Source organism: Zophobas morio, unplaced genomic scaffold (assembly GCF_036711695.1).
Source record: "Zophobas morio isolate AGI-343-1 ecotype UQ-CSIRO unplaced genomic scaffold, CSIRO_AGI_Zmor_V1 ptg000008l, whole genome shotgun sequence".
NCBI lineage: Eukaryota > Metazoa > Arthropoda > Insecta > Coleoptera > Tenebrionidae > Zophobas > Zophobas morio.
In genome coordinates this window covers 14,779,782-14,851,870 of record NW_026972113.1, presented here as the reverse complement: position 1 = coordinate 14,851,870, position 72,089 = coordinate 14,779,782, and the positions used below count along the sequence as shown (strand labels likewise).

General features: G+C 29.9%; 1 protein-coding gene across 2 annotated transcripts; it reads right to left on the bottom strand.

Annotated features, from left to right (window-relative positions):
• Positions 1 to 13,524: 13,524 nt before the first annotated feature.
• On the bottom strand, positions 13,525 to 62,048 carry LOC135125448 (phosphatidylinositol 4-kinase beta-like). 2 transcript variants are annotated; one of them, XM_064051084.1, is made up of 8 exons: positions 61,886 to 62,048; positions 50,826 to 51,044; positions 45,791 to 46,438; positions 26,691 to 27,084; positions 26,068 to 26,511; positions 14,338 to 14,709; positions 13,793 to 14,279; positions 13,525 to 13,744 (listed from the first exon to the last, which is right to left on the bottom strand). In XM_064051084.1, the coding sequence occupies exons 2-8, from the start codon at positions 50,978 to 50,980 to the stop codon at positions 13,560 to 13,562; spliced, it is 2,685 nt and encodes an 894-aa protein (XP_063907154.1). In that variant the 5' UTR covers positions 50,981 to 51,044; positions 61,886 to 62,048; the 3' UTR covers positions 13,525 to 13,559. The 2 variants fall into 2 exon arrangements, with proteins under 2 accessions (XP_063907154.1, XP_063907153.1); XM_064051083.1 differs by lacking the exon at positions 61,886 to 62,048 and adding an exon at positions 61,192 to 61,434.
• Positions 62,049 to 72,089: the final 10,041 nt, after the last annotated feature.

The following is a 72,089-nucleotide window of genomic DNA, read 5'->3' as shown; positions in this document are numbered from 1 at the left end:
TTAGCTAAGTAACGCGGGAAATTAAGAGGGCTTCTTTCAGAGAAACCGGAAACAATACATATACGCATTCATCTTCCGGGAGCGGCGGGCCGCCGCCCACCCTCTCTCCGTCTTTCTTTCATTGCTGCGAGTTTTTGCCGCCATATATCACCACATGACTATTTTTCTTCTCGAAAATTTAATTCGATTGGAGTGGGTTTCGCTCCGAGAAAATGGGCTTTTTGCTAAACGGGATTAAGAACGGTTAAACAATGTTTGCGAAGAAAAATTATTCCCCCTCCTGGGTTGACCGATCCCGCACTCCTCTTCGGGGATGCGGAACCAGTGGACCGGAAGTGTTAACTCTGCGTTATTAGCTCTGTATTAGCACACCCCACGAGACGACAAACAGCGTTATGGGGGCGAAATAATGTCCGACTCGATATCGTGTTGCGAGTGTTGACTCAGTGCGAGCCGGATTATGCCGAGGACTCTTTTAAATGTCTTTGATGAAAAGTTTGCGGAGAGGAAGAACAATCGCCAATAAAAAAGTTCATTCGGGATGCCTTCGGGAGTTGCTAACATCATTTTCTGTTTCACGCCGCTTGTATGAACGTGGTAAATTGGCTTCACTAATACAGAGGCCGGCGGACACTGGGGAGAGACATTTTTATTGGCAATTTGTCTGCTTTTATTATTATGGTGCTCGCTGACGATAACGCGGAAGACTTTACGTTACATTTAACTCAGATGTGAAGGATTCATTAAAGCGGGTTTGTGTTTTAAGAACACTAGATAGTGTCACTTACTAGTGTTACACTGTACCAAAGTGCTGTTTTTACCCCCACTTAAAATATATATTACAATAGTTTATTTGTGCTGATCTGCTGATACAACATACATACATAAAATATTACGTAAAACTTACATAATGTTGATGCATTAAGAATGTCAAAAATTAAGATGATTTCGAGTGAGTGTCTTTTTTTAAAGAAATCTACTTTTCTGTTTTCTTGACGTTTCATGGCCCCTAGAATACTAAAAATAGATCTCCCGTTTCCGTTTGTTGTCTGTCTGCCGTCTGTCCAGCGTCTATATAGATTTTTAGTAGACAATGATTTCAAGAAAACAAGCTACAAGTTCTTTCCTCACAATTTTGACATTTCCGATATTTTCACCCATTTTTGAATCCGAATTTTCGCGAAATTTCTAATCCACGAAAGTATAACAAAAAAATTACGATTAGCGTTTATTTTTTACTTTTTTCACACGCTGGAATCTATTATTTTCCACACCCGCTCGACAGAAGAACATAATTAGCCCCGCCCACCCACCCTTTCTCCATTTCAGTGATTGATTTTATCTGATCTTAATCAAATGAGTGATCTTTTACTGAACAGAAATAGAATTAGTCGTTAAATTGAGAAGAGCGGGGGTGGGCGGGGCTAGTTTCTGCTAAGACAAGGCTGATCTTGGCAAATGGCATATCTTCCAAAAAAATAATGGGCGGGTGGGCAGGGCTAGTATTTGATAAGATAAAACTGATTTTAGCAAATAACGCCCTCTAAGAAAAGAAAGGGTGGGTGGGCGGGGCTAGTCTTTGCTAAGAAAAGTCTGAATTTAGAAAATGACACATTCTCCAACAAAATATAATGCTGAGAAAAAACTGCTTTTGGCAAATAATATACCCTGTAAGAGAAAGAAGGTGGGTGGGCGGGGCTAGCATTTTATAAGGTATGACTGATTTTGACACTTGAAATTTTCAACTATTTTTCAACAATTTTCAAAAATTAGCTAAAGATATTTGCTAAGATAGTAAGTATAACAAAAAAATTACGATTAGCGCTTATTTTTTACTTTTTTCACATTCAAGAATCCCCACCCACTCGACAGAACAACATGATTAGCCCCACCCACCCACCCTGTCTCCATTTCAGTGATTCATTTTATCTGATCTTAATGAACTGAATGAACTTTTACTGAACAGAAATAAAATTAGTCGTTAAATTGAGAAGAGTGGGTGTGGGCGGGGCTAGTTTCTGCTAAGACAAGGCTGATCTTGGCAAATGGCATACCTTCCAAAAAAATAGAGGGCGGGTGGGCGGGGCTATTATTTGACAAGATAAAACTGATTTTAGCAAATAACGCCCTCTAAGAAAAGAAAGGGTGGGTGGGCGGGGCTAGTCTTTGCTAAGAAAAGTCTGAATTTAGAAAATGACACATTCTCCAACAAAATATAATGCTGAGAAAAAACTGCTTTTGGCAAATAATATACCCTGTAAGAGAAAGAAGGTGGGTGGGCGGGGCTAGAATTTTATAAGATATGACTGATTTTGACACTTGAAATTTTCAACCATGTTTCAACAATTTTCAAAAATTAGCTAAAGACATTTGCTAAGATAGTAAGTATAACAAAAAAGTTACGATTAGCGCTTATTTTTTACTTTTTTCACATTCGAGAATCCACACCCACTCGACAGAAGAACATAATTAGCCCCCCCCACCCACCCTGTCTCCAAATCAGTGATTGATTTTATCTGATCTTAATGAACTGAATGAACTTTTACTGAACAGAAATAAAATTAGTCGTTAAATTGAGAAGAGTGGGAGTGGGCGGGGTTAGTTTCTGCTAAGACAAGGCTGATCTTGGCAAATGGCATACCTTCCAAAAAAATAGAGGGCGGGTGGGCGGGGCTAGTATTTGATAAGATAAAACTGATTTTAGCAAATAACGCCCTCTAAGAAAAGAAAGGGTGAGTGAGCGGGGCTAGTACTTCCTAAGACAAGACTTATTTCGGCAAATGACATATATCCTATGAGATAAATAGGGGTGAGTGGGCGGGGCTAGTCTTTGCTAAGAAAAGTCTGAATTTAGAAAATGACATATTCTCCAACAAAATATAATGCTGAGAAAAAACTGCTTTTGGCAAATAATATACCCTGCAAAAGAAAGAAGGTGGGTGGGCGGGGCTAGCATTTTATAAGATATGACTGATTTTGACACTTGAAATTTTCAACAATTTTCAAAAATTAGCTAAAGACATTTGTAAGATAGTAAGTATAACAAAAAAGGTACGATTAGCGCTTATTTTTTACTTTTTTCACATTCAAGAATCCACACCCACTCGACAGAAGAACATAATTAGCCCCGCCCACCCACCCTGTCTCCATTTAAGTGATTGATTTTATCTGTTCTTAATGAAATGAGTGATCGATCTTTTACTGAACAGAAATAAAATTAGTCGTTAAATTGAGAAGAGCAGGGGTGGGCGGGGCTAGTTTCTGCTAAGACAAGGCTGATCTTGGCAAATGGCATACCTTCCAAAAAAATAGAGGGCGGGTGGGTGGGGCTAGTCTTTGCTAAGATAAGACTAAATTTAGAAAATGAAATATTCTCCAACAAAATATAATGCAGGTGGGCGGGGCTAGTACTTGCTGAGAAAAATCTGCTTTTGGCAAATAATATACCCTGTCAGAGAACGGGGGAGGGTGGGCGGAGCTAGCATTTTATAAGAAATGACTGATTTTGACACTTTTGAAATTTTCAACCATTTTCGAAATTTAGCTAAAGACATTTGAAATTCATTTTCAATCCGAATTTTCGCGAGATTTCTAATCCGCAATAGTATAACAAAAAAGTTACGATTAGCGCTTATTTTTTACTTTTTTCACATTCGAGAATCCACACCCACTCGACAGAAGCACATAATTAGCCCCGCCCACCCACCCTGTGTCCATTTCAGTGATTGATTTCATCAGTTCTTAATGAAATAAGTGATCTTTTACTGAACAAAAGTAAAATTAGTCGTTAAACTAAGAAGAGCGAGGGTGGGCTGGGCTAGTACTTGCTAAGATAAGACTGATTTTGGCAAATGGCATACCTTCCAAAACAATAGAGGGCGGGTGGGCGGGGCTAGTACTTACCAAGATAAAACTGATTTTAGCAAATAACATACTCTCTAAGAAAAAGAGGGTGGGTGGGAAGGGCTAGCATTTTAATGACTGATTGTGACCATTTTTAAACCATTTTCGAAAATTAGCTAAATCTTTTCTTGTAGATTTCGACATCCAGAAATTATTTTCCGCTTCGTTTCTTTGAAAATTTCAATGGTTTTTTCAGGAACGCCAATTGAAATATAGCAATTTTTACATTTCCGTAGCAAACAGTATAAAAAAAATTACAATTACTGCTTTTTTTACTTTTTTCGCATTCTAGATTGTATTAGTTTTCACTCCCATTCCATAGAACAATATAATTAGCAAAAACAATAGTTTTTTCTAACCAACGGAATTTATTTAACTGTACTTCAGAGACGAGGGAAGTTCTGATAATTGCTAAGTCACATTTTTTATACACACCATACCATATATATGGTATGGTGTGTATATACCGGGTGTCGGGAAAATGGCGGATTAACTCTCCGCTACACTGTTAACAATCAACTGGTAAGTTTGGTAAAAGTAGTAAAAAAATTCCTTCTCACATTTTGCTGGAGTTCTAATGATTTTATTTATTACGAATTTGAAAAAGTCTTGAGTGCCGCAGTGTTTGGGTACGTACCCATGGTGTATTATTTTAGGAGCCCATGAAGATTTTTTTATTAATTATTCAAAAGAATTTTCGGGGACTTTGGAGTTCTATTTTTGGAAAATTCTGACCTGACCTACCTGTTTTTGAGTTAATTTTGGGACCACGTTTTTTTAAAAAATCTTGAGGTTCTAGGCATTCCTGTTTGGAAAGAATCTGAGTGCTTTGGAACCTCTAGTGTATTTTCTTGTAACAATTTAATTAAATTTCTTAGAGGATACGTCATTTGCTAAAATCAGTCTTATCTTAGCAGGTACTAGCCCCACCCACCCACCCTCTTTTTTCTTGAAGGATATATCATTAGCCAAAATCAATCTTATCTTAGCAGCCACTAAAAAAAAAGCATTGGCCCCACCCGCCCACTCTATCTCAATTGTGATGATTTTTTATTCGTCGTGAGCCAAGAGGGCGGAGCTTAATTGCAAAATCCTTGTTTTTCTACAAAAAATTACCAAATGAAACATCTTTTGTTCTTGTTGACATAGTAGGGGAGAGAGGGTTACACAGTCTCCTTTTTCTCAAAATTCTATTTCTCTATTTTTAACAATATGATAATACTGAAAACATGTTTTGCTAAAAAATTTATCACAATTAAAATAAGGGCGGGTAGGCGGGGTTTTCTATTTGCTTTTTTTCTAAATAAATGTAATGATGTTTTAATGATTTAAAACACTACCATGTGAAACATCGGTTTTTCAATTAAGCTCCGCCCCTTGGTCTAACAACCAAAGAAAAATTGAGGACATTTGAGACTGGGGTGGGTGGGCGGGGCTTCATTTTTGACTTCTTTTTCCTTGACATATATAGTTTTCTTTTAACAACACGATACTTTAAAACATGTTTCACGTGGTAGTTTCTTGTAGAGAAATAAGGATTTTGAAATTAAGCTCCGCCTCTCGGCTCACGACGAATAAAAACAGTTATCACAATTGAGAATGCTTTCTTTGTTTATTAAAACAAAAACATATTAATGTATACATAGTTTTCTTTTCACGACAATAAATTAAAAATATATTTAAAAGGGTAAATTAGTAAACACGTTTGCAGATTTTTTTGTGAAGAGAAGACTATATATTACGAAAAAAAATGTGGTTAGTTTTGATTTTGTTTATAGTTTATGATTGTCTGATTAAATGTCTTTTTTTTGGTTTATTTAATAACAGCTTGTTTTATTAATAATAATGCACAACGCTTAATGACTACTGGTTATTATGATTATTGTCCTAAAAAAATAAAAGAAATCAGAAAGTATTCACGCATTTTACTTTTATAAAATTTACGTTTTTTTCGTAATCTACATCATACAGAATACCAGGAGACTATTTATGATTAAAGCAAATTTTTGTGTTGGCAATTCTGAATTATTGGTATGTCAGTTCACGGTTGGTCATTCTGAGATGAGTGCGTCTAGAACAAACGTGTTGAGAAGATGGCACCCACTGACTTGGTATTATAAATGTCAAACTGAAAATCAGGTATGCCATCATAAAATTTTAAATATGTTGCCAACCTAGCAAAAAAACACACAAAAATGGTGACACCAATAGATACAACTCAATCAGAGATTCTTAAGTTGACATTTAATCCAGATACATCCAAAAAAATGCCAGTTTTTATGTCATTGGTCACATCCCTGACTACATTGACAGATACCTCGATAAAATTAAAACAAATGATTTTATCTACAGATTCTAGATGTTTATTTTTCTAAATTAAAGGCAGCTGTAATAACATAGCTGCTAAAATTATCATTAATAATATTACACAGGTTTTTACGAGACACACATATTTTTTCATATATAATTATTTTTTCTTAATAGACAAATTTTCGATAAATCAGAATTATAATTATGTAAGATCTGACCTTAGGTAAAACTCCAACTAAATTATAGAAATGAAATTTGCATATATTTGTTCCGACCTTATCTTTTCTCTAAATCGATGATAAATCGACGGTGATAAGAAAATCTTGTCATTCACAGCTAGAAAACATTTTAACATACTTTAGGTTTTTCTTGTTTTCAATTTTAATAAACAAACACTCTCTCTCCTCGTCTCTCAACTACGTCGTCGACTGCGATGCGATAGCAACACTTTTCGAAAATACCAACCTGACGAGCCTGATTCTGCGAGCTGTCAACAGGATTACAGATAGTCGAAGAGGTCTCAAAACCAACTAAGTCTCCTAATGAATGTTTCGCACTAGCGCCACCTGATAATCAATAGGCCAACTAATTTCAGAGACCTGCGGCAAAGCATTTTCCCGCATCATTCAAATTGACAGTTCAATATTTATCCAGGAGGCTGTGCAAGTCGCTTAATAAATGCTTTATGGTGTTATAGATAGCGCCACAGCTGTGAATGGTTTTCATACCTCTTGGCTCTTCTGCGATCCTGGTCCTCGTCGACCGTAGAAATTGAAATTTTCAGTTATTTTATGAGCGTGGTGGAAGAAATAAATTTCACATTACGAATTTCAACTAAATTATAAGCAACCAACGCAACTAGTTTAAAGCGAAAATTGGACAATAAATACCGGATTTTTTACTACACAGTGCGTTTTTAATTTTTAATAAAACCACAAATGTGGAAAAATCGTCCGTTATTAGAAAATTATTGTTTTTTAGTGGAGAATGGACACGTGGTAACGCATTTTGTCAAATGTTAACTTTGTTATTTGCGTTGTGTTTTATGGCATTTTGAGCGAAAACATAATTTTTTTAACTTATTACTACTAACTATAAACTTTCCTATAAAACTACTACTTCTAAATTATGATCGAGGTCGGTTATATTTTCCTCAGAGTTCTAACAGTTCCAGTAATTAATAATTATTAATAAATAGCAGATCTGTTTTGTTTTAAAAAAGTCTTTAAATCTTCAAAATAGTTATGATGTATGTTGGGTCATCTAGCCTGCAGGATTAAGCACAGTATAGACTGTGGTATAGATATCTATACTGTGGATTAAGTCAGTGAGATCTACATGTCTGCAAAATTTCAAAGGATTTGGTTTTCAGTTCTAATACTCCCGCAGAAGGCGCAAATTGAAATATGAAATATACTTAAAATAGACAACAAATCGGAAAAATCGAAAAATCAAAAACTTTAAAAATCGAAAAATCAAAACACCCAAAAATCGAAACATTAAAAAATCAAAAAATTAAAATATCTGAAAATTGAAAATCCAGAAATTGAAAAGTTTTCAGTATTCAAATCCTGAAAAATTGAATATTGAAAACTTGAAAAATTGAGAAATCCAAGCATCAAAAAATAGTAAAATCGAAAAATGTAAAATTTAAAAAATCCAAAAATTGAGAAATAAAAGAAAAGAAAAATCAAAAATTTAAAAATTAGAAAAATTGAAAAATTAAAATATCGAAAAATTGAAGAATTGGGAAATCGAAACACCAAAAAAATCAAAAAAACAAAAATCTAAAATTCAAAAGTCAAAAAATTGAACACTCGAAAAGCTAAAAAGTCGAAAAATCGAAACATCAGAATGTTCAAAAACTGAAACATCGAGAAATCAAAAAATCAAAACATCAACAGTAGAGGAGTCAAAGAATCAAAAAATTAAGAAATCAAATTAGACGAAAATTGAAAAATCGAAAAGTTAATAATTGAAAAATTGAAACATTTTAAATGAAAAAAATCGGTAAACCGAAAAATTGAAAAATCTAAAAATCGAAAAATTGAACAATCTAAAAATTAAACAATTTAAAAATCGAAGAATTGTGTTAGAATAAGTATTTGTATTTGTGAATTTTATGTTTGCTTGTTTTTGTCGGGAGACGAATGACGTCAGACGCAGCAAAGCGGATGCAGGTGTCTTGCTCCCTACTCTTTTGATTTATGTTGCGTTGGAATGTAGTCGATGTAAGTCTCTGGTTGTCGTTGCAAGAACACGTCAAAATAAAGCTAGACAAGTTTTATTCTGCTCTTATTTTAGCCAAATTCCACAGTATTCACAGTAGAATTCACAAATTGGAAAACCAAAAAATCTAAACCGAGAACTTGAAAAATCGAATAATCGAGAAATCAAAACATCAAAGAAAACAAAAAAATCAACGGAAAATCTAGAACTTAAAAATTGAAAAATTAAAATACCTATCGAAAAATTGAAAAACCGAGAAATCGAAACATCAAAAAGTGGAAAAATTGAAGAACCGAAACATTGCCAAATTCCAGAACTGAAATAAATACTGAAAAACTGAAAAATGGAAGGAAAATTGAAAAATCGAAAAAGTGAAAAAATTCAAAACTGGAATCTTGAAAAACTGAAAAATGGAAAGAAAATTAAAGAATCGGAAAAGTGAAAAAATCCAAAACTGAAACATTGAAAAATTCAGAAATCGAAAAATTGAAAAATCACAATTGAAGAAAGAATTGAAAAATCGAGAAATAGAGAAATGGGAAAATCAAAAAATCAGTTAATCGAAAAATTGAGAAATCGAAGAATTTAGAAACGTCAAAAATTGAAAACTGAAAAATAAAAAAATTTAAAAATCGTAAAACTGAAACATCGGAAAATTGAGAAATCGAAAAATGTATAAATTCGAGAAACCGAAAATATGAAGAATCGAGAAATCGAAGAATCGATAAATTGAAAAATCCCAACAGTAATATGTCGAAAAATTGAGAAATCGAAATCGAGCAAAACTGAAGTATCATAAAGTTAATAAATTGAAAAGCTGAAAATTTTTGAAAAAAAAATCGTATCAAAAACTAAACATTAAAAAAATCGAGAAATTGAACAATCAAAAAATCAAAACATTGAAATCCCAGTAAGTTGATAAATAGGAAAGTTTAAAAAACAAAAATTTTAAAAATCCAAGAATTGAACAACAAAAAAAATCTAAGCCTGAAACTCAGAAAATCGAATGATCGAGAACTCAAAATATCAAAGAAAACAAAAATCTAAAATTTAAAAATTCGACAAATTGAAAAATCATGGAACTGAAAAATCGAAAACTCGAGATAGTGAGAAATCTAAAAACCTAAAACTTTAAAAAGTGAAAAATTAAAATATCGAAAAATTTAAAAACCGGAAAAACACAATATCAAAAATTTGAAAAATTGAAGAAACGAAATATTGCAAAATTCCAAAGCTGAAATATTAAAAAACCTAAAAATGGAAGGAAAATTAAAGAATCGAAACAGTGAAAAAATCCCAAACTGAAACATTGAAAAATTGAGAAATGGGAAAATAAAAAGAATTGGTCTAAAGAGTTTAGACAGTACTTCCCTCGCTATCGGAAACGTGACGACTGCATGCCTATTATGTTTTTTTTTCACATTAGATTTCAAAGCATTCGGTTTTGTAGTTCCTGATTAAATCAATAAAATAAATTTGCGCATTCATTAAATTTTTTGAGTCACCCTGTATATCCGAATCCAAAAAATATGAATGGGATGATAAATTACAAGAAGAGACTCATTATATTTTGTACATTTTAAATAGGATTTATTCAGCAAAATTTTGAGGTAACGTCATTAATTTTTTAGAGGGGATAAGTAAATATATTGTGATTAAAACGGTCCTGGTTTAATAACAAAAAAATATTGTTCGTCTATGAAGCAAGCTCGTCTTAGACAAAGTATTCGTAAAAAAATATGTCGTAAAAAAATGTAGGTATGCTGGTCCCGACTGCGATTATGGTTTAAATATTTTTTAGATAGTCCTGACATGGATGTAGAAACATTTGTGACAGCCAAAGAGGTTTTTTTGAGAAAATTATCTTTGAATTTAGACCATATTGAAGTGGACACTAGGTAACAGGCACATTTGGGCAAAAGGAAGAGAAATTAGGGTTACGGCTTCAAATTTTGGACGTAGTTACAAACTTAGATCAACTACAGCAACAGCTAACACTGTGGAGTCTCTGTTGTACAGTACATTTAGAGGTAATAATCATACATACATACTATGGACAACAAAGTGAGGTAAAAGCTGTCAAGTGTTTTGAAATAAATAAAAATATAAAAACTGAACGGTGAGGCTTCTTTATTTCAAAACAATTTCCTTACTTGGCTGGTAGTCCAGACAGGGTTCTAGAGGATAGGAGTGCATTAGTCGAAATTAAATGCCCTTCAAAATCGCAAGATTTGTCTCCCGAAGAAGCGGTTAGAAAAAAAATAATCAAATTTTGTACATTGACAGACAGAGAATTGAAACTAAAAAAAATCATGAGTACTACTTTCAAGTCCAGGGACAAATGCTTGTTACGGGTATTTCACAAGTTTATTTTGTTGTGTGGACACCCAAAGGAATTAATATAGAAAAAAAACAAGAAATATGTAAAAAGATGGCAGATAAACTTGGCAGATTTTACTTTGGCGCATTATTGCCCGAAATAATTGATTTAAGAAGAAAGAGGAACCTGCCTTTGCGAGAGATTTTTTTAAAATAAATAAAATTTGTTTCTATTTTTTATGTACTTTAATAATAATTTATTAGGAGTACATTTTTCATCACCAAGACTTGCATATTTTTATTATAAATAGATTTTTAAATGATCTCTCGGCAAATGAAAACATATACGAGCACTTTTTTCGAGTAAACAACGAAGGGAAAAGTTACTGGGCGGAGGGCTTTTTTAAAACACCTCCTTTCTGGGATCAGTAGTAGATACACTTAGCTACTTATACGTGTTAAACAAAAGCTGTATTTTATATATTTTTTATTATTATTATAAATATGTTTATTAGTTTTATTAATTAACAAAGCAAAATATATATTAACAATAATATTACAATGAATTTTTAATAATTATGTGTATTGAATTCAGGATCCTGAGTGGAGTAAAAATATTATAGTTCCCCAGTTTTAATTCGGTTTTAGGATAGTACCTCATTGCGTAAAAAGTTAATCTCCTTAACAATAGATTACTACGGCCGGTCCTGACGGCTCGTTATAAAACTGAGTTCCTTGCCATAAATTAGAAAAATCAGCCGAGAACTATAACAATCAGCTTATAGTAGAAAAGGCGACAAGGGTTTTACCTGGAAAGGCACTTCCGTAAATTTTAGTGGCGCTCCTATCGGCAAAATACTGAACTAACGGCTCAAATTCTGTCGAATTGATACCCAATTTTTTCAATAATTGTTAATTTTTGTTAAAAACTCTGCTAAGCAATAGATCATTAATATTTCTCTGATATTCCTGTTAAAATTATTCGACGTATTTTGCATTAATTTGTGGTATATTTTGATTTTAATAAACACATTATTATTTAAACAAATTGTACCACTAACAAACATTTAATGACTCTGCGGCCTGTAAAAAGTGATGTTTTATCCATGTGCGAATTTTCAAGCGATTCTATGATGGTTATGACTCAAAAAACTTGAAAAGAAAACATACAATGGTGCTTTTTTTACGATATTTCTCAGCCATATTTTTTTAATTGATTGAACTGGTCTCTGCGCTCTAGAATATGAAAAAAGCTGCAGTTTGATGTATGATACATCTCTATTAATATCTTTTTTTCATACAAAAAACCAAAAAAATATTATACCTCGTCTAACGAGTCCCCTTAAACTTGTTAAATTTAAAAGGTGTTAAATTGCAAATTCCGAAAACGAGTTACATTCCTAAATCAGATTGGATGTTTGTTTTTTAATAAGTCAGTCGTTAATTATTCTGAGTCACCCTGTTTAAGCAAATCTAAAAAATATGAACGCAGTGATAAATCACAAGTATAGACTCATCATATTTTGCATATTTTAGATAGTATTTATCCGGTAAAATTTTGAGCCGACGTCATCAATTTTTTGGAGGGAATTAACAAATATATTTTAATTAAAAATTTATTATGCTTATCATATCTTTAAAATATCTGCAAGATTTCAAAGCCTTCGGTTTTGCAGATTCAAAATTAAATTGCAAAATGTTTTTATAATTTTGATTTTTTCCAAAAAAATCTGCACGTTTTGGTGTAAAAAAACTCAACAAGGCATTATAAACTGCATGTGTAGGACTATGTTATTTTATACAATTTAAAGTCCATTTACTATGTACAAGTCAAAGTAAATATGCATAAAATAATAATAAAAATTTTGAAGTGACGTCACTGGTGGGGTTTACACAAATTTTGCTCAGTGTTTTACCATCTACATGTTATTTCTAATATAAGTACAAAATTTCAGAACAATCGGCCCAGTACTTTCGGAAATTATCTGTCCGGCAGACAGACGGACGGAAACGGGAGATCCAGTCGTTCGCTGGGGGTCCCACGGGGGTAAATTGAAGAGCGCTTTTAATTATATTGTTTATTTTAAATACAATTTATAGATAATATAATAAAATACAATATTCAAAAATTTCATAATAAAACATGCACAGGTTCCATAAATTCAGCCTATTTATAAATCTGGTACTCTTGAAGAAATTTTGATTAAAACAGTTGACGTAACGAAAGCAAGAGAACCGAAAAATCTAACATTGCAAAAAGCCTACTGCCGACATCAGTCTTTTTGCATTTTTATAATTTCAGTCATGTATTTTTACAATATATAGTTTTAAAAATGGATGGATAACGTGAATTATCTAGACTCCAACACTAAAATTTGTTACGTACATGAATATTTACAAACACTAGATTTATTTATTTAAAAAATTATCGTTAACAACTGTACAGATCATATGCATTAGAAGTACTTGGAATGTATGTACAACGTACTTTAATTCTTGGATAACTGCGCCACATACACAAATAAATATTTTTAATTCGTTATTTTTGGCCTCGATTGAGTATTCACACCCCCGACTTACACTAAAACACTTCAAGTATACGAGCAGTCACGACATGGCAACAATCGTTTCAGATCACTTAGTACTAATTTTCCACTAATTACACTAGCGTTTAAACTGGTGTTGTTTGTATTAACATTTGAGCATTTAGTATCGACAACTCCCCAACTAAAGTACTTCCGCGAGTATAAAAAGTCAACAAGCTTGATTCTAGTTCAGTCTATTTATAAATAAAGTGGTTAAAGTATACCATTTGTAAAATACTGAAAACCGTCGTAAAGTTTCGTCGACAACGAATGAATGCTGACTTCCACCATCCGGTTAACCTCCAGCTGCAGCTGCTCCTCGGTCATGCTCATGTGAAAGCGGTTCTTCAAGTTCTGCACCGTCGCCGCCCCCGACTTGAAGCACGGCAGCTGCGAACCTACACAAAACGGTCACTCCGTCATCCAACACACCTACAACAACCCACCTGATCGCATAATCTCCACCAACGGAATAATCATATCCATGTGCTTCCGCGCCGCCACCAGCCCCTGCAGGATCAAGATCTTGAAGTACTCGAACATGTCGGACTGGTCGCCGCCCATCACCTCCACGAACTCCGCCGTCAGCTTGAACGGCGACGTTTCAAAGCCCAGGTTTTTCGGCGACATCGACAGAATGAACCCGAAGTCGATGTGGATGAGGTGACCGTCACTCTTTAGTAAAATATTCCCGTTATGCCTGTCCTTGACCTGGATCAGGTAACAGAACAGGCAGTAGGCGGCGCAGCTCTGGACGAAGTTCTTCTGCGCCGTGAGGAAGGCCTCCGACGTCGGCGGGCCGTGCTCTTGGATGAAGTACTGCAAGAGCGACAGCTGGCGGTGCTTCTTCACCTGGTGCAGCGACACGGTGTTGAGGATGGGCTCGATGAGGCCGCTGTCGTTAGAGAGACACAGGATGCGATATGGGTGCACCTGGAAGTCACGATCGTTAACAATCATATAACGATACATAATAATAGACATTACTCACCCATAAGGGCACGTGCTCCTTCTCCCAGATTTTCTGGAACATCTGGAGGAGTTGCGAAGCCATGAGTTCCTGGCGGAGGTCATCGCCACACTTGACTATGACACTGAGCAGGTTCCACGTGGACAGGTGCCCGTAAGGGGAGCTTTCCCGTATCCGTCGCTCCTTGTCGTGCCACGGTTCCTTCAGGACCGCCGCCGACGGGTCCTGGGGGTCGTGCGTGAACTGCTTGTTCTTCTCCTCGTGGATGGAGTCGCTCAAACGGCGGCGAATCTCGCCGGCGGCTATCCACATCGGGGGCTCTCGGGAGTCGCTCGATTCTTGGCTCATTTGTGAGAGAGTATCGCGGTCAACGTGCTTCTTCAACTGAGTGTACTACGGGAAAAATGGTCAATGGTTATTTCTTTCTTCTTTCAATGTTTCGATTTTATAATGTTTTGTTTTTTCAATTTTTTGTTTCTTCAATTTTTCAATTTACGAATTTTCAAGTTTTCTTTTTTTTTTGTTTCGTCAAATTTTAAATTTATCGTTTCGGTTTTTGTATTTTCTTTATTTTTACAATTTTTCGATTTTTTTCAATGTTCTAATTTTAGAATTTTTTTATTTTTCAATTTTTGGATCTTTCAGTGTGCCAGTTTTACGACTTTACAATTTTGACAATGAAAAATTGAAAAATCCAAAAATCTATAATTAAAAAACTTAAATCGAATCGATACTTAAAAATGAAAAAACTGAAAAATTGAAAAATCTTAAAAATAAGAAAACGAAAAATGGGAAAATTGAAAAATCGAGATATAGAAAAATTCCAAAACTGAAATGAAAAATTTTAAAATCGATACATCATAAAATGGAAAATCGAAAAATAGTTTAAAACTGAAAAATCAAAAAACGAAGAAATTGAACAAGCAAAAAATCGAAACATCAAAATCTCGATAAATCGAGAAATATAATTTTTTATGACTTTTGGATGTTTCTTTTTTTTTAGTTTTTCAACTATTTGATTTTTGAATTTTTCATCTGAATTTTTCGGTTTTCCTACGTTACAATTTCATATTTTTTCTTTTTTTCAATATTTCTTCAGTTTTTCGATTTTTCAATTTTTTCACATGTAAGTTTTTGGGTTTTCAATTTTTCAATTTTTTAATTTTTCGTTTTTTCAATTTTTAATTTGTAATTTTTCTAGTTTTCATTTTAAATATGTAATAATAATTTTCACTTTTTCATATTTACAGTTTTAGAATTTTTCAATTTTTCAACTATTGGATTTTTAAACTGTTTCAATTATTCGATTTTTAATTCTTCGACTTTTAATTTTTCAATTTTTCGATCTTTCCCTTGCAGTGTTCCAGTTTCTCGACTTTTGAATTTTGACAAATTCGTAATTTTTCGATTTTACAATTTCTCGATTCGATCCGTCATTTCTTCTTTCCAATTTTTCGATTAATTATTTTTTCCGATTTTTACGTTTGTTGATTTTTAGTTTTTCAAAGTTACAGTTTTTCGTTTCTTCAGTGCTTCGATTTGCAATTTTTCGATTTTCCTTTTTTTCGTTTTTTCAGTTCTTCGATACATATTTCAATTTTTCCAATTTTTCAGGTTTTCGATTTTTCAACTTTTAGAATAAAAAAATAAAAAAATTGCAGAATTGTAAAATTGAAAGAAAAAAAAAGAAAAAGTATAAAATCAAAAACTGATAAATTTCAAAAACCGAAAAAGTCCAAAAACGAATATTGTAAAATCGAAATACTGAAAATGAAAGAAATATTTTTTCTTCAAACTTAATTTTTTCAATTTTTCATTTCTTCAAATTTTCGATTTAAAATTTTTCGCGTTTTCATTTTTAACTCTTTACATTTTTCGATTCTTTAATATTTGAATTTTTCGATTTTTCAATATTCAGATTTTATAATTTTTTGTTTTTTCGATTTCAATTTTTCCGATTTTTCGTTTTGTTTGTTCCAACAATTTTGCGGTCATTCTTCGAATTTTCATATTTTCGATTTTCCAACTTTGGGAAGTTTCAATTTTCGATTTTTCAATTTTTCAATCTGCAATTTTTCGTTTCAGTTTTTTATTTTATTTTTTCAAATTTTCGGCTTTTCAGTGTTCTGATTTAATAATCTATAATTTTTCTTTTTTTCAATGTGAAATTTTTCAATTTTTGGATTTTTCATTTTCACGATTTTTCAATTTTTCGTTTCTTCAATTTTTGATTCGCAATTTTTCCAGTTTTCATTTTAAATAATGTAATTAATTATATAACTAATTTTTAAAATTTTTCACTTTTTCAATTTTATGGCTGTAGATTTACCCATTTTTCAATTATTCGACTTTCATTCTTTGGACTGTTAATTTTTGGATTTTTCATTTTTTAATTTCTCGATATTTAATTTTAAAATGTTTCAATCTTCCAATGTTAAAATTTTTTGGACTTTTCAATTTTGACGATTCCATAATTTTTCAATTTTAAAATTTTGGGATTTTCCAATTTTTTGTTTCTTCAGTGAGATTTGCAAATTTTCCATCTTCCACTTTTTCGAATTTGGCATTTTTCGTTTTTTCCGTTTTTGTTTTTTCAATTTTTTCCGATTCTTTAGTTTTTCCTTTTTTCAACTTTTCGAACCAAAAATGAAAAAATTGCATAACTCTAAAATTGAAAGATAAAAATAAAGGAATAGTACAAAATCAAGATCGAAAAATCAAAACTCGAGAAACTTCAAATTTTTGATTTGCAATTCTCATTTTATATTTTCTTTATTTTAGCAATTTTTTGTTTCTTCAATTTTTCATTTAGTTTGTTCCTTCAATGTTACAACTCTACTTTTAGGGTCATTCTTCTAGATTTTGCAATTTCACTAATTTTCAAACCTAAATTTTTCAGTTTTTCGATTTTTCATTTTTCGTTTCGGTTTTTATTTTCTTTACTTTTTCAAATTTTCGGTTTTGCAGTGTTGGTTTTATAATTTTTCTTTTTTCAATTTTTGATTTGCAATTTTTCCAGTTTTCATTCTAAATATGTAATTAATAATAATTAATTGTTAAAATTGTTCACTTTTGCAATTTTGCAGCTGTAGAATTTTCCCATTTTTCAATTATTCCATTTTGCATTTTTTGGACTGTTAATTTTTGGATTTTTCATTTTTTAACTTCTTGATATTTAATTTAAAAATTTTTCAATCTTCCAATGTTAAATTTTTGGACTTTTCAATTTTGACGATTCCATAATTTTTCAATTTTAAAATTTTGGGATTTTCCAATTTTTCGATCGATTTTCAAGTTTCTAGATTTTTATTCTTCCTATGTTTCAATTTTTCGTTTCATCGGTGCTTCGATTTGCAAATTTTCTATCTTTCACTTTTTTGAATTTGGCATTCTTCGTTTTTTTCGTTTTTGATTTTTCAATTTTTTCCGATTTTTTAACTTTTCGAATCAAAAATGAAAAAATTGCTAACTGTAAAATTGAAAGATAAAAAAAAAGAAACAGTATAAAATCAAGATCAAAATCAAAACTCGAGAAACTTAAAAATCGAAATACTGAATAATTTTGTAAAATCGAAATACTGAAAATTAAAAAAATTAAACTGATTTTTAATCTAAATTTTTCCAGTTTTTCGATTCTTCAAATTTTTGGATTTTTTTCAACTTTTTCATTTATTTTCTTTCTTCAATTTTTCTATTTAATTTTTGATTTCTTCAAATTTATGATTTGCAATTCTCATTTTTTATTTTCTTTATTTTTACAATTTTTTGTTTCTCCAATTTTTCATTTAGTTTGTTCCTTCAATTTTACAACTCTACTTTTAGGGTCATTCTTCCAGATTTTGCAATTTCACTAATTTCCAAACTTAAATTTTTCAGTTTTTCGATTTTTCATTTTTCGTTTCGGTTTTTATTTTCTTTAATTTTTCAAATTTTCGGTTTTGCAGTGTTGATTTTATAATTTTTCATTTTTCAATTTTTGATTTGCAATTTTTCCAGTTTTCATTTTAAATTTGTAATTAATAATAATTAATTTTTAAAATTGTTCACTTTTTCAATTTTACAGCTGTAGAATTTATTCGATTTTGCATTTTTTGGACTGTTAACTTTTGGATTTTTCATTTTTTAATTTCTCGCTATTTAATTTTAAAATTTTTCAATCTTCCAATGTCAAAATTTTTGGACTTTTCAATTTTGACGATTCCATAATTTTTCAATTTTAAAATTTTGGGATTTTCCAATTTTTCGATCGATTTTCAAGTTTCTAGATTTTTATTCTGTTTCAATTTTTCGTTTCATCAGTGCTTCGATTTGCGAATTTTCTATCTTCCACATTTTGGTGTTTTCCGTTTTTGATTTTTCAATTTTTTCCCTTTTCGAATCAAAAATGAATTTTGTAAAATCGAAATACTGAAATTTAAAAAAATTAAAATAATTTTTAATCTACATTTTTTCAGATTTTCGTTTCTTCAAATTTTTTTCAATTTTACAACTCTACTTTTAGGGTCATTCTTCTAGATTTTGCAATTTCACTAATTTTCAAACCTAAATTTTTCAGTTTTTCGATTTTTCATTTTTCGTTTCGGTTTTTATTTTCTTTACTTTTTCAAATTTTCGGTTTTGCAGTGTTGATTTTATAATTTTTCTTTTTTCAATTTTTGATTTGCAATTTTTCCAGTTTTCATTTTAAATTTGTAATTAATAATTAATTTTTAAAATTGTTCACTTTTGCAATTTTGCAGCTGTAGAATTTTCCCATTTTTCAATTATTCGATTTTGCATTTTTTGGACTGTTAATTTTTGGATTTTTCATTTTTTAATTTCTCGATATTTAATTTAAAAATTTTTCAATCTTCCAATGTTAAACTTTTTGGACTTTCCAATTTTGACGATTCCATAATTTTTCAATTTTAAAATTTTGGGATTTTCCAATTTTTCGATCCATTTTCAAGTTTCTAGATTTTTATTCTTTCTATGTTTCAATTTTTCGTTTAATCGGTGCTTCGATTTGCAAATCTTCCACTTTTTTGAATTTGGCATTTTTCGTTTTTTCAAGTTTTTCCGATTTTGTAACTTTTCGAATAAAAAATGAAAAAAATTGCATAACTAAACATAAAAAAAAGAAAAAGTATAAAATCAAGATCGAAAAATCAAAACTCGAGAAACCTAAAAATCGAAAAAGAGCAAAAACGAATTTTGTAAAATCGAAATACTGAAAATTCAAAAAATTAAAATAATTTTTAATCTAAATTTTTCCAGTTTTTCGTTTCTTCAAATTTTTGGATTTGCGATTTCTCAACTTTTTCATTTATTTTCTTTCTTCAATTTTTCTATTTAATTTTTCATTTCTTCAAATTTTTGATTTGCAATTCTCATTTTTTATTTTCTTTATTTTTATAATTTTTTGTTTCTCCAATTTTTCATTTAGTTTGTTCCTTCAATTTTACAACTCTACTTTTAGGGTCATTCTTCTAGATTTTGCAATTTCACTAATTTCCAAACTTAAATATTTCAGTTTTTCGATTTTTCATTTTTCGTTTCGGTTTTTATTTTCTTTACTTTTTCAAATTTTCGGTTTTGCAGTGTTGATTTTATAATTTTTCTTTTTTCAATTTTTGATTTGCAATTTTTCCAGTTTTCATTTTAAATTTGTAATTAATAGTAATTAATTTTTAAAATTGTTCACTTTTGCAATTTTGCAGCTGTAGAATTTTCCCATTTTTCAATTATTCGATTTTGCACTTTTTGGACTGTTAATTTTTGGATTTTTCATTTTTTAATTTCTCGATATTTAATTTAAAAATTTTTCAATCTTCCAATGTTAAAATTTTTGGACTTTTCAATTTTGACGATTCCATAATTTTTCAATTTTAAAATTTTGGGATTTTCCAATTTTTCGATCGATTTTCAAGTTTCTAGATTTTTATTCTGTTTCAATTTTTCGTTTCATCAGTGCTTCGATTTGCGAATTTTCTATCTTCCACATTTTGGTGTTTTCCGTTTTTGATTTTTCAATTTTTTCCCTTTTCGAATCAAAAATGAATTTTGTAAAATCGAAATACTGAAATTTAAAAAAATTAAAATAATTTTTAATCTACATTTTTTCAGATTTTCGTTTCTTCAAATTTTTTTCAATTTTACAACTCTACTTTTAGGGTCATTCTTCTAGATTTTGCAATTTCACTAATTTTCAAACCTAAATTTTTCAGTTTTTCGATTTTTCATTTTTCGTTTCGGTTTTTATTTTCTTTACTTTTTCAAATTTTCGGTTTTGCAGTGTTGATTTTATAATTTTTCTTTTTTCAATTTTTGATTTGCAATTTTTCCAGTTTTCATTTTAAATTTGTAATTAATAATTAATTTTTAAAATTGTTCACTTTTGCAATTTTGCAGCTGTAGAATTTTCCCATTTTTCAATTATTCGATTTTGCATTTTTTGGACTGTTAATTTTTGGATTTTTCATTTTTTAATTTCTCGATATTTAATTTAAAAATTTTTCAATCTTCCAATGTTAAACTTTTTGGACTTTCCAATTTTGACGATTCCATAATTTTTCAATTTTAAAATTTTGGGATTTTCCAATTTTTCGATCCATTTTCAAGTTTCTAGATTTTTATTCTTTCTATGTTTCAATTTTTCGTTTAATCGGTGCTTCGATTTGCAAATCTTCCACTTTTTTGAATTTGGCATTTTTCGTTTTTTCAAGTTTTTCCGATTTTGTAACTTTTCGAATAAAAAATGAAAAAAATTGCATAACTAAACATAAAAAAAAGAAAAAGTATAAAATCAAGATCGAAAAATCAAAACTCGAGAAACCTAAAAATCGAAAAAGAGCAAAAACGAATTTTGTAAAATCGAAATACTGAAAATTCAAAAAATTAAAATAATTTTTAATCTAAATTTTTCCAGTTTTTCGTTTCTTCAAATTTTTGGATTTGCGATTTCTCAACTTTTTCATTTATTTTCTTTCTTCAATTTTTCTATTTAATTTTTCATTTCTTCAAATTTTTGATTTGCAATTCTCATTTTTTATTTTCTTTATTTTTATAATTTTTTGTTTCTCCAATTTTTCATTTAGTTTGTTCCTTCAATTTTACAACTCTACTTTTAGGGTCATTCTTCTAGATTTTGCAATTTCACTAATTTCCAAACTTAAATATTTCAGTTTTTCGATTTTTCATTTTTCGTTTCGGTTTTTATTTTCTTTACTTTTTCAAATTTTCGGTTTTGCAGTGTTGATTTTATAATTTTTCTTTTTTCAATTTTTGATTTGCAATTTTTCCAGTTTTCATTTTAAATTTGTAATTAATAGTAATTAATTTTTAAAATTGTTCACTTTTGCAATTTTGCAGCTGTAGAATTTTCCCATTTTTCAATTATTCGATTTTGCACTTTTTGGACTGTTAATTTTTGGATTTTTCATTTTTTAATTTCTCGATATTTAATTTAAAAATTTTTCAATCTTCCAATGTTAAAATTTTTGGACTTTTCAATTTTGACGATTCCATAATTTTTCAGTTTTAAAATTTTGGGATTTTCCAATTTTTCGATCGATTTTCAAGTTTCTAGATAATTTATTCTTTCTATGTTTCAATTTTTCGTTTAATCGGTGCTTCGATTTGCAAACTTTCTATCTTCCACTTTTTTGAATTTGGCATTTTTCGTTTTTTCCGTTTTTGATTTTTCAATTTTTTCCGATTTTTTAACTTTTCGAATCAAAAATGAAAAAATTGCATAACTGTAAACATAAAAAAAAAGAAAAAGTATAAAATCAAGATCGAAAAATCAAAACTCGAGAAACTTAAAAATCGAAAAAGTGCAAAAACGAATTTTGTAAAATCGAAATACTAAAAATTAAAAAAATTAAACTGATTTTTAATCTAAATTTTTCCAGTTTTTCGTTTCTTCAAATTTTTGGATTTTCGATTTCTCAACTTTTTCATTTATTTTCTTTCTTCAATTTTTCTATTTAATTTTTCATTTCTTCAAATTTTTGATTTGCAATTATCATTTTTTATTTTCTTTATTTTTACAATTTTTTGTTTCTTCAATTTTACAACTCTACTTTTAGGGTCATTCTTCTAGATTTTGCAATTTCACTAATTTTCAAACCTAAATTTTTCAGTTTTTCGATTTTTCATTTTTCGTTTCGGTTTTTATTTTCTTTACTTTTTCAAATTTTCGGTTTTGCAGTGTTGGTTTTATAATTTTTCTTTTTTCAATTTTTGATTTGCAATTTTTCCAGTTTTCATTCTAAATATGCAATTAATAATAATTAATTGTTAAAATTGTTCACTTTTGCAATTTTGCAGCTGTAGAATTTTCCCATTTTTCAATTATTCCATTTTGCATTTTTTGGACTGTTAATTTTTGGATTTTTCATTTTTTAACTTCTTGATATTTAATTTAAAAATTTTTCAATCTTCCAATGTTAAATTTTTGGACTTTTCAATTTTGACGATTCCATAATTTTTCAATTTTAAAATTTTGGGATTTCCCAATTTTTCGATCGATTTTCAAGTTTCTAGATTTTTATTCTTCCTATGTTTCAATTTTTCGTTTCATCGGTGCTTCGATTTGCAAATTTTCTATCTTTCACTTTTTTGAATTTGGCATTCTTCGTTTTTTTCGTTTTTGATTTTTCAATTTTTTCCGATTTTTTAACTTTTCGAATCAAAAATGAAAAAATTGCTAACTGTAAAATTGAAAGATAAAAAAAAAGAAACAGTATAAAATCAAGATCAAAATCAAAACTCGAGAAACTTAAAAATCGAAATACTGAATAATTTTGTAAAATCGAAATACTGAAAATTAAAAAAATTAAACTGATTTTTAATCTAAATTTTTCCAGTTTTTCGATTCTTCAAATTTTTGGATTTTTTTCAACTTTTTCATTTATTTTCTTTCTTCAATTTTTCTATTTAATTTTTGATTTCTTCAAATTTATGATTTGCAATTCTCATTTTTTATTTTCTTTATTTTTACAATTTTTTGTTTCTCCAATTTTTCATTTAGTTTGTTCCTTCAATTTTACAACTCTACTTTTAGGGTCATTCTTCCAGATTTTGCAATTTCACTAATTTCCAAACTTAAATTTTTCAGTTTTTCGATTTTTCATTTTTCGTTTCGGTTTTTATTTTCTTTAATTTTTCAAATTTTCGGTTTTGCAGTGTTGATTTTATAATTTTTCATTTTTCAATTTTTGATTTGCAATTTTTCCAGTTTTCATTTTAAATTTGTAATTAATAATAATTAATTTTTAAAATTGTTCACTTTTTCAATTTTACAGCTGTAGAATTTATTCGATTTTGCATTTTTTGGACTGTTAACTTTTGGATTTTTCATTTTTTAATTTCTCGCTATTTAATTTTAAAATTTTTCAATCTTCCAATGTCAAAATTTTTGGACTTTTCAATTTTGACGATTCCATAATTTTTCAATTTTAAAATTTTGGGATTTTCCAATTTTTCGATCGATTTTCAAGTTTCTAGATTTTTATTCTGTTTCAATTTTTCGTTTCATCAGTGCTTCGATTTGCGAATTTTCTATCTTCCACATTTTGGTGTTTTCCGTTTTTGATTTTTCAATTTTTTCCCTTTTCGAATCAAAAATGAATTTTGTAAAATCGAAATACTGAAATTTAAAAAAATTAAAATAATTTTTAATCTACATTTTTTCAGATTTTCGTTTCTTCAAATTTTTTTCAATTTTACAACTCTACTTTTAGGGTCATTCTTCTAGATTTTGCAATTTCACTAATTTTCAAACCTAAATTTTTCAGTTTTTCGATTTTTCATTTTTCGTTTCGGTTTTTATTTTCTTTACTTTTTCAAATTTTCGGTTTTGCAGTGTTGATTTTATAATTTTTCTTTTTTCAATTTTTGATTTGCAATTTTTCCAGTTTTCATTTTAAATTTGTAATTAATAATTAATTTTTAAAATTGTTCACTTTTGCAATTTTGCAGCTGTAGAATTTTCCCATTTTTCAATTATTCGATTTTGCATTTTTTGGACTGTTAATTTTTGGATTTTTCATTTTTTAATTTCTCGATATTTAATTTAAAAATTTTTCAATCTTCCAATGTTAAACTTTTTGGACTTTCCAATTTTGACGATTCCATAATTTTTCAATTTTAAAATTTTGGGATTTTCCAATTTTTCGATCGATTTTCAAGTTTCTAGATTTTTATTCCTTCTATGTTTCAATTTTTCGTTTCATCGGTGCTTCGATTTGCAAATTTTCTATCTCCAATTTTTTTTAATTTGGCATTTTTCGTTTTTTCCGTTTTGATTTTTCAATTTTTTCCGATTTTTTAACTTTTAGAATCAAAAATGAAAAAATTGCATAACTGTAAACATAAAAAAAAGAAAAAGTATAAAATCAAGATGGAAAAATCAAAACTCGAGAAACTTAAAAATCGAAAAAGTGCAAAAACGAATTTTGTAAAATCGAAATACTGAAAATTAAAAAAATTAAACTGATTTTTAATCTAAATTTTTCCAGTTTTTCGATTCTTCAAATTTTTGGATTTGCGATTTCTCAATTTTTTCATTAATTTTCTTTCTTCAATTTTTCTATTCTTTAATTTTTCATTTCTTCAAATTTTTGATTTCCAATTTTCATTTCGGTTTTTATTTCCTTTATTTTTACAATTTTTTGTTCCTTCAATTTTACAACTCTACTTTTAAGGTCATTCTTCGAATTTTCATTTTTAAATTTTTCATTTTTTCGATTTTCCAACTTTTGGATTTTCAATTTTTAGATTTTGCAATTTCACTAATTTTCAAACTTTAATTTTTCAGTTTTTCGATTTTTCATTTTTCGTTTCGGGTTTTTATTTTCTTTACTTTTTCAAATTTTCGGTTTTTCAGTGTTCTGATTGCATGATTTTTTTTCAACGTGAAAATTTTCAATTTTTGGATTTTTCATTTTCACGATTTTTCAATTTTTGATTTGCAATTTTTCCAGTTTTCATTTAAATATGTAATTAATATTTAATTTAAAAATTTTTTCACTTTTTCAAGTTTATGGCTATTGAATATTTCCATTTTTCATTTATTCGGTTGTCAATTTTTTTTCGACTAATCAAAAAATCTACATAGTGAAAATTAAAGAAATCGGAAAATTGGATAATTGAGAAACCCAAAAATTGGAAAACCGAGTAATTGAAAAATCAAAGATTGAAAATTTGAAAAACTGAATGAATAAAAGAAAATTATAAAATCTAAATAAACATTGAAAAAATAAAAGAAATAAAAAAAACAAAAATTGTGACATAAAATGGAGAAAATGAAGATTAAATATTAGAAAAATGAAAAATAAAAATCACGAACTTGAAAAATTGGGAGACGAAAAATTAAAGAAAATGAAAAATTGTGATATCAAAAAATTGTAAAAATCCAAGAAAAAACAAAAACTGCGATACCGAAAGGATCTAAAGTAAATAAATCCAGATTTTTGGAAATAGTGCTTAGAGCTTTACCAGACGATATTCCCAATTTACATAAAATTTTGTCAACAATCGGTCCAGTAGTTTTGAGATTATTTGTCTAATAAAAATCTGGACAGACGGCAGAATGACTGACTGACTGACAGACAGACAGACAGACAGACAGACGGAAACGGAGACCTATTTTTTCGTCCTCTAGGGGTCATGAAACGTCGAAAAAACAAAAGTAGCCTTCCGCTCAAGAAGTAAAATTAGCGGCAAAAGATTTAAATCGCGTCGCGTGTTTCACGCTACCGCCCCCACCTGCTGCGAAATCTCGTCGTCCTCCTGGCTCCAGTCGGGGTCGTTGTCGTCGCACAACCCCCCGCACATACTGAAGGCCGACAAAGACGTGGTGTCGCCGCCCCCGAGGTTCTCCTCGGACTTGGTGTGCCGCAGCGTCGGCATGATCTTCGAGGTTACGATCGACGTGTGCAAATCGTCGATTTCCACCACCTCGACGTAGACGATGTACGGCGCTTTGTCCTTGGAGTTGAGCACGGCGCCGACTTGGGGCGGTATCCTGACGATGTGGTGCGGCCGCGTGGACAGCGGCAGCCACACGCGCGCCGGCAAGTTGAGGTTGAGGTTTGTCAACTCGGCCACCAGGCGCGTCGTCTTCGACTCCTTCGTGGGGATGGAGGAGAGCAGCTTGCCGATGGAGATGAGGGCTTTCATGAACTCCAGCTCGGGGGCAAGACGGGGCGCCTGAAAATACAAACAAAATGTCAATATTTCAAACACGATTTGCATAATCCCACCAATCAAAAACGACTTAAACCGTAATCGGTTCGTTCGTAAACCCAATTGATTAATTGCCAGTTGGCTAAATCTCGAAATTTATCCCACCGACTGCGCCACTTTCGGAAACACGAAATCCGGCTTACCGAACACGTGCATTCAGTCTTTTTTCCTCGGAGGTCGTTGACCACGCCTCGGCAGCTCTCGAAGCACGTGCAGCCGTTGTCGAAGGCCCTCCCCGAGGTGAGATCTCCGAGGCAAAGTCGGTTGTTGCCGGCCGAAGACGACCTCCTCATCCCTACGATCAGAGCTGAGGCGTCACTCTGCGACCTCTGGTGAGACTTTTTCGCGGGAACGGTGAGTTTGTCGTTGAGGGTGATCGTCGGAGTCCTTTGGTCTTTCGGCCGCAGCTCGTCGGAGAGGATGAGGTTGCGGAGTTTGATGCCGAGGGGTTTCTTCTTCGACGGCAACGACGCGTCCGAACTGTAGGCGTCCAGCAGCCAGGCACATTTTAGGGAGAAATCTATCGACTGTCTACACCTGGAAAAAAAGGGAGTGTTAGAACGATAGCTACTCCTTACGGAAATAAATTCCAAACTATTTAAGAAAAAAAAAATGGTCGAAGGTTAAGTATTTAGACAAAAAGATCGAGAAATCGAAACATCAAAAACCCAAAATTTCAAAATTAGAAAAATCGAAAATTTGAAGCATTGAATAATCGAGAAATCGAAAAATCGAAAATTTTAAAAATTGAAAAATTAAAATACTGAAAAATAGAGAAACAGAAACATCAAATTGAAAGATCTAAAATTTAAAACTCCAAAAAGTAAAAAATCGAGAAATCGAAAAATTGAAAAATCGAAATATTGCAAAATCTCAACACTCAAGAATTAAGAAATTGAAAAATCGAAGAGAACTTTAAGAATCGAAACCTGAAAAATCACAAAACTGAAATATCCAAAAACTGAAAGTTTGGGAAATCGAAAATTTGAAAAGTCGAAAAACAGAAGTCAAAAAATTGAAGAAGTGAAAAATGGAAAAATCAAAGAGCGGAAAAATGAAGAAATCGAGAAATCGAAAAATTTTCAACACTGAAATGTCGAAAATTTGGGTAATCAAGAAATTGAAAAATCGAAAAATTGAAGAAGAAAGAAATTTCAAAACTGAAAGATCGAAAATTCGAAAAATCTAAAAATCGAAAAATTAAAAATGAAAGAACTACCAAAATGTCAAGAAATCAAAACATCAAGAAATCGTAAAATCTAAAAATTCGAATATTAAAAAATGTTAAATTTAAAAAATCGAAAAATCTAGAATTTAAAAAATTAAATCGATTCGATAATTTTAAAAAATAGAAAAATTCAAAAGTTGAAAAATTAAAAAATTTCAGAATCGAAAAACTAAAAATTGAGAAAGTGAAAAATTATAAAACTGAGATGACGAAAAATTGTGAAATTGAAGAATGGAAAAACCGAAAAATTGAAAAACCAAAAAGTCGAAAAATCGAAATATGTATCGAAATATTTAAAAATTAAAACATTGAGAAATCGAAACATTAAAAGATCGAGAAAGGGAAAAGCAAAGTCGAAAAATCGGAAAACTGAGCAAACAAAATAGACCAAAATCGAAAATTGAATAGTTAAAAACTGAAAAATTTTATATTAAAACATTCTAGAAAAACAGAAATCGAAAAATCGAGAAATAGAACAATAAAAAATTGAAACATTGAAAACTCGAAAATCTAGAAGTTGAAAAATTGAAAAATCGAAATATGTATTTAAAAACCAAAAAATCAAAAAATCTAAAATTTTAAAAATTGGGAAATTGAAAAATAGAAAAATTTAAGAATAAAAAAAAAAACTGGAAAATCCCAAAACTGAACGAGTAAAAAACCGAGAAATCAAAATTTTAGAAATCGAGAAATTACAAATCGAAAAATTATCAAACTGTCAAGAAACATAAAAAAATCGTAAAATCGAAAAATTCATATCCTGAAAAATATTAAATTTAAAAAATCGAAAACTTGAAAAATCAAAAATTAAAAAATTGTAAAATTAAAATGTCGAAAAATTTAGAATTTAAAAAATTAAAGCAATTCGAAAAAAAATGGAAAATTGAAAAGCAAAGTACCGAAAATCTAGAATTTTAAAAATCTCAAAATCTGAAAAATCGGAAAATTGAATTGAAGATCTAAAAATCGAGAAATAAAAAAAATCGAAAACTGAGATGACGAAAAATTGGGAAATTGGAAAACTGAAAAGTTGAAAAATCGAAATTTGTATCGAAATATTCAAAAACTAAAACACTGAAAAATCGAAATATTAAAAGATCGAGAAATGGAAAAGCTAAGAATTCGTAAAATCGGAAATTTGAGAAATCGAAAAAGACCAAAATCGAACTAAATAATCGATAAATCGAAAAACTGAAAAATTGAGAAATTGAACAATAAAAAAATCGAAGCATTGAAATCTCGAAAAGTCGAAAAGTAGAAAAACTGAAAAACCGAAAAATTAAAAAACCGGAAAATCTAAAACCGAGAAGTCGAAAAACCGAAAGATCGAGAAATTGAAACATCAAAAAACTGAAAAATCGAAAATACAAGATTTTTAAAATTTCAAAATCTGAAAAATTCGAAACATCGAAAAATTGAAAAGCTAAAAAGTAAAAAAATCGAGAAACAGAAATATGTATCGAAAGGCTAAGAAATCAAAAAATCGAAGAGTTAAAAATTGAAAAATTTAAAACTAAGAAAATCGATAAATCTTACAACTGAAAAATTGAAATACATATTTAAAAACCGAAAAATTGAAACATCGAAAAATCAAAAATTTTAAAAATTGAAAAATTAGAATATCGAAAAATTGAATAATGGAGAAATCGAAACATCAAAACATCAAAAATCGAAAAAAACTGTCAAAACTGAGATTTTCATAATGAAAAAATGAAGAAAAATTTAAAAATCCCAAATTGAAACATCAACATCAAAAACCTAGAAATCGAAAAATTGAAGAAATGGAAAAACTGAAAAACCGAAACATTGAAAAGTGGAGAAATCGAGAAATTAAGAAATCGAAAACTTAGAAACGTCAAAAATTTTAAAATTCCAAAACTGAAAATCGAAAAATTGAGAAATCAAAAGTTGAAGTCGAGAAATCAAAAGTTGAAGTCGAGAAATCGAAAAATTTAGGTTTTTATTCGATTACGTCCTTAGCGCTTACGCTCAGGTAGTAAAAATATAACAATATAATTGAGCCGGACCTGCATTCACCAGAAAGAAACTTTGATTTATGGCGGCACCCCACAAAAGAGATTACCTACTATTCCCCCATTACCGATTTTAGTGGTGCCATATAATCTTCCGGACTTTGTAAAACTCTACAATCGTAGATAAAGTCGATAATTGTGTGTCAGGTGCACAATACCTGCGATAACACCAATAAATTGCGTCTTTATATAAAACGACACTTTTACGATAACTAGCGGCTATCAGTCGCCATACATTTTTTTCAATAGGTGCATTGACGCGTCAAACATTCCTGATAAATATCTCGGCTTTGTCATTAGCATCTCATTACAATTTTTTCCCGTTTACGTCAACAATAACGCGAATAATATCCCTACTGTTTAAGAATAAAAAGAATGCAACGTTTCATTTCAAAGAATGGCGACAGCGAAATGTAAACCCAGATAAGATATCTTCCATTTCACACAACGGTTTATTGTCGCCAGTAATAAATCTAGAACGCAAACAATTCATCAATTAGCATCCTATTACCACCGACGTTAAAAACGTCGCACTTTCCAGCGTCAAGATCCTGATAACTCGACCCGAAATAAGATCGAGGACTCGATTATGTCGCGTTCGTGCGACGCGCATGAGACGTGTCAAGAACCTCCGCCAAATTACCCCGAGCACTTTTCCTTTCATCGATTAAAGCAAAACTGGAACGTTTTAGGAAAATTAACTCTTACATCGAGCATAAAAGCCCGAGTTGATAAATCATTTTTGGCGAATGCGGCGCTACATAATAAAAGAACTAGGTCACGACAGTTTGGACACAATCTAATGAAAAGAAGGAAAATCATAAATTTCTTGGTGGGTTTCATCGAATCGTTGAACCTTCCTTCCTTCTTTCATCCTTCGGCGATCTTTTACTTCCTGCGATAATTAGGTGGAGTTGGAACGTTTTATTTTATCGATAGTTGAGTCACGGCGAGGTGACGAACGCACTGAATCAGGATCATTATGTTTCAAAAGCCAAATTTAATAACCGCGACGTCGTTCGCCTACCGGAAAAAAGAATCAGGTGTGAGTGGGCACCCTTGTCCAACTCCCAAAATTCATAATTAATTCCATTCGTTTTGAAATATAAGCGGCGAAATTTAATCTGTTTGCGTTAATGTGTAGCAGTTCCTTTCAGGTTTTTTCTTTACAAACAAGATGAAATGCGGTTTCAGGGAACCGCCTTGTAAACATAATATCCATTTCTAACATGCAAATACGCGTCCGGCTGCATCATATCCAAGAAGTCAATATTTACTTCGGCATGAAATCTATTTTCGAGGCACGAAGTGAGAGCTTATTTTCTCGTCGACAAAGAGCGTGGAAAAGAGTGATTTCGTGATAATGGATTCGTATGGTAGAGTGTGATTTTCGACCTTTGAATAAGGCTAGTAGGTTCTGCGGAAGCGTTAGATTAAGGTGGTTTCGAAGAAAAATTGTTTTGGCTGAAATTAGAGAAAAAAGGGAACGCTAATAATAATTGGGGGGGGGGGGGTGTGATGGAAAATGTACTGAATCAGAGTTGGCTTTATAATGAGACAATAAATAAAGAACAAATTTTGTTATTTTTTAACGCTTGAGTAAAGTATTTGTTCTTAATTTAAGTCAATCAACTAATTTTTGCCGAATGTAACTTGAGTTTTTTGCATTTTTGGATAATTTTGAACTTTTTTGAGTTTGTTTTGTAGCAGAATTTAAATAGGCTCATAAATTTTCAAAAATCAGACGAATATATACGTTCCGATTAAGTGTTTTGAACTTTTGAAATAAACTATATTTTAATATCCAGTTTTTATTGTTTTCAATTAATGGAAATTTTTGATTTCAGAATATTTTTGGAAAATTTTTTACCACTTTTTATTGACACAACAAATTTAATTTTTGATAATACATACTAGTATTTCCAGGCTGTGAAAAGTAATTTTCTTTTAATTTACTAGAATTTTAAATAAAAAAAAATTCAAAAGTTTCCCTAGAAGTTTAAAATTATGGCAAAATTTTCAATAAATAAATAAAACTAACTTCTCTTTTACAAAGTTTGATTTGAAATGTTTGCAAAATTTTGCATTTCTTGAAAACTTTTATTTTTAATTTATTGAGTTCCATTAAAAAAAACTAAAATCTAAAAATCCTCGTTTATATTTCAGAAAATTTTGTAGTCCTTTAAAATCATTGAGTTATTTCTAACTTATCCTCACAATAATAATACTCGTAGGATGATCTTCAAATCGTTTAAAAACTTCCGAAAATGTTCGACAAATTTTCGAAAATCAAAAGAATCCACTTGGTTCTAGATTAATTTAGACTTCTATATTTTTGAATATTCAAGTTTTTATTTATTTTTTTTGTTGTTGTTGATTTCTCGATGTGTCAATTTTTCAATATTTCCATGTTTCGATTTCCCAATTTCTCGGTTTTTCAACTTTTCGATTTTTTAATTTTTCCATTCTTCAGTTTTTAGATTTTTCAATTTTTCAATTCTTCAGTTTTTCGATTTCTCATCAATTATTTTAGTTTTCGATTTTTCCATTTCTGATTCAAATCGTTTAAAAACTTCTGAAAATGTTCGACAATTTTTTTTTTTTGGATTTTCAAGTTTTCCATTCTTCAGTTTTTTGATCTCTCAATTGTCTTACTTTTCGATATTTTGATTTCTCGAGTTTCGATTTTTCCACTTTTCCATTTCTCGAATTTTTTTTCACTTTTAAAATTTTTTCGATTTCTCAGTTTTCAACACAATTTTGGGAAATTTTCCATTTCTGGATTTTTCAATTATTCGACATTTTAATTATAGATTTTTCAGTTTGTCGATTTCTCCATGTTTCAATTTGTCAATATTTCCATGTTTGGATTTCTCAAATTCTCGGTTATTCGACTTTTCGACTTTCAATTTTTCGTTTTTTCAATTCTTCGATTTTTTTAATTTTTCAATTCTTCTGTTTTTCGATTTCTCATCAATTATTTTAATTTTCGATTTTTCCATTTCTGATTCAAATCGTTTAAAAACTTCTAAAAATGTTCGACAATTTTTTTTTTGGAATTTCAATTTTTCCATTCTTCAGTTTTTGATCTCTCAATTGTCTTACTTTTCGATATTTTGATTTCTCTAGTTTCGATTTTTCCGTTTTTCCATTTCTCGAATTCTTTTTTTCACTTTTAAAATTTTTTCGATTTCTTAGTTTTCAATACAATTTTGGAAAATTTTCCATTTCTGGATTTTTCAATTTTTCGACATTTTAATTACAGTAAACCCTCGTTACTTCGAACTCGGTTAAGACAAACACCTCGTTATTACGAACTGGAAGAGAAGTCCCAAACAGTCCACTTATAAAACGAATGCAACTTAATTCGGTTTACACGAAATTCGGTTAATACGAAACTCGAACAACTTTTTCGGCCCCAAGTTATAATTCTCATATAAAATCACTCGGTTAACGCGAACAAAAAGTGCAAACTCTTTGCATCGTGCTCAAATACGATTTACTTTATCTTAATGGGTATCTAGTAAGCACAACGCAAAAGTATGTCTCTGTGTGGTTTGCCGAGTTGTAATCAGTTTGTTCTTATTGTTCAATGTGCTAACGTCCAAAATAGCATAGCAAAAACCAAAACGGGGCCAAAAATCCATTAATAGTACAACGAAAATGCAAACTGCAGTAGCTAAAAAGTTCACCATTCCAAAATCTACATAGTCTACCATACTGAAAACCCGATCTCAAATAAAAAAAAATAGTGTTGGGATCATTTGCGTCAAATTTTTTCACAAAGTTGTTTAGGAATTGATCCATGAAATTTTATATGTATGTAGTACTAGTATTATTATGTTCAAAATTTGGTTATGTATTGTTAGCAATCTAATAGGAAGAAAATTCAGCTTAATTAAGTTGTTTTTGTTATATTTGTGTTAAAATGTCAAAAAGTGATTTTCGGTTATGGCGAATTCGGTTAACACGAATTGGTCAAGATCATGGTCCCGATGGGTTCGTGTTAACGAGGGTTTACTGTATAGATTTTTCAGTTTGTCGATTTCTCCATGTTTCAATTCGTCAATATTTCCATGTTTGGATTTCTTAAATTCTCGGTTATTCGACTTTTCGATTTTCAAAATTTCGATTTTTCGACTTTCAATAAGTATTTCGTTTTTTCAATTCTTCGATTTTTTTAATTTTTCCATTCTTCAATTTTTAGATTTTTCAATTTTTCAATTATTCAGTTTTTCGATTTCTCATCAATTATTTTAGTTTTCGATTTTTCCATTTCTGATTCAAATCGTTTAAAAACTTCTGAAAATGTTCGACAATTTTTTTTTTGGATTTTCAATTTTTCCATTCTTCAGTTTTTTGATCTCTTAATTGTCTTACTTTTCGATATTTTGATTTCTCGAATTCTTTTTTTCACTTTTAAAATTTTTTCGATTTCTTAGTTTTCAACACAATTTAGGAAAATTTTCCATTTCTGGATTTTTCAATTTTTCGACATTTTAATTATAGATTTTTCAGTTTGTCGATTTCTCCATGTTTCAATTTGTCAATATTTCCATGTTTGGATTTCTCAAATTCTCGGTTATTCGACTTTTCGATTTTTCAAAATTTCGATTTTTCGACTTTCAATAAGTATTTCGTTTTTTCAATTCTTCGATTTTTTTAATTTTTCCATTCTTCAGTTTTTAAATTTTTCAATTTTTCAATTCTTCGGTTTTTCGATTTCTCATCAATCTTAGTTTTCGATTTTTCCATTTCTGATTCAAATCGTTTAAAAACTTCGACAATTTTTTTTTTTTTTTTTGGATTTTCAATTTTTCCATTCTTCAGTTTTTTGATCTCTCAATTGTCTTACTTTTCGATATTTTGATTTCTCGAGTTTCGATTTTTCCGTTTTTCCATTTCTCGAATTCTCTTTTTTTCACTTTTAAAATTTTTTCGATTTGTCAGTTTTTAACACAATTTTGGGAAATTTTCCATTTCTCTATTTTTCAATTTTTCGATATTTTAATTATACATTTTTCAGTTTGTCGATTTCTCGATGTTTCAATTTGTCAATATTTCTATGTTTCGATTTCCCAAATTCTCGGTTATTCGATTTTTCGACTTTCGATATTTAGTTTTTTCAATTTTTCGATTGTTTTAATTTTTCCATTTCTGATTCGAATTGTCAACTTTTCAATTTTTACCATGTTCAGTTCTTGGACAATTATTTTTTTTTCTTTTCGATTTCTCAAATTTTCAATTCAATTCTTCAGTTTTTCCATTTTTAATTTTTTCATTTTTCGAGTTCTCGATCTTTTGAAATTTTTGGAAAATTTTCTATTTCTTGAAAACTTTTATTTAAAATTTATTGGGTTACATTAAAAAAAAAACTACAGGGTCATTATAAAATATTGTAGTCGAAGAAGGCCATGATTTTGGTGACATTTTGTGCCGCCTTTTTCAGTTTTGTGGAAAGGATTACACTAATATTGGAATTTTTATTTTTAGCGCCACATTAGTTGACATTAGCGGCTGCACTGTTTCAACGCTTCATCAAATTCTGTCAGATGTCAATAATTTTTTCGTTTGTACTGGTACGTTTTCCCTCACTTTGTGCGTTAATTGACTTGTCTTGTTTTCATTTTTGCTGTCTTCCCCTTTGTTAGAACTTTAATAAGTGTCTCAAAAAACAGTTTTTATCAAAACTACAGATCATTGTGGAATAATCTCAGGTAATGAACAGAGAGGAATAACTATGGTCAGTGTTACAAATGATTTTTTTAGTTCTTTGGCGCAATCATCATGCCTATTACCGTAATGGGGTGTTAAATGAGGATGGGGATGGAGTGTACTCTGTGGAGGCGTCTAAAAACGAGTATCTAGTGAAATGTTCTGTTGTCATTGATGAAGAATCTTTGAAGACGCTATATGGCGAATTATGGCCAGATTTAACGACACTGGTAGCATTTCTAAGTGAAAACCGACGGGGAGACCTCAAGTTAGTGAAGACGTTGTTGAAGATTTAAGGATGAGAATGGAACAAAGTCCGAATAAAGCTTTGTCAAAAATCTTTACTGTCCGGAGTACCATACAGCCCATGTCAGAAAATCGTAAAAGAGAAGTTACATATGCATCCATACAAGATTTTGTTGGTTCAGGAGCTGCAACCAGCTGATTTTCCTTGCCGCGTTGGGTAGTGTAGTTGGTTTCAAGCTGATATGGACGATAACGGGATTCTCGATTTGTCGTTCTTTTCTGATGAAGCCTGGTTTCATCTGTTAGGCTATTATGTCAACTGACAGAACTTCAGAATTTGGTGTATAGAAAATACTCACGCTTTTGGAGAAACACCATCACACGCAATGAAGGTTGGTGTGTGGTTAGCAGACGACGATTCATAGGCCTGATACTTTTTCAAGTAAATGAATGTGATCAATAAACAAAATTAGATGTAGAAAGTGTATGTAGGTACTGCAATAAAGTTTTTTATTTTCAGTAACTTTCATTTTTCTTTCGGTGTTAGTTGTATTCTCTTAATTTAAAACTTACTTCAACTTACTGTTTAGTAATAATTGTAATTTTACTATTAGGAAAGTTAAAAATCTTTATTAAACATTCTGTTGTTTCAAGAGATCTCATAATCAGCTACAGAACTCTTAACACTATGCTCCTGAAATTTTATTGGTTTTTTCATCTTTTTTCTTATAGAAATTTTGAAAAATCTTGATATTAGGATGGCCATGTGGGCGTGTTTTGGGTAGAACCTCTTTGACATTCCTGTTATGCAGATCTGGCATGTTTCAGATATCTAGAAACTGCAAAGCTGAAGGTAATGTTTGGACATAGCAGTTTTCACCTATTGTAGAGATGAAGATCAAGGATTTCAGTTGTGTTTTTTCAAGAGAAAAGCACCGGTCACAAACCATGTCTGCACCAATATTTTGACGATTCCTTACAATTTACAAACAGAACTTTCGCGGGATCACAACTTTGGCAAAATTATTTACTGCAAAAACTCATTAGGTACTCATAGTGTTCGTTAACTGTGATAAGACTTGCTCTGCCATTGTCCATTACGTGATTTTTCACAATTTTTACCTTCAGGGTACCTATAAAAATGTAATTTTTTAAATAATTACCGTGTTCATTGGTTTCGACAAACTTAACCTCACTTTTTGGATTTCATTATTTGAAAAATTATTGCTTCTTTGCAAAACAGACCAGATGATTTATTCTGTTCAACTCCAATCGACTTTCCAAGGTGTAATTCATGACAAAGCCCTTAAACGTTTTTCTGACAATTTACAATTTTTGAAACTGAAATGTATTGCAGTGGCGTTCACAAATGCTCGATAACACTGCAACCCTTAATGCTCTGGCCTGGCGTCTTTTCGTGTCTATTTAAAATGAAATTAAACCGCGAACCGGGCATTTCAATTTTTGACACATCTGACAGATTTGTTTGGACGTTCGTGACATTTCAAAACAGTTCAAATCATTTTGGTGATTAGCGGCACGAGAAAAATTTCATTTGTTTTTCATAGGTGAGTTGACTACAATATTTTATAATGACCCTGTACAAGCTAAAAATCAAAATTTTGACGAACTTACTGACAAAACAATTTTAATTTTTGTTAAAACTTTGCAAAATTATTATTATTGAACTGCCTACACAAACCGTTTACACTTTTTTACAATATTGTAATTTTTTAAAATTATTGAGTTTTATTTTAATCATAAAAATTCAAATCGATGTTGTAATCGCAGTAAAAATTGATAAATTTCAAATTCATTTTTTTATTTGACTAAATTTTGACTTGAAATTTTTGAAAATTTATATGCTTTTTAAAAACCGTCTAATCCATCTAGTTTTATTTAAAAGAATCTAAAAAAAAAAAAAAAAGAAAATGATCGCTTGTTTTATTTCCGACTATTTTAACTAGTGAAAATCATAAGTTGTTTTTACTTTTATCCTCACAATAATAAACGAATTATTTCAATAAAAAATTAAAATCCAAATTTCCTTATAAGCTTAATATATTATGACAACCAAACTGTACTAGAATTTACGCAAAAAATTAAACTTTCAATTAAAAAATTGAAACATTTGTGCCTTTTTTCATTTTACAAAAGTTTTATCTAAAATTTCTAGAAAATTTTGTACTTCTTGAAAAATGTCGAATTTATTTATTTAATATGTAGTTCCATTAAAAAAATTAAAAAAAACTATGACCAAAAACTACCCTGGAAATTTTTTTATTATAAAATTAAATTGTTGCTTTTTATTTGAGAAAATTTGAACTTTTTGAAAAATTTGTTATCATTGAACATCACTGAGTGGTTTCTTTATCCACACAAAAATAACAACAAAATGGTTCATATCGTTTAAAAACTTGTAGAAACTTGACAATTATTTCGAAAATCAGAAAAATCCAGTTATTTTTTAATTATTGTCTATCTGATTTGTGAATGAATATTTTTCGAAAAAATTTGACTAACTTTTATGGCAAAAAAAATACTTTTTGTTAATTCGAGCTTTTTGAGCTTTTACAAAATTATTTTTGTTAGACTGACCCCATAACCTGTTTGCACTTTTATACAAAATGGTAATTTTTAAAAATATCGAGTTTTATTTTAATAAAAAAATTCAAGTCCAAATGTTTCCTTAGAAGCTTAATATTACGACAACAAAACCGTACTAGAGTTTGCACCGAAAAAATTTAAAACTTTTTTATTTTAAAAAATTTTGATCTGAAATTTTTGGAAAATGTCTTGAAAACCGTCGAATTTTTTGAGTTTTATTTGGATTTAATTTTAATTTATTTTTATTTAATTTATTTAAATTGGAAAAATTGTCCTACAAGCTTAACAAAACGACATAAAGTGGCACATTTTTGACGAAACAATAAAATTGTCGCATTTTTCATTTAAGAAAGGATTAACTCAAATTTTTGAAAAATGTTCTTAAAAAAAATTTCCTCCTGAACCAGATATAGCTTGTGCATTTTACGACAGCAAAATGAAGCCAACAATAAAATACCGAATTTTTCAACCCAGTGATCTTCCAGAACAAACACCGTCTATTTACATCCAACTTCAAAACACGTCAGTACCGCAAATCCACCTAGTTTACACGCGTCTCAACACAACATTCTCCCCCATATTAAACAATAACAAACTTCGCTCATTTTCCGGAAACATAAACGCAAATCCTTCCAGTTCACGAGCCAAATACCCCTTCCACAGCGCAAAATTCGATCGAATTAAAGCAACATTTCGCATTTTCGTTTACACAACGGTACACCAACGCGTCAAAATATCAATCTAAATCTAGTCCAGCTGTTCAACATTCAACTGTCAAAACGGGCGTCGCGTTTCGGAGCCTTGACATTCCGACTTTAAAGCAAAACAGCTTTTCTTTTACGAGCATTCAACCCGCCCATGTCAATCCCACGGATACAGCAAACCTTCACGCTCAAAAATGTCGCCCGACACGAGACAGCCGACCACACGTTTGTCGTTCACGTGCTGGCCAACGTGAACGAATTTTATTTGTTCCAATTCCGTTCTAATAAGAAAGTGAGAGGAGTTCGAATTACGGACGCAATTTTTGGGGGAAACGGGATTCTGAGAGGCTTCGGCGCGGTGAGGAAGAGAGAAAGAGAAAGTTGTTTTTGCTTCCTGAGCGTAATAATAATAATTGGCAAATTTTGTGTGTATTAGTAACGTGTAGATGGTAAAACGATAATCATAATCTACCAACTAGGCTGACGTCAGCTTCAAAATTTACATTTATAAATGTTATTTAAATTTTATAAAAAAGATACTCCTGTATTTGTGGTTTATGAATCCGTGTTGAGTTTCTAGAAAATCAAAATTGTACAATTTTTCGTTTTCTTAATTCTTCGGATTTTCAATTTCTCGATATTTCAAGTTTCGAGTTTTCAATTTTTCGATATTTCAGTTCCTCGATTTTCCAATTTATCAACTTCTCCACTTTCAATTTTTCGATTACTCAATTTTTTTATATTTCACTTTTGGGAGTCTTCAATTTTTCGATTCCTCAATTTCCCCATTTTTCGATTTTTTATTTTTTCAATGTTTGAATTTTCCGATTCTTCAATTTTTGGATTCAATATTTCAATTTTTGTCGTTCCTAAATTTTCGACTTTTCGATATTTCGGTTTCTCAGTTTTTTGATTTCTCGATTTTCAACTCTTCCCTTTTTCAGGTTTTTGGTTTTTTAATTTTTCAAGATTTTTGGAGTTCAATTTCTCGATTTTTCAGTTTTTCGATGTTGATGTTTGGGATTCTTCAATTTTTTTATTTTTCAATATCTCGTTTATTAAATTTTACATTGTTCGATTTTTCAATTTTCCAATTTTTCAGTTTTATCAATTTTTCAATTTGACGAGATTTCAATATCTCGATTTTTCGTTTTCTTTTAATTTAAATCTTTTAAATTTTTATTTTCGACTTCTTCACTTTCCGATCTTTCGATATTTTGATTTTTCTAATTTTCGAAATTTTTCAACTTTTTGATTTCTCGATCTTCTGATGGTTCAATTTTTCGATTTTTTAATTTTTTGATTTCTCGTTTTGTTTAAATATTTTTTTGTTTTTCGAATTTTCAATTTTTCCTTTTATGTTTCAATTTTTCAATTTCTCGGTTCTCTGCTTTTTCCATTTTTTTAATTTTCAATTCGTTCCCTTTCGAATTTTTAAATTTTCGTTTTTACAATTTTGTGATCTTTCTTTAATTTTTAGATTTCTCAATTTTTTTACTTTTCAATTTTCGATACTGGAATTTTCAATATTTCTATTTTTCGATTTTTAATTCTTCAGTCTTCTACTTTTCGATTTCCCAAATTTTCAATTCAAATCTTCGGTTTTTCGATTTTTCATTTTTTTAACTGTCGATTTTTTAATTTCCCGAGTTCACGTTATTTCAATTTTCGAATTTTTTGACTTCACAGAAGATGTTACAATGTTTTCGATTTTCCACCACACTTTTTCAATGTTTTTCCGATTTCTCAGCTTTTCAAAACTTCAATTTTGGAAATTTGTCGATTTTTCTACCTTTTGACGTCTCGATACTTGACTTTTTCAATATTTCGATTTCTCGCTTTTTCGATTTTTCCATTTTTCGAATTTTTTAATTTTGATTTTTCGATTTTAGAATTTCTGATATTTCGACTTTCGACATTTCGATTCTTGGATTTTTCGAAATCTCGATTTTCGATTTCTCGTTTTTAATTTTTCAGTTTTTCGATTTTTCAATTCTTCGTTTTCCTTTTTAATTTTTAGATTTTTTTATTATTTAATAATCCCATGTTTCGATTTCTCAGCTTTTCAACACTTCAATTTTGGGAATTTTTCCATTGCTGGATTTAAACAATTTTCGACTTCTCTACTTTTCGATTTTTCGATGTTTCAATAGTTCAATTTTCCGATTTCGAATTTTTTTAATTTCGATTTTTCAATTTTAGACTACGATTTTCCACTTTCCATATTTCAATTCTGGGATTTTAAGACTTTTGAATTTGGGTTTTCGTTTCATCGGATTTTGGATTTTTCGAAACTTGATTTTTTAAATTTTCGTTTTTTCAATTTTTCCATTCTTCAATTTTTAGACTTCCTCAATTTTTTTATTTTCCGATTTTCAATTTTTCCTTTCTTGAGTTTTTCGATTTCTCAATTGTCTTACTTTTCGATATTTTGATTTCTCGAGCTTTGATTTTTCAAATTTTCAAATCAAATCTTCGGCTTTTTGATTTTTCATTTTTTTTTTATTTTTCGATTTTCCACCACACTTTTTCAATGTTTTTTCGATTTCTCAGCTTTTCAAAACTTCAATTTTGGAAATTTGTCGATTTTTCGACCTTTTGACGTTTCGATATCTCGATATTTGAATTTTTCAATATTTCGATTTCTCGGTTTTTCGATTTTTGAATTTCCGATATTTCGAATTTCGATTTTTAGACTTTTGAATTTTCGGTTTGTTTACTGTTTCATCGAATTTTCTCTTTTTCGATATTCGAATTTTCAATTCATTTCATTTTCAATTTTCCGATCCTTAATTTTTTAAATTTTCGATTTTGGATACTCGAATTTTCAATTATTCAATTCTTCAGATTTTAAGACTTCAAGACTTTCACTTTTAGACTCCCAAATTTTCAATTCAAATTTTCGGTTTTTCGATTTTTTAATTTCCGGAGTTCTCGATTTTTAATTTTCGAATTTTTTGACTTTACGGAAGATTTTTAAATTTTTTAGATTTTCGACCTCTCGATTTTTCGATTATTCCATTTCCCGATTTTTAGTTTTTCAGTTTTTCGATTTTTCGTTTTTTTACTTTTAGATTTTTTAATTCTATTTATTAATTTCTCGAGTTCTCGATTTTTCAATTTTCGAATTCATTTACTTAGCGGAAGATTTTTCAATGTTTTCGATTTTCGACCTATCGATTTCTAGTTTTTAATTTTTCAGTTTTTCGATTTTTATATTTTTTTCAATTTTTTTTAGATTTTTCGGTTTGTCGATTTCTCGACTTCTTTACTTTTCGATTTTTCGACCTTTTGATGTTTCGATATCTCAATGTTTCAATTTTTCAATATTTTTATTTCTCGGTTTTACGACTTTTCCATTTTTCGAATTTTTTAATTTCGATTTTTCAATTTTAGAATTTTCGATTTTTTTGTTTCACCAAATTTTCGATTTTTCTAATTTTGATTTTTTAAGACTTTTCAATCCTACTTTTTTTATTTTTCGATTTTTTAATTTCACAAGTCCTCGATTTTTCTAATTTTTTGACTCAACGGAAGATTTTAGAATTTTTTCGATTATCCACTTCTCGATATTTCGATTTCTCGTTTTTTAATTTTTCAGTTTTTCGATTTTTCAATTCTTCGTTTTCCTTTTTAATTTTTAGATTTTTAATTAATCCCATGTTTCGATTTCTCAGCTTTTCAATACTTCAAATTTGGGAATTTTTCCATTGTTGGATTTTAAAATTTTTCGACTTCTCTACTTTTCGATGTTTCAATGGTTCAATTTTCCGATTTTGATTTTTTTTTAAATTGGATATTTCAATTTTAGACTTTCCGATTTTCCACTTTCGATATTTCGATTCTTGGATTTTAAGACTTTTGAATTTGGGTTTTCGTTTCATCGGATTTTGGATTTTTCGAAACTTAATTTTTTAATTTTCGTTTTTTCAATTTTTCCATTCTTCAATTTTTAGGCTTCTCAATTTTTTTACTTTCCGAATTTTTTGACTTTACGGAAGATTTTTCAATTTTTCCGATTTTCGATCTCTCGATTTTTCGATTCTTCCATTTCTCGATTTCTCATTTTTTAATTTATTAGTTTTTTTTATTTCCATTTCTTCGATTTCTCGGTTTTTCGATTTTTCCATTCTTCGATTTTTTTTTAATTTCATTTTTCGACTTTCGATATTCCTTTTTTTCCATATTTCCATTATTGGATTTTTTGAATTCTCGATGTTTCAATTTTTCAATACTTCGATGTTCCGTATTTTTCGAATTTTTAACTCTCATATTTCGATTTTTCAATTTTTCCATTCTTCAATTTTTAGACTTCTCAATTTTTTTACTTTCCAATTTTTGATTCTTCAAATTTTCAATTCAAATCTTCGGCTTTTTGATTTTTCATTTTTTTTACTTTTCGATTTTCGATTTCCATTTCTTCGATTTTTCAATTTTTCGATTTCTCGGTTTTTCGATTTTTCCATTCTTCGAATTTTTTTTTAATTTCGATTTTTCAATTTTAGAATTTTCGATTTTCGATTCTTGGATATTCAGACTTTTGAATTTTCGATTTTTTGTTTCACCAAATTTTAGATTTTTCGAATTTTGATTTTTTAAGACTTCAATTCTTCTACTTTTTTTATTTTTCGATTTTTTAATTTCACAAGTCCTCGATTTTTCTAATTTTCTGACTCAACGGAAGATTTTAGAATTTTTTCGATTATCCACCTCTCGATATTTCGATTTCTCATGTTTTAATTTTTCAGTTTTTCGATTTTTCAATTCTTCGTTTTCCTTTTTAATTTTTAGATGTTTTATTATTTAATAATCCCATGTTTCGATTTCTCAGCTTTTCAATACTTCAAATTTGGGAATTTTTCCATTGTTGGATTTTAAAATTTTTCGACTTCTCTACTTTTCGATTTTTCGATGTTTCAATGGTTCAATTTTCAGATTTCGAATTTTTTTAATTTCGATTTTTCAATTTTAGACTTTCCGATTTTCCACTTTCGATATTTCGATTCTTGGATTTTAAGACTTTTGAACTTGGGTTTTCGTTTCATCGGATTTTGGATTTTTCGAAACTTGTTTTTTTAAATTTTCGTTTTTTCAATTTTTCCATTCTTCAATTTTTAGACTTCTCAATTTTTTTTACCTTCCGATTTTTGATTTTTCAAATTTTCAATACAAATGTTCGGGTTTTTGATTTTTCATTTTTTTTAATTTTCGAATTTTCAATTCAAATCTTCGGCTTTTTGAATTTTCATTTTTTTTAATTTCCGAATTTTCAATTTTCGAATTTTTTGACTTCAAGGAAGATTTTTCAATTTATCCGATTTTCGATCTCTCGATTTTTCGATTCTTCCATTTCTCGATTTCTCGTTTTTTAATTCATCAGTTTTTTGATTTCCATTTCTTCGATTTTTCAATTTTTCGATTTCTCGGTTTTTCGATTTTTCCATTCTTGGATTTTTTTTTTTAATTTCATTTTTCGACTTTCGATATTCCTTTTTTCCATATTTCCATTCTTGGATTTTTTGAATTCTCGATGTTTCAATTTTTCAATACTTCGATGTTTCGATTACCAATTCTCGGTTTTTCGACTTTTCGGTTTATCGAGTTCTCAAATTTTCAATTTTCGAAATTTAGAGTGTTCCGTTTTCCTATTTTTCGAAGTTTCAACTCTCATATTTCGATTTTTCTATTTTTCCATTCTTCAATTTTTAGACTTCTCAATTTTTTTACTTTCGAATTTTCAATTTTTCCTTTCTTGAGTTTTTCAATTTCTCAATTATCTTCCTTTTCGATATTTTGATTTCTCGAGCTTCAATTTTTCAAATTTTCAAATCAAATCTTCGGCTTTTTGATTTTTCATTTTTTTTACTTCTCGATTTTTCAATTTTCGAATTTTTTGATTTTACGGAAGATTTTTCAATTTTTCCAATTTTCGATCTCTCGATTTTTCGAATCTTCCCTTTCTCGATTTCTCGGTTTTTAATTTATCAGTTTTTTGATTTCCAGTTCTTGGATTTTTCAATTTTTCGATTTCTCGGTTTTTCGATTTTTCCATTCATCGATTTTTTTTTTTAATTTCGACTTTTTGACTTTTCACATTTCTTTTTTCCATATTTCCATTCTTTGGATGATTTTTTGAATTCTCGATGTTTCAATTTTTCAATACTTCGATGTTTCGATTTTGATTTACCAATTTCTCGGTTTTTCGACTTTTCGGTTTATCGAGTTTTCAAATTTTCAATTTTCGAAATTTAGAGTGTTCCGTTTTCGTATTTTTCGAATTTTCAACTTTCATATTTCGATTTTTCAAATTTTTGATTTTTCGAATTTTCAATTTTTACCATCTTAAGTTTTTATAATTTTCGATTTCTCAAATTTTCAATTCACTTCTCGGTATTTTCATTTTTCGTTTTTTTACTGTTCGATTTTTTTATTTCTGGAGTTCTCGATTTTTTCAATTTTCGATTTTTTGGTTTTAGATTTTTCAGAGTAACTCTGTTGTTAATACGTACCGACTTTTACATTGTAGAAGTAAAACACAAAAACCACTAGATCAAATTTTAAAATTTTTAAAAGAAGTGGAATTTATTGGGCTTTACTTCAAAAGCGAGCAGAACCTTCTACCATTTTTTTTATATATATATAATAATAGTAATAATAATGATGTCCTTGACCTGGAGCACCTTCCCCATAGCGTTTCCCCCACCACTCACCTATGTATCAAATACGGATGAATAACCTCCGCGACGTCGTGCATCTGTATATACATGCACACCAACTGCGGAAGATAAAAGTCCACCTCGTGATTGTCGAAGCTAAACATCTTGTTCGCTATATAGCTCTGCACCCCCGGCTCCTTGCTCTTGAACAAATAGTGCATCGCCATGGAGACGTCGAACACCTTGCTCTCCAGTAGCCGCAGCATCCCGAAGCCCTTGGACGCGTCGCTGCTCCTCTCGCTGTCGTCGTCGGCGACGTCGGTCTCGACCGCCGCTTCGCCGCCCGCGTCCGAGTCGAGGCTCTCGCGGCTCTGGCGGCGCTCGTTCGACAGGTACTCCACGCTCGACTCCCTCGTCGCGTTGCTGTCGCTCGAGCCGCTGTCGCTGCCGCAGAGGATGCCCGAGTCGTCGGAGCCGAGGCTGGCGAGCTCGTCGCGCTGAGCCGTCTTCGAGGGGTCGGCCTGCAGCTGGTCGCCGGCCAGCATGGAGGTGACGGTCTCGCATTCGGGGCTGGGGGTCACGTCCACCTCGGGGATGCGTTGGAGCGCGGAGTCGAGGCTGCGGTTGCGGTGGTGCAGGGTGAGGTGGGTGCCGCTGGAAGACGTCACTTGGGCGACGGGGGGCAGGAGGATGCCCATCGATCTGGAAAGTCAGTTAATGATTTTTTGAGATGACGTCATTACGTTGCTGGAGGGGATGAATCAATACTATTTTGTGTAATTATGAGCCACTTTGGTGTATTTAAACCGGGAAATAATCGCTATCTCATCTCTGTGATAATCTGTATAATTTGATGACGCATACTAATTTTTTTAGCGTAAATTTATATATTGTATGTCGTTCTTTTTAAAGAAAATTAAAAATATGTAATGTAAATTAATGACTTTTCTGACAACTCGAATGGATTATCTCTTTTTTGTTTCATATTTTTAGAATCTATTTAATCATGAATGATTACATTTAATCAAACACTCGATCATATGTTATTTGTAGCTCAAATCTAAAGGGTTATCCATATTAATCAAACAATGGAAATCAATGCATAGATATATTTAAACAAATAAAATAATATATGACCATGTTTTTTGAAAACCAGCAACTTAAACAAATATTTAAATCTCGGAATCTCAATCTACCTTTTACGCACAAAATATATAGTCATAATACTTCGAGTTATTTTTTAATGTTTGTATCTAAAAATTTTGACGAATTTTCGAAAATCAGAAAAATCCAGAAATTTTCTAGTAAACTTCATAATATTTACGTGGATTGAATTCCAGAGCCTAGATCTTGAGCTGAAAAATTTAATTGTCGCTTTTTTTAAATAAACGAAATTTTGACTTAAAATTTTAGAAAACTTTACGATTTTTTAAAATCATCAAGCTTATCTTAAACTTCAAATTTAACAAATCTCACTCACTCACTCACAAAATAATAATAATCCTCGAATCATATCATAATCAGAATAAATTTATTTTTTGTTAACAGCAAAATAATAATAATTATCAATTTAAATCCAGTTGTTTTTGAAAAGTTTTTGTCTATAACTTAACGAGGTTTTTTTTTTCCATTGAAGACATTTTTGTAAAAATTTTGACCAATTTTTATTATCTTATTAAGAAGTATTTTTGTTGAATTTGGTCATTTTTTGTTGTATTTTTGTGAAATATTGTAATTCCTACTTGAATATCAAGTTTTATTTGAAGAAGAAACTTTCAAATGCAAAATTTTTCACGCACGTTTAAAAGTGTAGGGACAAAAGTGTCCAGACGAAGAAAAAAAGAAACATTTTTAATGATTTTTATTGCAGAATATTTTTGTTAATTTTATACAAAATCCTGACTTCCACTGTGTTTTTCGAAAATTTTGTTTCTCGAAAACCAGCAAATTAAACTAAATCTCGAATTTCCATTAAAAAAAATGACGAATTTTCGAAAATTAGAAAAATCAGATCAAGTTTTTGAGTCAACTATACTTCGGTATGATGGTTTTTTGGTCCTTTTTTTTTTAAATTGTCGGTTTTTTAATTTTTCAGTTTTTTGATTTTCATACTTTTCGATTTTTCAAAATTTTTCAGTTTTTTTTAAATTCAAATTTTTCAATTTCAATAATCCGATTTCTCGTTTTTTTGATTTTCCAAATACATATATTGATGTTTCAGTTTGCGGATTCTCAATTTTTCGATTTTTTAAATTTTAGATTTATCGATTCCTTCTGCAATTTTTCTTCATTTTTTAATATTTCAAATTTTCGACCTCTCGGTTTTTCGATTTCTGTTTTTTCGTGGCTCTTCAATTTTGGGAATTTCCTTCATTGATTTTTAGAGTTGTTGATTTCTCGACTCTCAACTTTTTGATTTCTCAAGTTTTCATTTTTCAAGATTTCGATTTTTCAAATTTTCGACTTTTCAATTTTTCAGTTTTTATATTTTTAATTTTTTTTTACTTTTCGATAACCGAATTTTCAATTTTTTTATTTTCCGATTTTCAGTTTTTCCATTTTTCATTTTTTCGATTTGCCAATTAGTTTACTATTCGATTATTTGACTTCTCGAATTTTCGATTTATTTTTGACTTTTAGACTTCTCAGTTTCTCAAAATTTCAATTCAATTCTCCAGTGTTTCGATTTTAATTTTTTTTTACTTTTCGATTTTTTTTCTATATTTCGATTCTTGGATTTTTCAAAATCTCGACCTTTGAATTTTTGACTTTTCGTTTTTAGATTTTCGAATTTTCGAAAGGACGAAAAATCAAGGAAGAAGTATCAAGGACGAAGGATAAAGGACGCACGATGAAGCGAAGAATCAAGGAGCAAGGAACAAGGGCCAATGACCAAGGATAAAGGACGAAGAATGAAGCGAAGAATCTAGGACGAAGGACGAAGGACCAAAGGACCACGAACCAAGGACAAATTATAAAGGACGAAAGATAAAGGACGAAAGATAAAGGACGAAAGATAAAGGACGAAAGATAAAGGACGGAGGATGAAGGGCAAAGAAAGGATAGAGGACGGAAGGATCTTTCGATTCTGGAAAAGTTTGACGATTTTTAGAAAATTACAAAAATCCACTTGATCAACTTTAGTAAAGTTTTTGAGTTAATAATAGTATGAGGCTTCTCTAATACAGTCATTTTGTGTTTTTTTTTATTAGTGTAAACATTTTGCACAATTTTTATTGACAAAATTAAGTTGTGTCTTTGCTCATCTTTTCAGCCTTTTGAGAGGTTATTTTGTTGAATTTAGCCAATCAAGCGTTTGTATTTTTGTAAAATATTATATTATCTTGTTAATTAGATTGTATTAAATAATAAAACCAGTTTTTCATTTTTACAAAATCTAAACTTTCACTGTGTTTTAGGAAAATTTTGTGTTTCTTGAAAACCGGCAAATTACACTTGGATCTCGATATAAATCGAATTTATACCCACAAATAATAAGTTTTTGAGTTCACTGTACTTGAGCTTTATTGATCCTTTCTTTCCTACTACTTTTCAATTATTGAACAATTTTTATCCATCAAAAATGTTGATGAACTTAAAATCTAAAAACTCCCGAATAATATATCGATAAAACCTCACTAGATCTTGTGAAGAAACAATTTAATTGTAGATTTTTTATTAAACAAATTAAAAAAAATAATAAAAATAATCCTCGGATCATTTAAAAAAAAAATGACAAATTTTGGAAAGACAGAAGAATTCACTTGGTTCTACTTTTAAGATTTTTAGTTAAGTTTGTGGTGTGAGGCTTTTTTACTACTGAAAAATTTAAATTTCTAGCAGATCCAGAAAACTAAAAATTTTGCAATTAAAAATAATTTTCCGAATTTTCGAATTTAGTCGATGAACTGTTTATATTTTGACAAGCAAAACATGAATCTTAGATCTTTCCATGGTTTTATCCACATGGTAATAGTAAAAGCATCCTTGAAATTATTTAAAAAAATTTTGAAAATTTTGACGGGTCAGTTTTCAACTTAGTTTTATCTCGTCATTTACCAATCAGTGCAAAATTTTGCCCGAACCCACAATTAACTTTGACATTAACGCGAATAACAAATGCACCTCTCTAGCTAAAATGAAATCAGCTCCAAATATATCTACGATAATTGCAATAACCTTAAACATGCACAGCGCAAATCCGCAACTTAGTTTCTCCGAAACGCCAGCTTTAATAAACCATTTCTCCGCTAACAATCACCATGATGTAACCAAACACCCCAAACCAGCAACATTTTGCTTAGTGAAACTCGGAAGATCCACCGTTATAAATATTAACAAGCCCAGACCCAACATCGCTCCAGCAACCTAGTTTGCTAATTTACTCAATCCTTCCTCACACAACACACCCATTCCAGCTTACAAATTACTCTCATTTGTTATCAAGCACCAAATTACTCGCTTTTTGACCTTTCCGCAACCCAAAAAACCTCCAGCTGTTCCACACCAGTGCGACATTTTTCCTTTCATAATACACACACGCAACTAGAACGCAACGATTACTCATAGCTAAAGAATTCCTCAATGCGAGTTATCTGTGGACAGCAATTATAATCTCCCTGACCCACGACATAGCTCAATTTACTAAATGGCTTCGATAGAGTGGATTATTATGAATGTAAGAGCTCTCCTCATCCATTCCTCATTGATGATTAATTCTCCGCGAGTGCAGAAACGTCCCTTCCGCCACTTCCTGTACCGCAATAATCATTCCAAGTACGTATTTCAGTTCCGAGGACGATTTTAAAATCTGTAGTTGGCGCGCATGTTTTTGTTTTCTTGATATGTCTCCAAAAAAATATGTTTAAAGTTAGTATTAATAAAAATCAAATTTGTTCTGTGCATAAAACTTGACCAAAATGTTTCGAAAAATATTCACTCATATTTAAAGTGATAAAAAAAAAAATTGGTATATTTAAGATTTGTTTGCGGACTCGTTTTTTTCGGTAACGTCATCATCCCGTCGCGCGCGCACCCACTAGTTTTCATTTCGCGCACAAATTTGAATTCGCTTTCTCGCTTCATTTACCTAAAATCTAAACTCAGGTTCCTCTGGTGATTGCTTAGTCGTATTTTGTTGTTCAGGTTGTTGTTGGGCCGTCCGTGCACCGACGGAACGCTGTCCTTGCAGCCCACGAACTTCGGCCGCTTCATATGGGCCACGCTCGGCTGTACTTCGCTCATCTTGTGCCTAAATTACGTCATTCCATCCTGTTCCTATTTCGCGTATCACAGTCTGTGGAGCTACCTGGAAAAAAATTCAATTTATTTGAGGATCGGAGGGTTTATGCATGATCGAAACACAAAACAACGATAAAACGAACGGGACAGATGTTTTTTTAAAAACATCTGCTACTGATTGAGATTTTTTGCAAGGGAGATTTTATGAGACGCGATGACTGCAGCAGTGTGCGATTCGGCCTTCGCCGAGATCTGAAAGTATAGTCGTAATCGCCTTAATTAAGAGAGTTAATTATTCGGCACATTTGTTATCGTGCTGTCTGGGCTTGATTTTAACAATCTTGAGAGATTTACGACATTTGGTGTGGTTTTGTCTTAATTTAATTAAATGTACAAAGCTTTTGTTATCTGTTTAGTATCCGACGTGACGCTCTGGGGAGGATGATAAGCACTGGTAAATGTGACGTCATATTTCCGAGTGATAGTTACAAATGAAATGATTTCTCTTACGTAGTTAATTATGCATTCCTTAATGATTCCTTGAAAGCACGTTTCATTGATTTTCTTGGGAAACCTTTCAACGTAGTATATACCGTAAACGCGGCCTAATGATATAGTATAAACGAGTTATTGTTATTGAAATACATATTTATAAAACTCGTTATTATCAAACAATTTCAAAACTACAATACGTTTCTATTTAAACTTATCTATGTATGACTTTTCGAATGCAGAAGCTACCGTTATCTGAAAGGACCAAAATTTTGTTGCTTTTGTGATACCAAACGAAGTCATCGTCCACAAGAGATTAGAGAACAAATCTCACATGCGCAGATACTTTTTCCCAACTAAACTGATTTTATTTTTCAACTTTCCATGACAATTTTGGAAGTACTTCAATTTTAAGCGTTATTTTGTAACAGTTGTAAATATACTTATCTACGAAATTAATGTTGATTGTGTGTAAATAAATTGAAGACAAACTTTTTCCATTATCGTTTTGTCCTCTTCCTTTTACTTTGTTTTTTAATGGCGTTTTTTACGCAAAGTATTTTTGATATTTTTTGCTGTTAATAATTGACTCTTATTATTTACAGTATACTTCCGCTGCTTTTTTTTGTTGGCTATATTGATTTATGGAAGTTAACTGTATCATTAGCAAGGGCACCCGACGTGTTTCTGGTGTTTGAAGATCCCTAATCTATGTGGAGTTTTTCACTTTAATTATGTACCGCTTTGTAATATCCTAATATCATTTATGAATGTTGTGAATAACACCGGGCTTGCAATGCCTCCTTGACGTAACCCTTTAGTTTTCACTGTTTTTTTTGTGATCTAGTTATCGCTGACCAAATTACGTTATAAATATAAATACAGACCACTTCAAAAGGAGAATTTAATTTTCAAATATGTATTCGGATTTTTTTTTGTAAATTTCCAAAATATCAGAACAAGGTAAGAATAGCACAGAGATCTCACCAAAGGAAATAATCAGCAGTCACGAGATACCAGAACATGCTGCAAGAATTTATTGACCACTCGATCTTGAAGAATTGCAGAATAGTACATATTTTCAGCATGACGGTGCAACAGCTCATACAGATCAAGTAAGTTTCAACTTTCCCACACAAACCATCTACCCACCTCGATCACCTGATTTAACACCTCTAGGTTATTTCTTGTTCCCGATTTTGAAAAACACTATTTTGAACAATCAATAGATACAACTGAAGACCTACAAGTGAGAATCATACAAGAGAATGAAAATTTTTCGGTTTCGCGATTTTTAATTTTTCGACTTTACAATGTTTTAGTCTTTAGATATTTTAATTTATCGATATTTCAATTTTCCATTCTTTTGAAGTTTTAGGTCTTTCAATTTTACAATTTTTCAGCTTCTCAACTTTTTAATTTCACGATGACTACATTTTTAGTTTTTCAGTTTGGTTTAGTTTTAGATTTTTCATTTTGAAATACATATTTTAATTTTTCGATTAGTAATTTTTACGTTTTTTCAATTATTCGAGTTGCAATTTTTCAACTTTACAATGTTTCAATTTTTAGATGCATATTTTTATTTATCGATATTTCAATTTTTCGTTTCTATAATTCATCATTGTTTCAATTGTTAGATACTTGATTAAAACTATTTTTATTTTACGATATTTCGGTTTTACAATTACGTTTTTTCAATTTTACCCTTTTTCGATTTCCTGCTTCTCGATTCTTTATTATTGATTTTTCGCTTCCTCAATTTTTAGATACAAATTTGAATTCCGATATTTCAACGTTTCGTTTCTACAATTCTTCATTGATTCGATTTTTAGATTCTTCTATTTGTCATTTATCTAATTTTTACATTTTTCAATTTTTCAGTTTTTCCGTTTTTCAATTTTTGATTTTACGTTTCCCCATTTTAGATTTTTCAATTTTTACACACCTATTTTAATCTTTGGTGTTGTCAAATTTTCGATTTTTCTGTTTATCGAATTTTAATTTTGCGATTTTTCAATTTTTCGATTCCTCAATGTTTCAGTTTGCAATTTTTCCATTTTATGATTTTTCGAATTTTCAATTTTTCGGTTTCACAATTTCGTTTCTTCAATTTTTCGATTTGTAATTTTTCGTCAAACAGACGCAATTTTTCAGTTTCTCAATTTTTAATTTATTGATTTATCCATTTTTAGATGTTTTAATTTTTCGTATTGTCAATTTTCAGCTCTTCAATTTTTGCTTATTCAAGTTTTCGATTTTTCAAATCTTCGTTTAATCTTTGTTTTCCAATTTTACAGTTTCTCGATTAATTATTTATCGATTTTTCGTTTCTACAATTCTTCATTGCTTCAATTTTTCGTTTTTCAATTTTTTATTTATCTAATTTTTAGATTTTTCAATTTTTTATTTTAATTTTTTGCGTTTTCAAATTTTCGATTTTTCTGTTTCTCGAATTTTGATTTTGCGATTTTTCCATTTTATGATTTTTCGAATTTTCAATTTTTCGGTTGCACAATTTAGTTTCTTCGATTTTTCGATCTTTCAATTTTTCGTTTATACAATTTTTTGTTTATTTGGTTGTTCATTTCTACAATTTTTCAGTTTCACAATTTTTAATTTATCGATTTAGCCATTTTTTGGTACTTTAATATTTTGTGTTTTCAATTTTTCAGTTTCTCGAGTTTTAATTTTTCGATTTTTCAATTTTTCAACGTTGCAATTTTTTGATTTACAATATTTCCATTTTTCAATTCTGCGCTTTATAATTTTCAAATCTTCCTTTAATAATTTTTTTTAATTTTACAGTTTCTCGATTCTTTCTTTGGTGTTTTCAAATTTTCGATTTTTCTGTTTCTCGAATTTTAATTCTTCGATCTTTCAATTTTTCAATTTGTAATTTTTCGCCAGACGAAATTTTTCAGTTTCTCAATTTTTAATTTATTGATTTATCCATTTTTAGATGTTTTAATTTTTCGTATTTTCAATTTTCATCTCTTCAATTTTTGCTTGTTCAAGTTTTCGATTTTTCAAATCTTCGTTTAACCTTTTTTTTACAATTTTACAGTTTCTCGATTAATTATTTATAGATTTTTCGTTTCTACAATTCTTCATTGCTTCAATTTTTCGTTTTTCAATTTTTTATTTATCTAATTTTTAGATTTTTCAATTTTTGATTTTACGTTTCCCCATTTTTAGATTTTTCAATTTTTACACACCTATTTTAATTTTTGGTGTTTTCAAATTTTCGATTTTCCTGCTTCCCGAATTTTTATTTTGCGATTTTTCAATTTTATGATTTTTCGAATTTTCAATTTTTCGGTTTCACAATTTCGTTTCTTCGATTTTTCGATTTTTCAATTTTTCGTTTATACAATTTGTTGTCTCTTTGGTTGTTCATTTCTACAATTTTACAGTTTCACAATTTTTAATTTATCGATTTAGCCATTTTTTGATACTTTAATATCTGGGTTTTCAATTTTTCAGTTTCTCGAGTTTTAATTTTTCGATTTTTCAATTTTTCAAATCTGCAATTTTTTGATTTACAATATTTCCATTTTTCAATTCTGCGCTTTACAATTTTCAAATCTTCGTTTAATCATTTTTTTTAATTTTACAGTTTCTCGATTTTTTCTTTGGTGTTTTCAAATTTTCGATTTTTCTGTTTCTCGAATTTTAATTCTTCAATCTTTCAATTTTTCAATTTGTAATTTTTCGTCAGACGAAATTTTTCGGTTTCTCAATTTTTAATTTATTGATTTATCCATTTTTAGATGTTTTAATTTTTCGTATTTTCAATTTTCATCTCTTCAATTCTTGCTTGTTCAAGTTTTCGATTTTTCAAATCTTCGTTTAATCGTTGTTTTCCAATTTTACAGTTTCTCGATCATTTATTTATCGATTTTTCGTTTCTACAATTCTTCATTGCTTCAATTTTGCGTCTCTTCAATTTTTTATTTATCTAATTTTTAGATTTTTCAATTTTTCAGTTTCTCAATTTTTGATTTTACGTTTCCCCATTTTTAGATTTTTCAATTTTTACACACCTATTTTAATTTTTGGTGTTTTCAAATTTTAGATTTTTCTGTTTCCCGAATTTTGATTTTGCGATTTTTCCATTTTATGATTTTTCGAATTTTCAATTTTTCGGTTTCACAATTATGTTTCTTCGATTTTTCGATCTTTTAATTTTTCGTTTATACAATTTTTTGTCTCTTTGGTTTTTCATTTCTACAAGTTTTCAGTTTCACAATTTTTAATTTATAGATTTAGCCATTTTTGGATATTTTAATATTTAGTGTTTTCAATATTTTCATTTTTCAATTCTGCGCTTTACAATGTTCAAATCTTCGTTTAATCATTTTTTTTATTTTACAGTTTCTCGATTCTTTCTTTGGTGTTTTCAAATTTTCGATTTTTCTGTTTCTCGAATGTTAATTCTTCGATCTTTCAATTTTTCAATTTGTAATTTTTCGTCAGACGAAAATTTTCAGTTTCTCAATTTTTAATTTATTGATTTATCCATTTTTAGATGTTTTAATTTTTCGTATTTTCAATTTTCATCTCTTCAATGTTTGCTTGTTCAAGTTTTCGATTTTTCAAATCTTCGTTTAATCTTTGTTTTCCAATTTTACAGTTTCTCGATCATTTATTTATCGATTTTTCGTTTCTACAATTCTTCATTGCTTCAATTTTTCGTTTTTAAAATTTTTTATTTATCTAATTTTTAGATTTTTCAATTTTTGATTTTACGTTTCCCCATTTTTAGATTTTTCAGTTTTTACACACCTATTTTAATTTTTGGTGTTTTCAAATTTTCGATTTTTCTGTTTCTCGAATTTTGATTTTGCGATTTTTCCATTTTATGATTTTTCGAATTTTCAATTTTTCGGTTTCACAATTTCGTTTCTTCGATTTTTCGATTTTTCAATTTTTCGTTTACACAATTTGTTGTCTCTTTGGTTGTTCATTTCTACAATTTTTCAGTTTCATAATTTTTAATTTATCGATTTAGCCATTTTTGGATATTTTAATATTTTGCATTTTCAATATTTCCATTTTTCAATTCTGCTCTTTACAATTTTCAAATCTTCGTTTAATCATTTTTTTTAATTTTACAGTTTCTCGATTCTTTCTTTGGTGTTTTCAAATTTTCGATTTTTCTGTTTCTCGAATTTTAATTCTTCGATCTTTCAATTTTTCAATTTGTAATTTTTCGTCAGACGAAATTTTTCAGTTTCTCAATTTTTAATTTATTGATTTATCCATTTTTAGATGTTTTAATTTTTCGTATTTTCAATTTTCATCTCTTCAATTTTTGCTTGTTCAAGTTTTCGATTTTTCAAGTTTTCGTTTAATCTTTGTTTTCCAATTTTACAGTTTCTCGATCATTTATTTATCGATTTTTCGTTTCTACAATTCTTCATTGCTTCAATTTTCATTTATCTAATTTTTAGATTTTTCAATTTTTCAGTTTCTCAATTTTTGATTTTACGTTTCCCCATTTTTAGATTTTTCAATTTGTACAGACCGATTTTAATTTTTGGTGTTTTCAAATTTTCGATTTTTCTGTTTCCCGAATTTTGATTTCTCGATCTTTCCATTTTTTGATTTTTTGAATTTTCAATTTTTTGGTTTCACAATTTCGTTTCTTCGATTTTTCGATCTTTTAATTTTTCGTTTATACAATTTTTTGTCTCTTTAGTTGTTCATTTCTACAATTTTTCAGTTTCACAATTTTTAATTTATAGATTTAGCCATTTTTGGATATTTTAATATTTTGTAATTTCAATATTTCCATTTTTCAATTCTGCGCTTTACAATTTTCAAATCTTCGTTTAATCTTTTTTTTTAATTTTACAGTTTCTCGATTCTTTCTTTGGTGTTTTCAAATTTTCGATTTTTCTGTTTCTCGAATTTTAATTTTGCGATTCCTCAATGGTTTGCAATTTTTCCATTTTTTGATTTTTCGAATTTTCAACCAACACTTCCAGCAATTGTAAATCCAATTAAATATGTTATCATAAATAAATCATTTTAAACAAAGGTTTAATCTTTTTTAACATAACATAATCTAACTGTCAACAAATTCTCAGGTAACAAGATCAGAAACCAAAAAAAATACCCGATATTGTTGTTCTTAAGAATTTTTCAAAAGGTTGTTTTTATCTTTCTTTATTTTATTTATTCCACAATTTTGTTTATTACTTGATTTCTTTTTGTATTATATTTAATAAAAGTGTCATTGCCGATGTTTGTAACACCAGAATAAAAAGACCTTCACTTGTTTTATTTTAATCCCCACCACGTGAAACTGGACATTATCCAGAACGCGATGTTGTCGACTTCATCGAAGTTATCAATCACCACTCAAGGTTGATAACCTCCAAAACAACATAGAGTGAATAAACAAGACACAAAAAAATCGATTACATTGACTATAATGCCACACAACCTTGTAAAACACAAATATTTACATTTTATAGAATTTTATTAAAAGTTTGACTTTTTATGAATTATTTTGTCATTTCAGTATTATTTCGTTCATTCACCCACCGCAGAAGATTGATGACGTCAACACAAAAAACCGGTCTTGTAAATTGCATCTAAATCTACACATAAACACGCGAATCAACATAAACTCGTTCAAAATACCATTGTTGTACACTTTCTGGGAAAATTCTTAAAAACTTCATGCTTTTTACAATCAATGTAATTGGCTATTGTTTCAGTGAGTGGTACGTGCTTCAAAATAATCACACATTCGACGTTATTTTAAATACAGATAAAGATAAAACAAAACAAAAGAAAAAGTTTCCGAAGAAATGACCAAATTGGACGAACGAACCCCGACTTACGGAATCTAATCTCGTTATATAATTAACGACCCAGACAGTTTAAAATCCACTTTTCCACTGATTGCGGCAAAAAGTAACGATTATTGGGATTTACGTGAATAATGAACGACACGCTTTTTTAAAAAATAGGTTAAATCGCTAATGAATTATTGAACACTTTCGACCACAATACAGCAAATCTGCATCATTTAAAAAAATAGGAGTAAGGTAAATCGTCATTCCATTAAAAAACATGCACTTGACGTCACGACTCAAGCTGATGACGTCACCAAGGTTGCAACGAGCATCCCGTATTGATCTGGCCTCTCGCATTTATCTGAGATTACTCATGATTCATCAAACTGTAATAATTTTTATTTTTGTGATTGCAGGCAAGAAATTAATCAATACCCAGTGCATGTAAAGGCGCATTTTTGCATCGTTTCCCCTCAAAAAATGTTTTATTAGCTTTGAAAATAAACACAGTCATCGCATGCAACTAATTTCAATTAACAAACACTCATGGAAAACTTCGTGTATCATATTTGAGTCTTGTTGCCAATTGGGAAATGTCCAATTTAATGAAAATTGACCCGCACTTACGGTATCTGATGTCATTCTTTATCAATTGATAGCGATTCTTGGGATTCACATGAATAATACATCTATACATTTTTTCTCAATGAAATAATCTCCGCACAAATGGATAAATCACCCGTGAATAATTTATCAATAATACAACGTCACCCCAAAAAACCGCCCGCCAGATCTTTGAACCCTTGAACATTTTCAACGCCACTGTTTTGACGATCTTCATAATAAACACGAACATAATTAAAAAACTGGGTTACTCATCGTAACTCTGTCGTTGCTCCTCTAGTTTAGTCTGGCAATAATTAAGAGATAATTAAGTGAAAAATGTGCGGAATTTCTGATCCGTTTGTAAATAAACGAAATTTGGGGTCAAGCTGATGGGCTGAACGAAATCGAACACGCGCTTTATTTAAAGGTGGTCCCAAGGTACTGCGAAAGCTAATGGGTGTGCCCTTTGCCCACCGCAGTCCTACTTAAACACCGACCTTGGATTGATTAAGTTATTATTGGAGTTACACACGATGTGAAACAATGGGCTATTCTGGAAACTACTGATACAGTTATCTTAAAATAGTGTGGTTTGGTGAATTTTTCGACTATTATTCAACGGGGGTTTTATTTAATCATTTCAACGTAGATTATGAAGGAGCTTAAGGATGTTTCACGCTCGCAACGTAGTAGCAGCCTTAATATATTATACATTTTAGTCGTAAAAGTTTTACAAGGTGTATGTCAAGTGAGTTTTGTATACTTTCGATTAGAGAATTCCCTAGTAATTTTAATACATATAATAAAATTGTCAACGTTAGTGTACCCTTGGGATTTTAGAGAAATTAAAAAACTTTATCCAGAATACAACAGACGACACACACATGGAACCGGAAACATATTTTACTGGAAGAAATATTACCCACAAAAAATTCGTATTCAACAATATGGAGAATATGAAGTCATCATAACCTTTCATGTGTGAAACAATTGATGAGCACGATACGACGACCTCCAACGCCTTTGAAAAATGGCCTACAAAAAACTTATCGCAAAAGTATTGTTTCCCGTATTCTTTAAGATGGCTATTGTAAAATTAAACCCACAGTTCTAAATCTCGAATTTTTACAAATTTACACCATGGTGTTATTGTAATGGACAATGCGACGAAATTCCAATTTTTCCTTTTGAAAATAAATTCTACTCGACTGGTTACTAGTTTCGACAGGACGGTAGCATTGAGCAATTTTTTTTATATAACTAAATTCTTAGTACAGACGAAAAATACCTTACCACATAATACATATGCAGAAATTAATTTATACATATTATATAATGATTTACACATTTACCTGAATACCAACTCTACAGTGATAAAACAGATCGGCCAATTAGAATGCGAGTCTAATGTAAATGTAATTGGGTGGATTTTTAGATATTATGTCAGAAAATGTTTGTTTGTTATTCTTCTTTCATCTTGTTTCACGCTCCACCGAAAATTGGACTTTATCACATAATACATATGCAAAAATATGTAAAAACTCTCGATATTTCCTAGTGATGATAAATTTTTCCGAATATAAACATGTTCGGCCAATTTAATCAATTTAACATAAATGTAAATTGCGGTTGGGGTGGATTATTCGTTTTTGATTAACCCATCTGTAATACTAAAACCACAATCTTCTAGCAGATATGTGTTAAACATGGTTTGTTTGTTACGGTACAAACTGTCACAATATGTGATGACGCCGTCATTTAAAAACCATTCAACTGATAGCTGTAAAAAATACCGACAATCATAGGGATTCACACGCATTTTTTATCCAAACTGTTGAACTATGTTAGCCGGAGTGGGCAAACTTTCACCCTCAATACGTTATCTTAAAAAACACTGACAGCTAGATCCTTGAACCTGAGTTGTTGTCTTGAGCACTCGAAATATTGAGTCTGATCACGTGATAAAGTTGCTTGTAAACAAAAAGACACTTGCAATTCGTCCTTAACCAAAAATCTAAAACTTTGTGATTGGAAAACGGGGTTAGTCATTTAGCTATCGCTAATCTCGATGTAATTGAGCAACAATGAAGTACAAAAATGTCGATTTTTGTATAAATTGTGCTAAATGATTGAAAATCGCGTCACCACACTCTCTCTGCCCCCAAACCCTGTCAACACGTCCAGATGGGTGTGCCCTTTGGCGGGCTTGACTTATCCCCCCGGCGCCCATCTCGATTCAAAAATGGGTTATTATTGCACACTGCTGTCGCAAACAATGGCCTATTCTAAAAATGACTGATATACTTTCTACTCGTAGAGAAATCCAGGGACGCAGCGGGCTGTCAAAAGCACATATTGTTCACACACACAATATCCTCAAACAACCCGAAAACGTGCACATTCACATCCACTTAAACTAAATTCTCGTCTGGAACGGGATTTCGGCGGATTTCCACCCGAACTAAGTACGGAAGGCTGATTTTCTCCGACCACCAAAACACAACTGCCACGGGAGAGACGCCATACTGCATACTGGCATGGTGGGGGAAGCAGGGCAGCCAGCCAAACAAACCGTGCCGATAACTGTCACTAATGCCAACGGAATTCCATGATTTTTTCATCGGAGATAAGAGGCACAGAGGTGATAAGGCGCCCCGACGGGGTAAAGGTGATGGGTTGATTTTTCGACGCCTGTGGCCGGACCACTGGGACGAAATCGCTGGGCCGCTGCCGGTGAAAGGTCGAAGTTTCGGTACAGCTGCACCGGCAGTGCCTTGAATTATGCTAATGATGGAATGATGGAAATACGGCCCTGCTTTTTGCCAAAAAAACACCCACGAGCCAGAGGGAGTGGGATGAGACCGGCTCTCGATTTGGAAGGCGATGTGACATTTGCTGGGTTATTTCGGGCGATGGGACGGCAGATGGGGCATGGGCAGGTGGTGGATGGCGGGACAAGTGGTTTGGGATGGCCGGCAGTTTTTGATTTTTTACTTACCGGTTTGAAAAAGGCACCTGGCTAGTGTGGCAACACTGATTGGGTAACTGACATTTCCAAAATTTGACGTTTGAGTTATTTGTTGCTGAAAGTTAGAAAGTGCAAGGGGCTAATTTCGGCACAGGTAATTATAAATTTGCGCAAATTTACTGAAATTTATTAACGCGACACGGACTTGACGTATTTTGACATTTCGTGGTTAACGACAAAACGACTTTCTTTTGTCTGCGGATTTATATACAGATTGCCAAAATTACCGATGTAAATTCAAAACGCACCCGAAAACTTTATTATTACACACTTATACAGTGTGTTTTGTTTCACTGTAAAACCCAATAATCACTTGAAAATATATTATTAACAATAAATTATACACCAACAAAACCACAGAAAATGTTTAAAACCAACCACATTAAATTTGATCACAGCTTGTATGTAGTACTGATGGTTTCCCCCAGTTCTACCATCTATAATAAAAAGAAAAAATGACAACAATATTAAAACTAATAATTGGAATGAAGAAGCGGTGGGTGGGCGTTACTATTGCTTGCTTATAAAAGATAATATATGAAACAATTTAACTTATAGCCGCCCACCAACCTGTTCTATCATTTTTTTGTTCAGAAATAAATATTATAGCAAATATGTAGTACAACAAAAAAATTACAACGCTTTTTTTAACAGTCTACGTTCTATTAGTTCCCATTCACACTTTACAAAGAACATATATTCACCCCACCCACCCACCCTGCCTCCATTTCACTGATTCATTTTGTCTAGTCCGAAAGAAAGGTGGATCTCAAATGAAGATAGATAAATGATAAAATCGTCAAAATGAGAACATCGTGTGTGGGCGGGGCTAAGATAAGACTGATTTTGGCAGATGACATACCCTCTAAGAAAATAGAGGGCGGGTGGGCGGGGCTAAAACTTGCTAAGCTAGGACTAAACAATATTAAGAGTGGTCACTGGAACGAAGAAAGGGTGGGTGGGCGAGTCTACTGTTTGTCATAAAACTAGAAAAAAGCTAAATTTAGCCCCGCCCACCTTCACTTTCCATTTCACTAACTTAGCTCAATTAGTGTAAAATAAAAATTGAAAACTAACAATCTTGTATTCCCAAAATTTTCTGGGAAAATAGAGTGAGCCGTTCCTGATTTAATCAATAAAATAAATTGACTCATTCTTTAATTTTTTTGAGTCACTTGTATAACCAAATCTTGAGGTTGATAAATAGATACATTTTGTTTTATAAATTTGATTTTTTTTTTCCCAAAAATCTGGACGTTTCGGATAAAAACTCAACACAGAGTCATAAACTACATGTGTAGGACTGTTATTTTATACAATTTAAAGCCAATTTGCTATGTATAATTTTGTCGTCATCACATTTTTAGTTAGCGTTTTACCAACTACATGATATTCTTAATATAAATACAAAATTTGACAACAATCGGTCCAGTACTTTCGGAGATTATCTGTGTAATAAAAATCCGGGACGGCAGACAGACAGACAGACAGACGGACGGAAACGGGAGACCTATTTCTTCGTACTATGGGGGTTATGAAAGGTCGAGAAAACGTAAAAGTAGAAAGTAGCCAGCTGCCCAATGGATTCCATGATTCCGTCGCATACGTTCGGGAAGTAAAAATCGAAAAATCTGAAAATTTAAATATCGAAAAACTGAAAAATCAAAAAAGTAAAAAAATCGAGAAATCGAAAAGTCGAAAAATCAAAAAATTGAATAAATTGAAAACTTGAAAAATGAAAAATCAAAACATTGAAAAGTCGGGAAATCGAGAAATGGAAAAATCAGAAAATCAACTGGAAAATCGAAAAATTGAAAATTTATTCGTATAAATGTTGAAAATTAATAAATTGGATAATTTAAAAAGCGCAAAATTGAAAAATTGAAAGATCGAGAAATCTAAACTTCAAAAATTTGAAAAACCTGAAATTTAAAAATTGGAAAAATTTAATAATCAAAGAACTGAAAAATCAAAAAATTGGGAAATCGAAAAACCAAAAATTTTAAAATTGAAAAATTAAAATATCGCAAAACTGAAAAATCGAGAATTCCAAACATCAAAAAATCGGAAAATCTAAAAATTTATATATCGAAAAATTGAAAAATCAAAAAAGTAAAAAATCGGGAAAATGAAAAATTGAAGAATCGAAATATTGCCTATTGCAAAATCCCAAAACTGCAATACTGAAAAATTGAAAAATGAAGGAAAAATTTATGAACCGAAAAATTTAAAAATCCCAATACTAAAACAGACAAAAATTGTAAAATCGAAAAGTCGTAAAATCAAAAAATTGGAAACCTGGAAAGTCGAGAAATTGAGAAATGGGAAAATCCGAAAATCAATAAGAAAATCGAAAAATTGAAAACTTATAAACGTAAAATTAATAAATTGAATAATTTCAAATCCGAAAAATTGAAGAGCCAAAGAATTGAAAAACTGATGAATTGAAACATTGGAAAATTGAGAAATCGAAAAATGAACTAAAATCCATAAATCGAAAATTTGAAGAATCGAAAAATTTAAAAATCCCAATAATAAAATATAGAAAAATTGAGTAAATAATCGAAAAATTGAAAGTCGATAAGCCGAAAAATCAACAAACCGTGAAACGAAATATCGAAATATTCAAAAACTGAAACATCGAGGAATCCAAACATCAAAAGATCGAGAAATCGAGAAATCAAAAAGACGGAAGTCGAAAAATTGAGACGTGGAAATAGGCCAAAATTGAAAAATTTTAAATTAGAAGAATCGAGAAATCCGAAAATTGAAAAATCGAGAAATTAAACTATCAAAAAGTCGAAACATCGAAATCTCGATAAATCGAGACATAGGAAAATTGAAAAATTGAAAAGTCGAAAAATCAAAAAATTGGAAATATGAAAATTGAAAAATTGAAGAACTAAAAAAATGAAAAATCAAAACATTCACAAGTCGGGAAATCGAGAAATGGGAAAATCCGAAAATCAATCGGAAAATCGAAAAATTGAAAATTAATAAATTGAATAATTTAAAACCCGAAAAACTGAAGAGTCAAAAAATTAAAAAACTGATGAATTGAAACATTGGAAAATTGAGAAATCGAAAAATAAACTCAAATCCATAAATAGAAAATTTGAAGAATTGAAAAATTTAAAAATTCCAATAATAAAATATGGAAAAATTGAGTAAATAATCGAAAAATTGAAACTTGAAAAGCCGAAAAATCAAAAAATCTAAAATTTTAAATACAGAAAAAATTAAAAATCGAAAAATCCAAACGTCAAAATATCGAAAAATTGAAAAATCGAAAAAGTAAAAAATCCAGAAATTAAAAAATTGAAGAATCGAAATATTGCAAAATCCCAAAATTGTAAAATAGAAAAATTGAAAAATGGAAGACAAACAAAAGAACGGAAATCCCAATACTAATACACAGAAAAATTGAAAAATCGAAAAGACGAAAAATCAAAAAATTGAAAAAATGGAAAACCTAAAAATTGAAAAATTAAACTGAAAAAAATGAAAAATCAAAACATTAAAACGTCGAGAAATCGAGAAATAGGAAAACCAGAAAAAAAAATATGGAAAAATTGAGTAAATAATCGAAAAATTGAAACTGGAAAAGCCGAAAAATCGGAAAGGCGAGAAACGAAACATTGAAATATTCAGAAACTGAAACATCGAGAAATTCAAACATCAAAATCAAATGATCGAGATGGAAAAGGTGGAAAATCGAAAAATTGAGAAATCGAAATAGGCCAAAATTCAGTAAAGACTGAAAAATTGAAAAATTTAAAATTAACAAAAGAACGATAAATCTAGAAATAAGGAAATTGAAACATCTAAAAATTTAAAAACCAATATTAAAAGATCAAAAAATCCAAAGATCGAGAAATCCAATCATTAAAAATTTTAAAAATTGAAAAATAAAAATATGTATTGTAAAACCGAAAAATCGAGAAATCCAAACATCGAAAAATCTAAAAATTTAATTATCGAAAAATTGAAAAATCGAAGAAGTAAAAAATGGAGAAACTGAAAAATTGTGGAATCGAAATATTGGAAAATCCCAAAACTGCAATATGTATTGGAAGATTGAAAAATGGAGGAAAAATTTAAGAACCGAAAAATTGAGAAATACCAAAACTGAAACACAGAAAAATTGAAAAATCAAAAAATAAAATCAAAAATTGAACAACTGAAGACCTAAAAAATGAAAAATTGAAGAACCGAAAAAATGAAAAATCAAAACATTGAAAAGTCGAGAAATCGAGAAATGGGAAAATCCGAAAATAAATTGGAAAATCGAAAAATTGAAAATTTATAAACGTTGAAAATTAATAAATTGAATAATTTAAAAACCGAAAAATTGAAGAGTCAAAAAATTGAAGAACTGAAACACTGGAAAATTGAGAAATCGAAAAATTAACTAAAACCCATAAACCGAAAATTTGAGGAATGGAAAAATTTAAAAATCCCAATAATAAAATATGGAAAAATTGACTAAATAATCGAAAAATTGAAACTTGAAAAGCCGAAAAATCTAAAAATTTAAATACAGAAAAAATGAAATCCAAAATCGAAAAATCTAAAAATGGAGGAAACACAAAAGAACCGAAAAATTAAAAAATCCCAATACTAATCCACAGAAAAATTGTAAAATCGAAAAGACGAAAAATCAAAAAATTGAAAAAATGGAAAACCTAAAAATTGAAAAATTGAACTGAAAAAATGAAAAATCAAAACTTTAAAACGTCGAGAAATAGGAAAACCAGAAAAAAATTAAATAAATATGGAAAAATTGAGTAAATAATCGAAAAATTGAAACTGGAAAAGCCGAAAAATCGAAAAAGCAAGAAACGAAACATGAATCGAAAAATGGAAAAGGTGGGAAATCGAAAAATTGAGAAATCGAAATAGGCGAAAATCCAATAAAGACTGAAAAATTTTAAAATTTAAAATTAAAAAAAAAACGATAAATCGAGAATTGGAAAATTGAAACATCGAAAAATTTAAAAACCGAAAAATTGAAAAATCCCAAAATTTAAACATCAAAAAATCGAAAGATCGAGAACTCGAATCATTAAAAATTTTAAAAATTGAAAAACCGAAAAATCGAGAAATACAAATATCGGAAAATCTAAAAATTTAAATATCGAAAATTTGAAAAATCCAAAAAGTAAAAAATGGAGAAACTGAAAAATTTGAGAATCGAAATATTGCAAAATCCCAAAACTGCAATATTGAGACATTGAAAAATGGAGGAAAAATTTAAGAACCGAAAAATTGAGAAATCCCAAAACCGAAACAGAAAAATTGAAAAATCAAAAACTGAAGACCTGAAAATTGAAAATTTCAAGAATCGAAAAATTTTAAAATCCCGGTAAAAAATTGAGTAAATAAGCGAAAAATCGAAACTCGAAAAGTCGAAAAATAGAAAAACCGAGAAACGAAACATCGAAATATTCAAAAAGAGAAATGGAAAAACCGGAAAGTCGAAAACTGAGAAATCGAAATAGGCCAAAATCGAATAGCTAAAAACTTAAAAATTGAAGAATTTAAAATTTAAAAATATCGGTAAATTGAAAAATTTTAAAATCGAGAAATTATAAATCTTCAAAAAATCGAAACATTCAAATTTCGATAAATCGAGAAATAAGAAAATTGAAAAATCCCAAAACTAAAACATCGAAAAATTGAAAGATAGAGAAATCGAAACATCAAAAATTTGAAAAATCTGAAATTTAAAAGTTGGAACAATTGAATAATCAAAGAACTGAAAAATCAAAAAATTGAGAAATCGAAAAACCAAAAATTTAAAAAAATGAAAAATAAAAATATGGCAAAACTGAAAAATCGAGAAATCTAACATTTTAAATATCTCAAAATTGAAGAATGAAGGAAAAATTATACTAAAACATAAACAAATTGAAAAATCAAAAAGTCGAAAAATCAACAAATTTAAAAATTAAAAACGTGACATCGAGAAATGGGAAAATCAGAAAATCGTTAATTGGAAAATCGAAAAATGGAAAATTTATAAACGTCGAAACTCAATACGGAGTCATAAACTACATGTGTTACTTAAATTGTATAAAACCCATTTACTATGTACAATTTTGAAGTGACGTCGTCATTTTATTGGTGCGGGTGATTATACAAATTTTGGTTAGAGTTTTACAATCTACATGATATTCCTAATATGAATACAAAATTTGACAACAATCGGCAAAGTACTTTCGGAGATTGTGTCTAATAAAAAGCGGGACGGTAGACAAACGGACAGACAGACGGACAGATAGACGGACAGACAGACAGACGAAAACGGGAGATTTATTTCTTCGTACTATAGGGGTCACGAAAAAGCTGATTTACAGAAATAATACTCGGGTTTCAAATGATCACTCACTTTTACAACTCCATCTGTTCGATAAACGCATATAAATCCGTACAACTTCAAATTAAGAAAATGTACGAAAAAAATCTGCCTTCTAAAAAGTGCAACTTTCGCCGGTGCCAGCTCTTAGTTCATCCTCAAATCAACACACACTAAGTGGAAATTTCGTTAGTAATGCATGAGTGCAGTCAGGTTTATTTTAAGAACAAATACTAGCCGGCTACTTATTTTCAAATTGTAAATGGCGATAAATAACAACAGTAAACACGTCAAACAATGCACCCAAACATAAACCCGTCTCGTGCCAAATAGTCCACCTTTCCCCCTCGATTAGTACAAAAAAAAAACTGGGATTCCCTCCGCAGACCCTGCTGTCTCAAGGATAGCCAATTGATCACATTACAACTCTAATCTCCTCTAATTGCATTATATAACCCGCATGTCGGAAAAAACCAAAGGTCGGTGCAACGGTACACAAATGCAGCTCCTTCAAAATAGAGGCACAACAGAACTTTTCTAATTTTAGAATGTGACTGCGCTGTCGTAGCGTAAATACGCTCAAATTATTTATCGCACTTGGCAACGTTTCCCCATAAATGTTACAAACCCTGTCGCATGTTATTGATCTCTCTTCAGATTTACCAATCTGCTTTTTTTTTTGGATTTTTCTGTGAACGAATTTTCTGATTTTCCGGATTATTTAATCAAACGCACTCGATTCGTTCCAATTTATGGTTTACTGTATGCTTTAGTGGCCGTTACAAAATCGCTCCTTTTCTCGTTAATTAAAAGGTTTGCTAATTCGGAATTGGGTAATGCAAACACGTGCGAAGTAGGAGTTTATAACGGATAAATGAACTCACTTTCGGTTATGGAATTTATGATATTTTTGCAGATGTGACGGTTTTAACAAGTGCGTTCACCCTCGGCTTCCTCATTTAGGAGTCGGTGCTTTACTCATTGTTTACGGGAAAATTGGTTTCTGCTAATAATAAAATTTTATTGTTGGTTTGACGATTTTTAGTGTTTACAGCGCAGTTATTAATTAAGGTCGTGCTTCCGGTTTTCCCCCTGGCACCACCATCACTCCAATATTTAAAAAAATTGTTTTTGTCCAAATTGTTTGTATTTATTACAGTCGAACTTTCGCATGTCGAATCATCAACTTTCATTCATTTAAGTTTGTGTGTACTGTTATTGGTTATCAAAAGCTTTTTGGAACTTTTTTTTCGTAATTTTTTATCCACAACGGGAAAAAACAAACAACTACGAGAAACCAACGAAGACGAGGTCCTAGAAATAATTAAAACCCCCCATCCAAGAAAGGCAACAACAGAAATGTTTCCTGTTTTCTTGGTGTAAGCAGGAAAAGTAAAAACCGAAAGTGTAACAGGTTATGGGCCCAGAGTACTAGATTAAAAAATATTAAAATCTTAAAGAAAAAATCAACTAATAGTAACATTTAAAGCTTATGATTTGTTGAAAATAGTAAATGGAGACGAGCTTCTCCCGAATTAGGCCAAAATCGACAATTCAAAAAATTGAAAAACCGAGAAGTCAAAAAATCTAAAAATCAAAGAACTAAAAAATCGGGAAATCAAAAATTTTAAAAATCGTAAATTTAAAATATCACAAAATTGAAAAATCGATAAATCAAGAAATCGAAAAGTCGAAAAATCAAACAATTGAAAAAATAGAACCGGAAAATCGATCAATTGAAGCATTGAAAAACTGAAAAATCAAATCTTTGAAAAGTCGAGAATTCGAGAAATGGGAAGATCAATTAATAGAGAAATAAATTGAATTATTTAAAAATCGAAAGATTGGAGAGTCGAAAAATGTAAAAATCCCAAAAATGAAATATAGAAAAATTCACTAAGTAATCGAAAAATTGAAAATCGAAAATTTGAAAAATTCGAAAATCGAAAAATTTAAAAACCAAAAAATTTGGCAAATCGAAAAATTGAAAATTTTAAAAATCGAAAAACCGAAAAAACTAAGACATAGAAGTCGAAAAATCAAAAGAAGGAGAAACCAAAAAATAAAGAACTGAAAAATCGAAAAATCAAAAATTTTAAAAATTTAAAAACTAAAATATCACAAAATTGAAAAACCGAAAAAGTAATAAATCATGAAATCAAATAATTGAAGCATCAAAATATTGCAAAATCCCAAAACTAAAATATCGAAAAATTGAAGAATGGAAGAAAAATTTAACAATAAAAAAATTGAAAAATTCCAAAACTGAACGTCGAAAAATTGAAAAATCGACAAATCAATAAATCGAAAAGTGGAAAAATTGAAAAATCGATAAATCAATAAATCGAAAAGTAGAAAAATAAAAAAAGTGAAAAAACAAAACACGGAAAATGAAAAAATTGAAGAATTGAAAAACTGAAAAATCAAATCACTGAAAAGTTGAGAAATCGAGAATTGGGAAGAAAATACAATTATAATTGAGAAATCAAAAAGTGAAAATTTAGAAACGTCAAAAATTGATAAATTGATTTAAAAAACGAAATTGAAGAGGCGAAAAATCGAAAAAAAGGTAGATATCAAGAAATCAAAATTTGATGAATAAAAAAACTTAAAAAACATTTCCATGTTTCGATTTCTGGGTTTTTCGATTCTTCGATTTTCCCATTTTTCGATGTTTCGCTTTTTTCGACTTCCACATTTTTCGTCTTGTTTGCTGGAGACTTCATAAAGATCCATTTGATTTTTTTTTTGGAACATTGAAAAAAAATAAATCAAGAAATCGAATAACTGAAGAATCGAAATATTGCAAAATCCCAAATCTGAAATCCTGAAAAATTGAAGAATGGAAGAAAAATTTAAAAATCGATAAATCAAGAAATCGAAAAGTCGAAAAATCAAAGAAAATAAAAAATAAAACCAGAAAATCGATCAATTGAAGCATTGAAAAACTGAAAAATCAAATCTTTGGAAAGTCGAAAAATCGAGAAATGGGAAGATCAATTAATAGAGAAATAAATTGAATTATTTAAAAATCGAAAAATTGAAGAGTCGAAAAATGTAACAATGAAGAAATCGAGACATCGAAAATATGAAGAATCGAAAAATTGAAAGATCCCAAAAATGAAATATATACAAATTCAGTAAGTAATCGAAAAATTGAAGATCGAAAATTTGAAAAATTCGAAAATCGAAAAATTTAAAAACCAAAAAATTTGGCAAATCGAAAAATTGAAAATTTTAAAAATCGAAAAATTGAAAATTTTAAAAATCGAAAAACCGAAAAAACTAAAACCGAGAAGTCGAAAAATCAAAAGAAGGAGAAACCAAAAAATAATGAACTGAAAAATCGAAAAATCAAAAATTTAAAGAATTGAAAAATCAAAAGATTGAAAAATCGAAAAAAGGAAGAAAAATTTAATAATCAAAAAATTAAAAAAATCCAAAACTGAACATCGAAAAATTGAAAAGTCGAGAAATCAATAAATTGAAAAGTGGAAAAATTGAAAAATAATGGAAAATCGAAGAATGAAAGAAAAATTTAAGAATCGGAAAACTGAAAAATCTCAAATTGAAACATCGAAAAATTGAAAGATCGATGAATTGAAGAATTGAAAAACTGAAAAATCAAATCATTGGAAAGTCGAGATCGAGAAATGGGAAAATCAAAAATCAATTAATTAAGAAATGAAAAAATTTAAAATTTAGGAACGTCAGAAATTAATAAATTGAACGATTTAAAAATCGAAAAATTGTAAATTCATTGGAAAACTAAGAAATCTAAAAATGAAGAAATCGAGAAATCCAAAATTTAAAGAA

What these genes read in the sequence shown, in the direction of transcription:
- LOC135125448 (XM_064051084.1), bottom strand. Translation starts at nt 50,980, where the DNA reads ATGAGCGAAGTACAGCCGAGCGTGGCCCATATGAAGCGGCCGAAGTTC. An exon ending in AGACTGAATGCACGTGTTCG is followed by an intron (nt 26,512 to 26,690) that starts GTAAGCCGGATT and finishes TTGTATTTTCAG; the next exon opens with GCGCCCCGTCTTGCCCCCGA. An exon ending in ACGACGAGATTTCGCAGCAG is followed by an intron (nt 14,710 to 26,067) that starts GTGGGGGCGGTA and finishes TTTTTCCCGTAG; the next exon opens with TACACTCAGTTGAAGAAGCA.